Source organism: Myotis daubentonii, chromosome 10, assembly GCF_963259705.1.
Source record: "Myotis daubentonii chromosome 10, mMyoDau2.1, whole genome shotgun sequence".
In the NCBI taxonomy this organism is placed as follows: domain Eukaryota; kingdom Metazoa; phylum Chordata; class Mammalia; order Chiroptera; family Vespertilionidae; genus Myotis; species Myotis daubentonii.
Window position 1 is genome coordinate 1,233,398 of NC_081849.1, and position 72,089 is coordinate 1,305,486.

Below are 72,089 nucleotides of genomic sequence, written 5' to 3' on the forward strand. Positions count from 1 at the left end.
GAATACGACAGTAAATGTAGTAAGAATCTATTTACGTGTACTTGAGGTGTTTCTTACACGTTCTTAATCATTTCTGGGAACTATCATTGTGTATTTTAACAGTATTACCACAATTAGACAGTTTGCTTAGAATTTTTTACCGGAATCCTTACCATTTTAACTGATTCACACAAAAAAACGCCAAAGCCAATCCTCCTTAATTGTAAACAGAAACAATATTCTCGTCATTCGAAGGATTTAGACACCTATTTTGAGCTTTGTAAGCATGAACTCTTAATATTTCAAAGCACAGTCCCGTGAAAACGCCACCGGAAGTATCTGGAGTTGTAAATATTACCATTATTTTCGTCATTTCACAGCTTTCCACTGGAAAACTCCGTGATTGAATAGGACGGTAAATGTAGTAAGAATCTATTTACGTGTACTTGAGGTGTTTCTTACACGTTATTAATCATTTATGGGAACTATCATTGTGTATTTTAATAGTTTTACCACAATTAGACAGTTTGCTTAGAATTTTTTACCGGAATCCTCACCATTTTAATTGATTCACAGAAAAAAACGCCAAAGCCAATCCTCTTTAATTGTAAACAGAAACACTATTCTCGTCATTCCAAGGGTTTAGACACCAATTCTGAGCCCTGTAAGCATGAACTCTTAATATTTCAAAGCACAGTCCCGTGAAAACGCCACTGGAAGTACCCAGAGTTGGAAATGTTACAAGTATATTCATCATTTCACAGCTTTCCACTGGAAACCTCCGTCATTGAATACGACAGTAAATGTAGTAAGAATCTATTTACGTGTACTTGAGGTGTTTCTTACACGTTCTTAATGATTTCTGGGAACTATCATTGTGTATTTTAACAGTTTTACCAGAATTAGACAGTTTGCTTAGAATTATTTACCGGAATCGTCACCATTTTAACTGATTCACACAAAAAAACGCCAAAGCCAATCCTCCTTAATTGTAAACAGAAACACTATTCTCGTCATTCCAAGGGTTTAGACAGCAATTCTGAGCCCTGTAAGCATGAACTCTTAATATTTCAAAGCACAGTCCCGTGAAAACGCCACCGGAAGTACCCGGAGTTGTAAATATTACCATCATTTTCGTCATTTCACAGCTTTCCACTGGAAACCTCCGTTATTGAATAGGACGGTAAATGTAGTAAGAATCTATTTACGTGTACTTGAGGTGTTTCTTACACGTTCTTAATCATTTCTGGGAACTATCATTGTGTATTTTAACAGTTTTACCACAATTAGACAGTTTGCTTAGAAGTATTTACTGGAATCGTCACCATTTTAACTGATTCACACAAAAAAACGCCAAAGCCAATCTTCCTTAATTGTAAACAGAAACACTATTCTCGTCATTCCAAGGCTTTAGACACCAATTCTGAGATCTGTAAGCATGAACTCTTAATATTTCAAAGCACAGTCCGTAAAAACGCCACCGGAAGTACCCGGAGTTGTAAATTTTACAAGTATTTTTGACATTTCACAGCTTTCACTGGAAACCTCCGTGATTGAATACGACAGTAAATGTAGTAAGAATCTATTTACGTGTACTTGAGGTGTTTCTTACACGTTCTTAATGATTTCTGGGAACTATCATTGTGTATTTTAACAGTTTTACCAGAATTAGACAGTTTGCTTAGAATTATTTACCAGAATCGTCACCATTTTAACTGATTCACACAAAAAAACGCCAAAGCCAATCTTCCTTAATTGTAAACAGAAACACGATTCTCGTCATTTCAAGGCTTTAGACACCAATTCTGATCTCTGTAAGCATGAACTCTTAATATTTCAAAGCACAGTCCCGTGTAAACGCCACCGGAAGTACCCGGAGTTGTAAATATTACCAGGATTTTCGTCATTTCACAGCTTTCCACGGAAACCTCTATGATTGAATACTACAGTAAATGTAGTAAGAATCTATTTACGTGTACTTGAGCTGTTTCTTACACGTTCTTAATCATTTCTGGGAACTATCATTATGTATTTTAACAGTTTTACCACAATTAGACAGTTTGCTTAGAATTATTTACCGGAATCGGCACCATTTTAACTGATTCACACAAAAAAACGCCAAAGCCAATCCTCCTTAATTGTAAACAGAAACACTATTCTCGTCATTCCAAGGGTTTAGACACCAATTCTGAGGCCTGTAAGCATGAACTCTTAATATTTCAAAGCACAGTCCCGTGAAAATGCCACCGGAAGTACCCAGAGTTGTAAATGTTACAATTATTTTTGTCATTTCACAGCTTTCCTCTGGAAACCTCCGTGATTGAATACGATAGTAAATGTAGTAAGAATATATTTACGTGTACTTGAGGTGTTTCTCACACGTTCTTAATCATTTCTGGTAACTAACATTGTGTATTGTAACAGTTTTACCAGAATTACACAGTTTGCTTAGTAGTATTTGCCGGAATCGTCACCATTTTAACTGATTCACACAAAAAAACGCCAAAGCCAATCCTCCTTAATTGTAAACAGAAACAATATTCTCGTCATTCGAAGGCTTTAGGCACATATTCTGAGCTTTGTACGCATGAACTCTTAATATTTGAAAGCACAGTCCCGTGAAAACGCCACCGGAAGTACCCGGAGTTGTAAATATTACCAGTATTTACGTCATTTCACAGCTTTCCACTGGAAACCTCCGTCATTGAATACGACAGTAAATGTAGTAAGAATCTATTTACGTGTACTTGAGGTGTTTCTTACACGTTCTTAATCATTTCTGGGAACTATCATTGTGTATTTTAACAGTATTACCACAATTAGACAGTTTGCTTAGAATTTTTTACCGGAATCCTTACCATTTTAACTGATTCACACAAAAAAACGCCAAAGCCAATCCTCCTTAATTGTAAACAGAAACAATATTCTCGTCATTCGAAGGATTTAGACACCTATTTTGAGCTTTGTAAGCATGAACTCTTAATATTTCAAAGCACAGTCCCGTGAAAACGCCACCGGAAGTATCCGGAGTTGTAAATATTACCATTATTTTCGTCATTTCACAGCTTTCCACTGGAAAACTCCGTGATTGAATAGGACGGTAAATGTAGTAAGAATCTATTTACGTGTACTTGAGGTGTTTCTTACACGTTATTAATCATTTATGGGAACTATCATTGTGTATTTTAATAGTTTTACCACAATTAGACAGTTTGCTTAGAATTTTTTACCGGAATCCTCACCATTTTAATTGATTCACAGAAAAAAACGCCAAAGCCAATCCTCTTTAATTGTAAACAGAAACACTATTCTCGTCATTCCAAGGGTTTAGACACCAATTCTGAGCCCTGTAAGCATGAACTCTTAATATTTCAAAGCACAGTCCCGTGAAAACGCCACTGGAAGTACCCAGAGTTGGAAATGTTACAAGTATATTCATCATTTCACAGCTTTCCACTGGAAACCTCCGTCATTGAATACGACAGTAAATGTAGTAAGAATCTATTTACGTGTACTTGAGGTGTTTCTTACACGTTCTTAATGATTTCTGGGAACTATCATTGTGTATTTTAACAGTTTTACCAGAATTAGACAGTTTGCTTAGAATTATTTACCGGAATCGTCACCATTTTAACTGATTCACACAAAAAAACGCCAAAGCCAATCCTCCTTAATTGTAAACAGAAACACTATTCTCGTCATTCCAAGGGTTTAGACAGCAATTCTGAGCCCTGTAAGCATGAACTCTTAATATTTCAAAGCACAGTCCCGTGAAAACGCCACCGGAAGTACCCGGAGTTGTAAATATTACCAGTATTTACGTCATTTCACAGCTTTCCACTGGAAACCTCCGTCATTGAATACGACAGTAAATGTAGTAAGAATCTATTTACGTGTACTTGAGGTGTTTCTTACACGTTCTTAATCATTTCTGGGAACTATCATTGTGTATTTTAACAGTATTACCACAATTAGACAGTTTGCTTAGAATTTTTTACCGGAATCCTTACCATTTTAACTGATTCACACAAAAAAACGCCAAAGCCAATCCTCCTTAATTGTAAACGGAAACAATATTCTCGTCATTCGAAGGATTTAGACACCTATTTTGAGCTTTGTAAGCATGAACTCTTAATATTTCAAAGCACAGTCCCGTGAAAACGCCACCGGAAGTATCCGGAGTTGTAAATATTACCATTATTTTCGTCATTTCACAGCTTTCCACTGGAAAACTCCGTGATTGAATAGGACGGTAAATGTAGTAAGAATCTATTTACGTGTACTTGAGGTGTTTCTTACACGTTATTAATCATTTATGGGAACTATCATTGTGTATTTTAATAGTTTTACCACAATTAGACAGTTTGCTTAGAATTTTTTACCGGAATCCTCACCATTTTAATTGATTCACAGAAAAAAACGCCAAAGCCAATCCTCTTTAATTGTAAACAGAAACACTATTCTCGTCATTCCAAGGGTTTAGACACCAATTCTGAGCCCTGTAAGCATGAACTCTTAATATTTCAAAGCACAGTCCCGTGAAAACGCCACTGGAAGTACCCAGAGTTGGAAATGTTACAAGTATATTCATCATTTCACAGCTTTCCACTGGAAACCTCCGTCATTGAATACGACAGTAAATGTAGTAAGAATCTATTTACGTGTACTTGAGGTGTTTCTTACACGTTCTTAATGATTTCTGGGAACTATCATTGTGTATTTTAACAGTTTTACCAGAATTAGACAGTTTGCTTAGAATTATTTACCGGAATCGTCACCATTTTAACTGATTCACACAAAAAAACGCCAAAGCCAATCCTCCTTAATTGTAAACAGAAACACTATTCTCGTCATTCCAAGGGTTTAGACAGCAATTCTGAGCCCTGTAAGCATGAACTCTTAATATTTCAAAGCACAGTCCCGTGAAAACGCCACCGGAAGTACCCGGAGTTGTAAATATTACCATCATTTTCGTCATTTCACAGCTTTCCACTGGAAACCTCCGTTATTGAATAGGACGGTAAATGTAGTAAGAATCTATTTACGTGTACTTGAGGTGTTTCTTACACGTTCTTAATCATTTCTGGGAACTATCATTGTGTATTTTAACAGTTTTACCACAATTAGACAGTTTGCTTAGAAGTATTTACTGGAATCGTCACCATTTTAACTGATTCACACAAAAAAACGCCAAAGCCAATCCTCCTTAATTGTAAACAGAAACACTATTCTCGTCATTCCAAGGGTTTAGACACCAATTCTGAGGCCTGTAAGCATGAACTCTTAATATTTCAAAGCACAGTCCCGTGAAAATGCCACCGGAAGTACCCAGAGTTGTAAATGTTACAATTATTTTTGTCATTTCACAGCTTTCCTCTGGAAACCTCCGTGATTGAATACGATAGTAAATGTAGTAAGAATATATTTACGTGTACTTGAGGTGTTTCTCACACGTTCTTAATCATTTCTGGTAACTAACATTGTGTATTGTAACAGTTTTACCAGAATTACACAGTTTGCTTAGTAGTATTTGCCGGAATCGTCACCATTTTAACTGATTCACACAAAAAAACGCCAAAGCCAATCCTCCTTAATTGTAAACAGAAACAATATTCTCGTCATTCGAAGGCTTTAGGCACATATTCTGAGCTTTGTACGCATGAACTCTTAATATTTGAAAGCACAGTCCCGTGAAAACGCCACCGGAAGTACCCGGAGTTGTAAATATTACCAGTATTTACGTCATTTCACAGCTTTCCACTGGAAACCTCCGTCATTGAATACGACAGTAAATGTAGTAAGAATCTATTTACGTGTACTTGAGGTGTTTCTTACACGTTCTTAATCATTTCTGGGAACTATCATTGTGTATTTTAACAGTATTACCACAATTAGACAGTTTGCTTAGAATTTTTTACCGGAATCCTTACCATTTTAACTGATTCACACAAAAAAACGCCAAAGCCAATCCTCCTTAATTGTAAACAGAAACAATATTCTCGTCATTCGAAGGATTTAGACACCTATTTTGAGCTTTGTAAGCATGAACTCTTAATATTTCAAAGCACAGTCCCGTGAAAACGCCACCGGAAGTATCCGGAGTTGTAAATATTACCATTATTTTCGTCATTTCACAGCTTTCCACTGGAAAACTCCGTGATTGAATAGGACGGTAAATGTAGTAAGAATCTATTTACGTGTACTTGAGGTGTTTCTTACACGTTATTAATCATTTATGGGAACTATCATTGTGTATTTTAATAGTTTTACCACAATTAGACAGTTTGCTTAGAATTTTTTACCGGAATCCTCACCATTTTAATTGATTCACAGAAAAAAACGCCAAAGCCAATCCTCTTTAATTGTAAACAGAAACACTATTCTCGTCATTCCAAGGGTTTAGACACCAATTCTGAGCCCTGTAAGCATGAACTCTTAATATTTCAAAGCACAGTCCCGTGAAAACGCCACTGGAAGTACCCAGAGTTGGAAATGTTACAAGTATATTCATCATTTCACAGCTTTCCACTGGAAACCTCCGTCATTGAATACGACAGTAAATGTAGTAAGAATCTATTTACGTGTACTTGAGGTGTTTCTTACACGTTCTTAATGATTTCTGGGAACTATCATTGTGTATTTTAACAGTTTTACCAGAATTAGACAGTTTGCTTAGAATTATTTACCGGAATCGTCACCATTTTAACTGATTCACACAAAAAAACGCCAAAGCCAATCCTCCTTAATTGTAAACAGAAACACTATTCTCGTCATTCCAAGGGTTTAGACAGCAATTCTGAGCCCTGTAAGCATGAACTCTTAATATTTCAAAGCACAGTCCCGTGAAAACGCCACCGGAAGTACCCGGAGTTGTAAATATTACCATCATTTTCGTCATTTCACAGCTTTCCACTGGAAACCTCCGTTATTGAATAGGACGGTAAATGTAGTAAGAATCTATTTACGTGTACTTGAGGTGTTTCTTACACGTTCTTAATCATTTCTGGGAACTATCATTGTGTATTTTAACAGTTTTACCACAATTAGACAGTTTGCTTAGAAGTATTTACTGGAATCGTCACCATTTTAACTGATTCACACAAAAAAACGCCAAAGCCAATCCTCCTTAATTGTAAACAGAAACACTATTCTCGTCATTCCAAGGGTTTAGACACCAATTCTGAGGCCTGTAAGCATGAACTCTTAATATTTCAAAGCACAGTCCCGTGAAAATGCCACCGGAAGTACCCAGAGTTGTAAATGTTACAATTATTTTTGTCATTTCACAGCTTTCCTCTGGAAACCTCCGTGATTGAATACGATAGTAAATGTAGTAAGAATATATTTACGTGTACTTGAGGTGTTTCTCACACGTTCTTAATCATTTCTGGTAACTAACATTGTGTATTGTAACAGTTTTACCAGAATTACACAGTTTGCTTAGTAGTATTTGCCGGAATCGTCACCATTTTAACTGATTCACACAAAAAAACGCCAAAGCCAATCCTCCTTAATTGTAAACAGAAACAATATTCTCGTCATTCGAAGGCTTTAGGCACATATTCTGAGCTTTGTACGCATGAACTCTTAATATTTGAAAGCACAGTCCCGTGAAAACGCCACCGGAAGTACCCGGAGTTGTAAATATTACCAGTATTTACGTCATTTCACAGCTTTCCACTGGAAACCTCCGTCATTGAATACGACAGTAAATGTAGTAAGAATCTATTTACGTGTACTTGAGGTGTTTCTTACACGTTCTTAATCATTTCTGGGAACTATCATTGTGTATTTTAACAGTTTTACCACAATTAGACAGTTTGCTTAGAATTTTTTACCGGAATCCTTACCATTTTAACTGATTCACACAAAAAAACGCCAAAGCCAATCCTCCTTAATTGTAAACAGAAACAATATTCTCGTCATTCGAAGGATTTAGACACCTATTTTGAGCTTTGTAAGCATGAACTCTTAATATTTCAAAGCACAGTCCCGTGAAAACGCCACCGGAAGTATCCGGAGTTGTAAATATTACCATTATTTTCGTCATTTCACAGCTTTCCACTGGAAAACTCCGTGATTGAATAGGACGGTAAATGTAGTAAGAATCTATTTACGTGTACTTGAGGTGTTTCTTACACGTTATTAATCATTTATGGGAACTATCATTGTGTATTTTAATAGTTTTACCACAATTAGACAGTTTGCTTAGAATTTTTTACCGGAATCCTCACCATTTTAATTGATTCACAGAAAAAAACGCCAAAGCCAATCCTCTTTAATTGTAAACAGAAACACTATTCTCGTCATTCCAAGGGTTTAGACACCAATTCTGAGCCCTGTAAGCATGAACTCTTAATATTTCAAAGCACAGTCCCGTGAAAACGCCACTGGAAGTACCCAGAGTTGGAAATGTTACAAGTATATTCATCATTTCACAGCTTTCCACTGGAAACCTCCGTCATTGAATACGACAGTAAATGTAGTAAGAATCTATTTACGTGTACTTGAGGTGTTTCTTACACATTCTTAATGATTTCTGGGAACTATCATTGTGTATTTTAACAGTTTTACCAGAATTAGACAGTTTGCTTAGAATTATTTACCGGAATCGTCACCATTTTAACTGATTCACACAAAAAAACGCCAAAGCCAATCCTCCTTAATTGTAAACAGAAACACTATTCTCGTCATTCCAAGGGTTTAGACAGCAATTCTGAGCCCTGTAAGCATGAACTCTTAATATTTCAAAGCACAGTCCCGTGAAAACGCCACCGGAAGTACCCGGAGTTGTAAATATTACCAGTATTTACGTCATTTCACAGCTTTCCACTGGAAACCTCCGTCATTGAATACGACAGTAAATGTAGTAAGAATCTATTTACGTGTACTTGAGGTGTTTCTTACACGTTCTTAATCATTTCTGGGAACTATCATTGTGTATTTTAACAGTATTACCACAATTAGACAGTTTGCTTAGAATTTTTTACCGGAATCCTTACCATTTTAACTGATTCACACAAAAAAACGCCAAAGCCAATCCTCCTTAATTGTAAACAGAAACAATATTCTCGTCATTCGAAGGATTTAGACACCTATTTTGAGCTTTGTAAGCATGAACTCTTAATATTTCAAAGCACAGTCCCGTGAAAACGCCACCGGAAGTATCCGGAGTTGTAAATATTACCATTATTTTCGTCATTTCACAGCTTTCCACTGGAAAACTCCGTGATTGAATAGGACGGTAAATGTAGTAAGAATCTATTTACGTGTACTTGAGGTGTTTCTTACACGTTATTAATCATTTATGGGAACTATCATTGTGTATTTTAATAGTTTTACCACAATTAGACAGTTTGCTTAGAATTTTTTACCGGAATCCTCACCATTTTAATTGATTCACAGAAAAAAACGCCAAAGCCAATCCTCTTTAATTGTAAACAGAAACACTATTCTCGTCATTCCAAGGGTTTAGACACCAATTCTGAGCCCTGTAAGCATGAACTCTTAATATTTCAAAGCACAGTCCCGTGAAAACGCCACTGGAAGTACCCAGAGTTGGAAATGTTACAAGTATATTCATCATTTCACAGCTTTCCACTGGAAACCTCCGTCATTGAATACGACAGTAAATGTAGTAAGAATCTATTTACGTGTACTTGAGGTGTTTCTTACACGTTCTTAATGATTTCTGGGAACTATCATTGTGTATTTTAACAGTTTTACCAGAATTAGACAGTTTGCTTAGAATTATTTACCGGAATCGTCACCATTTTAACTGATTCACACAAAAAAACGCCAAAGCCAATCCTCCTTAATTGTAAACAGAAACACTATTCTCGTCATTCCAAGGGTTTAGACAGCAATTCTGAGCCCTGTAAGCATGAACTCTTAATATTTCAAAGCACAGTCCCGTGAAAACGCCACCGGAAGTACCCGGAGTTGTAAATATTACCATCATTTTCGTCATTTCACAGCTTTCCACTGGAAACCTCCGTTATTGAATAGGACGGTAAATGTAGTAAGAATCTATTTACGTGTACTTGAGGTGTTTCTTACACGTTCTTAATCATTTCTGGGAACTATCATTGTGTATTTTAACAGTTTTACCACAATTAGACAGTTTGCTTAGAAGTATTTACTGGAATCGTCACCATTTTAACTGATTCACACAAAAAAACGCCAAAGCCAATCTTCCTTAATTGTAAACAGAAACACTATTCTCGTCATTCCAAGGCTTTAGACACCAATTCTGAGATCTGTAAGCATGAACTCTTAATATTTCAAAGCACAGTCCGTAAAAACGCCACCGGAAGTACCCGGAGTTGTAAATTTTACAAGTATTTTTGACATTTCACAGCTTTCACTGGAAACCTCCGTGATTGAATACGACAGTAAATGTAGTAAGAATCTATTTACGTGTACTTGTGGTGTTTCTTACACGTTCTTAATGATTTCTGGGAACTATCATTGTGTATTTTAACAGTTTTACCAGAATTAGACAGTTTGCTTAGAATTATTTACCAGAATCGTCACCATTTTAACTGATTCACACAAAAAAACGCCAAAGCCAATCTTCCTTAATTGTAAACAGAAACACGATTCTCGTCATTTCAAGGCTTTAGACACCAATTCTGATCTCTGTAAGCATGAACTCTTAATATTTCAAAGCACAGTCCCGTGTAAACGCCACCGGAAGTACCCGGAGTTGTAAATATTACCAGGATTTTCGTCATTTCACAGCTTTCCACGGAAACCTCTATGATTGAATACTACAGTAAATGTAGTAAGAATCTATTTACGTGTACTTGAGCTGTTTCTTACACGTTCTTAATCATTTCTGGGAACTATCATTATGTATTTTAACAGTTTTACCACAATTAGACAGTTTGCTTAGAATTATTTACCGGAATCGGCACCATTTTAACTGATTCACACAAAAAAACGCCAAAGCCAATCCTCCTTAATTGTAAACAGAAACACTATTCTCGTCATTCCAAGGGTTTAGACACCAATTCTGAGGCCTGTAAGCATGAACTCTTAATATTTCAAAGCACAGTCCTGTGAAAATGCCACCGGAAGTACCCAGAGTTGTAAATGTTACAATTATTTTTGTCATTTCACAGCTTTCCTCTGGAAACCTCCGTGATTGAATACGATAGTAAATGTAGTAAGAATATATTTACGTGTACTTGAGGTGTTTCTCACACGTTCTTAATCATTTCTGGTAACTAACATTGTGTATTGTAACAGTTTTACCAGAATTACACAGTTTGCTTAGTAGTATTTGCCGGAATCGTCACCATTTTAACTGATTCACACAAAAAAACGCCAAAGCCAATCCTCCTTAATTGTAAACAGAAACAATATTCTCGTCATTCGAAGGCTTTAGGCACATATTCTGAGCTTTGTACGCATGAACTCTTAATATTTGAAAGCACAGTCCCGTGAAAACGCCACCGGAAGTACCCGGAGTTGTAAATATTACCAGTATTTACGTCATTTCACAGCTTTCCACTGGAAACCTCCGTCATTGAATACGACAGTAAATGTAGTAAGAATCTATTTACGTGTACTTGAGGTGTTTCTTACACGTTCTTAATCATTTCTGGGAACTATCATTGTGTATTTTAACAGTATTACCACAATTAGACAGTTTGCTTAGAATTTTTTACCGGAATCCTTACCATTTTAACTGATTCACACAAAAAAACGCCAAAGCCAATCCTCCTTAATTGTAAACAGAAACAATATTCTCGTCATTCGAAGGATTTAGACACCTATTTTGAGCTTTGTAAGCATGAACTCTTAATATTTCAAAGCACAGTCCCGTGAAAACGCCACCGGAAGTATCCGGAGTTGTAAATATTACCATTATTTTCGTCATTTCACAGCTTTCCACTGGAAAACTCCGTGATTGAATAGGACGGTAAATGTAGTAAGAATCTATTTACGTGTACTTGAGGTGTTTCTTACACGTTATTAATCATTTATGGGAACTATCATTGTGTATTTTAATAGTTTTACCACAATTAGACAGTTTGCTTAGAATTTTTTACCGGAATCCTCACCATTTTAATTGATTCACAGAAAAAAACGCCAAAGCCAATCCTCTTTAATTGTAAACAGAAACACTATTCTCGTCATTCCAAGGGTTTAGACACCAATTCTGAGCCCTGTAAGCATGAACTCTTAATATTTCAAAGCACAGTCCCGTGAAAACGCCACTGGAAGTACCCAGAGTTGGAAATGTTACAAGTATATTCATCATTTCACAGCTTTCCACTGGAAACCTCCGTCATTGAATACGACAGTAAATGTAGTAAGAATCTATTTACGTGTACTTGAGGTGTTTCTTACACGTTCTTAATGATTTCTGGGAACTATCATTGTGTATTTTAACAGTTTTACCAGAATTAGACAGTTTGCTTAGAATTATTTACCGGAATCATCACCATTTTAACTGATTCACACAAAAAAACGCCAAAGCCAATCCTCCTTAATTGTAAACAGAAACACTATTCTCGTCATTCCAAGGGTTTAGACAGCAATTCTGAGCCCTGTAAGCATGAACTCTTAATATTTCAAAGCACAGTCCCGTGAAAACGCCACCGGAAGTACCCGGAGTTGTAAATATTACCATCATTTTCGTCATTTCACAGCTTTCCACTGGAAACCTCCGTTATTGAATAGGACGGTAAATGTAGTAAGAATCTATTTACGTGTACTTGAGGTGTTTCTTACACGTTCTTAATCATTTCTGGGAACTATCATTGTGTATTTTAACAGTTTTACCACAATTAGACAGTTTGCTTAGAAGTATTTACTGGAATCGTCACCATTTTAACTGATTCACACAAAAAAACGCCAAAGCCAATCTTCCTTAATTGTAAACAGAAACACTATTCTCGTCATTCCAAGGCTTTAGACACCAATTCTGAGATCTGTAAGCATGAACTCTTAATATTTCAAAGCACAGTCCGTAAAAACGCCACCGGAAGTACCCGGAGTTGTAAATTTTACAAGTATTTTTGACATTTCACAGCTTTCACTGGAAACCTCCGTGATTGAATACGACAGTAAATGTAGTAAGAATCTATTTACGTGTACTTGAGGTGTTTCTTACACGTTCTTAATGATTTCTGGGAACTATCATTGTGTATTTTAACAGTTTTACCAGAATTAGACAGTTTGCTTAGAATTATTTACCAGAATCGTCACCATTTTAACTGATTCACACAAAAAAACGCCAAAGCCAATCTTCCTTAATTGTAAACAGAAACACGATTCTCGTCATTTCAAGGCTTTAGACACCAATTCTGATCTCTGTAAGCATGAACTCTTAATATTTCAAAGCACAGTCCCGTGTAAACGCCACCGGAAGTACCCGGAGTTGTAAATATTACCAGGATTTTCGTCATTTCACAGCTTTCCACGGAAACCTCTATGATTGAATACTACAGTAAATGTAGTAAGAATCTATTTACGTGTACTTGAGCTGTTTCTTACACGTTCTTAATCATTTCTGGGAACTATCATTATGTATTTTAACAGTTTTACCACAATTAGACAGTTTGCTTAGAATTATTTACCGGAATCGGCACCATTTTAACTGATTCACACAAAAAAACGCCAAAGCCAATCCTCCTTAATTGTAAACAGAAACACTATTCTCGTCATTCCAAGGGTTTAGACACCAATTCTGAGGCCTGTAAGCATGAACTCTTAATATTTCAAAGCACAGTCCCGTGAAAATGCCACCGGAAGTACCCAGAGTTGTAAATGTTACAATTATTTTTGTCATTTCACAGCTTTCCTCTGGAAACCTCCGTGATTGAATACGATAGTAAATGTAGTAAGAATATATTTACGTGTACTTGAGGTGTTTCTCACACGTTCTTAATCATTTCTGGTAACTAACATTGTGTATTGTAACAGTTTTACCAGAATTACACAGTTTGCTTAGTAGTATTTGCCGGAATCGTCACCATTTTAACTGATTCACACAAAAAAACGCCAAAGCCAATCCTCCTTAATTGTAAACAGAAACAATATTCTCGTCATTCGAAGGCTTTAGGCACATATTCTGAGCTTTGTACGCATGAACTCTTAATATTTGAAAGCACAGTCCCGTGAAAACGCCACCGGAAGTACCCGGAGTTGTAAATATTACCAGTATTTACGTCATTTCACAGCTTTCCACTGGAAACCTCCGTCATTGAATACGACAGTAAATGTAGTAAGAATCTATTTACGTGTACTTGAGGTGTTTCTTACACGTTCTTAATCATTTCTGGGAACTATCATTGTGTATTTTAACAGTATTACCACAATTAGACAGTTTGCTTAGAATTTTTTACCGGAATCCTTACCATTTTAACTGATTCACACAAAAAAACGCCAAAGCCAATCCTCCTTAATTGTAAACAGAAACAATATTCTCGTCATTCGAAGGATTTAGACACCTATTTTGAGCTTTGTAAGCATGAACTCTTAATATTTCAAAGCACAGTCCCGTGAAAACGCCACCGGAAGTATCCGGAGTTGTAAATATTACCATTATTTTCGTCATTTCACAGCTTTCCACTGGAAAACTCCGTGATTGAATAGGACGGTAAATGTAGTAAGAATCTATTTACGTGTACTTGAGGTGTTTCTTACACGTTATTAATCATTTATGGGAACTATCATTGTGTATTTTAATAGTTTTACCACAATTAGACAGTTTGCTTAGAATTTTTTACCGGAATCCTCACCATTTTAATTGATTCACAGAAAAAAACGCCAAAGCCAATCCTCTTTAATTGTAAACAGAAACACTATTCTCGTCATTCCAAGGGTTTAGACACCAATTCTGAGCCCTGTAAGCATGAACTCTTAATATTTCAAAGCACAGTCCCGTGAAAACGCCACTGGAAGTACCCAGAGTTGGAAATGTTACAAGTATATTCATCATTTCACAGCTTTCCACTGGAAACCTCCGTCATTGAATACGACAGTAAATGTAGTAAGAATCTATTTACGTGTACTTGAGGTGTTTCTTACACGTTCTTAATGATTTCTGGGAACTATCATTGTGTATTTTAACAGTTTTACCAGAATTAGACAGTTTGCTTAGAATTATTTACCGGAATCGTCACCATTTTAACTGATTCACACAAAAAAACGCCAAAGCCAATCCTCCTTAATTGTAAACAGAAACACTATTCTCGTCATTCCAAGGGTTTAGACAGCAATTCTGAGCCCTGTAAGCATGAACTCTTAATATTTCAAAGCACAGTCCCGTGAAAACGCCACCGGAAGTACCCGGAGTTGTAAATATTACCATCATTTTCGTCATTTCACAGCTTTCCACTGGAAACCTCCGTTATTGAATAGGACGGTAAATGTAGTAAGAATCTATTTACGTGTACTTGAGGTGTTTCTTACACGTTCTTAATCATTTCTGGGAACTATCATTGTGTATTTTAACAGTTTTACCACAATTAGACAGTTTGCTTAGAAGTATTTACTGGAATCGTCACCATTTTAACTGATTCACACAAAAAAACGCCAAAGCCAATCTTCCTTAATTGTAAACAGAAACACTATTCTCGTCATTCCAAGGCTTTAGACACCAATTCTGAGATCTGTAAGCATGAACTCTTAATATTTCAAAGCACAGTCCGTAAAAACGCCACCGGAAGTACCCGGAGTTGTAAATTTTACAAGTATTTTTGACATTTCACAGCTTTCACTGGAAACCTCCGTGATTGAATACGACAGTAAATGTAGTAAGAATCTATTTACGTGTACTTGAGGTGTTTCTTACACGTTCTTAATGATTTCTGGGAACTATCATTGTGTATTTTAACAGTTTTACCAGAATTAGACAGTTTGCTTAGAATTATTTACCAGAATCGTCACCATTTTAACTGATTCACACAAAAAAACGCCAAAGCCAATCTTCCTTAATTGTAAACAGAAACACGATTCTCGTCATTTCAAGGCTTTAGACACCAATTCTGATCTCTGTAAGCATGAACTCTTAATATTTCAAAGCACAGTCCCGTGTAAACGCCACCGGAAGTACCCGGAGTTGTAAATATTACCAGGATTTTCGTCATTTCACAGCTTTCCACGGAAACCTCTATGATTGAATACTACAGTAAATGTAGTAAGAATCTATTTACGTGTACTTGAGCTGTTTCTTACACGTTCTTAATCATTTCTGGGAACTATCATTATGTATTTTAACAGTTTTACCACAATTAGACAGTTTGCTTAGAATTATTTACCGGAATCGGCACCATTTTAACTGATTCACACAAAAAAACGCCAAAGCCAATCCTCCTTAATTGTAAACAGAAACACTATTCTCGTCATTCCAAGGGTTTAGACACCAATTCTGAGGCCTGTAAGCATGAACTCTTAATATTTCAAAGCACAGTCCCGTGAAAATGCCACCGGAAGTACCCAGAGTTGTAAATGTTACAATTATTTTTGTCATTTCACAGCTTTCCTCTGGAAACCTCCGTGATTGAATACGATAGTAAATGTAGTAAGAATATATTTACGTGTACTTGAGGTGTTTCTCACACGTTCTTAATCATTTCTGGTAACTAACATTGTGTATTGTAACAGTTTTACCAGAATTACACAGTTTGCTTAGTAGTATTTGCCGGAATCGTCACCATTTTAACTGATTCACACAAAAAAACGCCAAAGCCAATCCTCCTTAATTGTAAACAGAAACAATATTCTCGTCATTCGAAGGCTTTAGGCACATATTCTGAGCTTTGTACGCATGAACTCTTAATATTTGAAAGCACAGTCCCGTGAAAACGCCACCGGAAGTACCCGGAGTTGTAAATATTACCAGTATTTACGTCATTTCACAGCTTTCCACTGGAAACCTCCGTCATTGAATACGACAGTAAATGTAGTAAGAATCTATTTACGTGTACTTGAGGTGTTTCTTACACGTTCTTAATCATTTCTGGGAACTATCATTGTGTATTTTAACAGTATTACCACAATTAGACAGTTTGCTTAGAATTTTTTACCGGAATCCTTACCATTTTAACTGATTCACACAAAAAAACGCCAAAGCCAATCCTCCTTAATTGTAAACAGAAACAATATTCTCGTCATTCGAAGGATTTAGACACCTATTTTGAGCTTTGTAAGCATGAACTCTTAATATTTCAAAGCACAGTCCCGTGAAAACGCCACCGGAAGTATCCGGAGTTGTAAATATTACCATTATTTTCGTCATTTCACAGCTTTCCACTGGAAAACTCCGTGATTGAATAGGACGGTAAATGTAGTAAGAATCTATTTACGTGTACTTGAGGTGTTTCTTACACGTTATTAATCATTTATGGGAACTATCATTGTGTATTTTAATAGTTTTACCACAATTAGACAGTTTGCTTAGAATTTTTTACCGGAATCCTCACCATTTTAATTGATTCACAGAAAAAAACGCCAAAGCCAATCCTCTTTAATTGTAAACAGAAACACTATTCTCGTCATTCCAAGGGTTTAGACACCAATTCTGAGCCCTGTAAGCATGAACTCTTAATATTTCAAAGCACAGTCCCGTGAAAACGCCACTGGAAGTACCCAGAGTTGGAAATGTTACAAGTATATTCATCATTTCACAGCTTTCCACTGGAAACCTCCGTCATTGAATACGACAGTAAATGTAGTAAGAATCTATTTACGTGTACTTGAGGTGTTTCTTACACGTTCTTAATGATTTCTGGGAACTATCATTGTGTATTTTAACAGTTTTACCAGAATTAGACAGTTTGCTTAGAATTATTTACCGGAATCGTCACCATTTTAACTGATTCACACAAAAAAACGCCAAAGCCAATCCTCCTTAATTGTAAACAGAAACACTATTCTCGTCATTCCAAGGGTTTAGACAGCAATTCTGAGCCCTGTAAGCATGAACTCTTAATATTTCAAAGCACAGTCCCGTGAAAACGCCACCGGAAGTACCCGGAGTTGTAAATATTACCATCATTTTCGTCATTTCACAGCTTTCCACTGGAAACCTCCGTTATTGAATAGGACGGTAAATGTAGTAAGAATCTATTTACGTGTACTTGAGGTGTTTCTTACACGTTCTTAATCATTTCTGGGAACTATCATTGTGTATTTTAACAGTTTTACCACAATTAGACAGTTTGCTTAGAAGTATTTACTGGAATCGTCACCATTTTAACTGATTCACACAAAAAAACGCCAAAGCCAATCTTCCTTAATTGTAAACAGAAACACTATTCTCGTCATTCCAAGGCTTTAGACACCAATTCTGAGATCTGTAAGCATGAACTCTTAATATTTCAAAGCACAGTCCGTAAAAACGCCACCGGAAGTACCCGGAGTTGTAAATTTTACAAGTATTTTTGACATTTCACAGCTTTCACTGGAAACCTCCGTGATTGAATACGACAGTAAATGTAGTAAGAATCTATTTACGTGTACTTGAGGTGTTTCTTACACGTTCTTAATGATTTCTGGGAACTATCATTGTGTATTTTAACAGTTTTACCAGAATTAGACAGTTTGCTTAGAATTATTTACCAGAATCGTCACCATTTTAACTGATTCACACAAAAAAACGCCAAAGCCAATCTTCCTTAATTGTAAACAGAAACACGATTCTCGTCATTTCAAGGCTTTAGACACCAATTCTGATCTCTGTAAGCATGAACTCTTAATATTTCAAAGCACAGTCCCGTGTAAACGCCACCGGAAGTACCCGGAGTTGTAAATATTACCAGGATTTTCGTCATTTCACAGCTTTCCACGGAAACCTCTATGATTGAATACTACAGTAAATGTAGTAAGAATCTATTTACGTGTACTTGAGCTGTTTCTTACACGTTCTTAATCATTTCTGGGAACTATCATTATGTATTTTAACAGTTTTACCACAATTAGACAGTTTGCTTAGAATTATTTACCGGAATCGGCACCATTTTAACTGATTCACACAAAAAAACGCCAAAGCCAATCCTCCTTAATTGTAAACAGAAACACTATTCTCGTCATTCCAAGGGTTTAGACACCAATTCTGAGGCCTGTAAGCATGAACTCTTAATATTTCAAAGCACAGTCCCGTGAAAATGCCACCGGAAGTACCCAGAGTTGTAAATGTTACAATTATTTTTGTCATTTCACAGCTTTCCTCTGGAAACCTCCGTGATTGAATACGATAGTAAATGTAGTAAGAATATATTTACGTGTACTTGAGGTGTTTCTCACACGTTCTTAATCATTTCTGGTAACTAACATTGTGTATTGTAACAGTTTTACCAGAATTACACAGTTTGCTTAGTAGTATTTGCCGGAATCGTCACCATTTTAACTGATTCACACAAAAAAACGCCAAAGCCAATCCTCCTTAATTGTAAACAGAAACAATATTCTCGTCATTCGAAGGCTTTAGGCACATATTCTGAGCTTTGTACGCATGAACTCTTAATATTTGAAAGCACAGTCCCATGAAAACGCCACCGGAAGTACCCGGAGTTGTAAATATTACCAGTATTTACGTCATTTCACAGCTTTCCACTGGAAACCTCCGTCATTGAATACGACAGTAAATGTAGTAAGAATCTATTTACGTGTACTTGAGGTGTTTCTTACACGTTCTTAATCATTTCTGGGAACTATCATTGTGTATTTTAACAGTATTACCACAATTAGACAGTTTGCTTAGAATTTTTTACCGGAATCCTTACCATTTTAACTGATTCACACAAAAAAACGCCAAAGCCAATCCTCCTTAATTGTAAACAGAAACAATATTCTCGTCATTCGAAGGATTTAGACACCTATTTTGAGCTTTGTAAGCATGAACTCTTAATATTTCAAAGCACAGTCCCGTGAAAACGCCACCGGAAGTATCCGGAGTTGTAAATATTACCATTATTTTCGTCATTTCACAGCTTTCCACTGGAAAACTCCGTGATTGAATAGGACGGTAAATGTAGTAAGAATCTATTTACGTGTACTTGAGGTGTTTCTTACACGTTCTTAATCATTTCTGGGAACTATCATTGTGTATTTTAACAGTTTTACCAGAATTAGACAGTTTGCTTAGAATTATTTACCGGAATCCTCACCATTTTAACTGATTCACACAAAAAAACGCCAAAGCCAATCCTCCTTAATTGTAAACAGAAACACTATTCTCGTCATTCCAAGGGTTTAGACAGCAATTCTGAGCCCTGTAAGCATGAACTCTTAATATTTCAAAGCACAGTCCCGTGAAAACGCCACCGGAAGTACCCGGAGTTGTAAATATTACCATCATTTTCGTCATTTCACAGCTTTCCACTGGAAACCTCCGTTATTGAATAGGACGGTAAATGTAGTAAGAATCTATTTACGTGTACTTGAGGTGTTTCTTACACGTTCTTAATCATTTCTGGGAACTATCATTGTGTATTTTAACAGTTTTACCACAATTAGACAGTTTGCTTAGAAGTATTTACTGGAATCGTCACCATTTTAACTGATTCACACAAAAAAACGCCAAAGCCAATCTTCCTTAATTGTAAACAGAAACACTATTCTCGTCATTCCAAGGCTTTAGACACCAATTCTGAGATCTGTAAGCATGAACTCTTAATATTTCAAAGCACAGTCCGTAAAAACGCCACCGGAAGTACCCGGAGTTGTAAATTTTACAAGTATTTTTGACATTTCACAGCTTTCACTGGAAACCTCCGTGATTGAATACGACAGTAAATGTAGTAAGAATCTATTTACATGTACTTGAGGTGTTTCTTACACGTTCTTAATGATTTCTGGGAACTATCATTGTGTATTTTAACAGTTTTACCAGAATTAGACAGTTTGCTTAGAATTATTTACCAGAATCGTCACCATTTTAACTGATTCACACAAAAAAACGCCAAAGCCAATCTTCCTTAATTGTAAACAGAAACACGATTCTCGTCATTTCAAGGCTTTAGACACCAATTCTGATCTCTGTAAGCATGAACTCTTAATATTTCAAAGCACAGTCCCGTGTAAACGCCACCGGAAGTACCCGGAGTTGTAAATATTACCAGGATTTTCGTCATTTCACAGCTTTCCACGGAAACCTCTATGATTGAATACTACAGTAAATGTAGTAAGAATCTATTTACGTGTACTTGAGCTGTTTCTTACACGTTCTTAATCATTTCTGGGAACTATCATTATGTATTTTAACAGTTTTACCACAATTAGACAGTTTGCTTAGAATTATTTACCGGAATCGGCACCATTTTAACTGATTCACACAAAAAAACGCCAAAGCCAATCCTCCTTAATTGTAAACAGAAACACTATTCTCGTCATTCCAAGGGTTTAGACACCAATTCTGAGGCCTGTAAGCATGAACTCTTAATATTTCAAAGCACAGTCCCGTGAAAATGCCACCGGAAGTACCCAGAGTTGTAAATGTTACAATTATTTTTGTCATTTCACAGCTTTCCTCTGGAAACCTCCGTGATTGAATACGATAGTAAATGTAGTAAGAATATATTTACGTGTACTTGAGGTGTTTCTCACACGTTCTTAATCATTTCTGGTAACTAACATTGTGTATTGTAACAGTTTTACCAGAATTACACAGTTTGCTTAGTAGTATTTGCCGGAATCGTCACCATTTTAACTGATTCACACAAAAAAACGCCAAAGCCAATCCTCCTTAATTGTAAACAGAAACAATATTCTCGTCATTCGAAGGCTTTAGGCACATATTCTGAGCTTTGTACGCATGAACTCTTAATATTTGAAAGCACAGTCCCGTGAAAACGCCACCGGAAGTACCCGGAGTTGTAAATATTACCAGTATTTACGTCATTTCACAGCTTTCCACTGGAAACCTCCGTCATTGAATACGACAGTAAATGTAGTAAGAATCTATTTACGTGTACTTGAGGTGTTTCTTACACGTTCTTAATCATTTCTGGGAACTATCAATGTGTATTTTAACAGTTTTACCACAATTAGACAGTTTGCTTAGAATTTTTTACCGGAATCGTCACCATTTTAACTGATTCACACAAAAAAACGCCAAAGCCAATCCTCCTTAATTGTAAACAGAAACAATATTCTCGTCATTCGAAGGATTTAGACACCTATTTTGAGCTTTGTAAGCATGAACTCTTAATATTTCAAAGCACAGTCCCGTGAAAACGCCACCGGAAGTATCCGGAGTTGTAAATATTACCATTATTTTCGTCATTTCACAGCTTTCCACTGGAAAACTCCGTGATTGAATAGGACGGTAAATGTAGTAAGAATCTATTTACGTGTACTTGAGGTGTTTCTTACACGTTATTAATCATTTATGGGAACTATCATTGTGTATTTTAATAGTTTTACCACAATTAGACAGTTTGCTTAGAATTTTTTACCGGAATCCTCACCATTTTAATTGATTCACAGAAAAAAACGCCAAAGCCAATCCTCTTTAATTGTAAACAGAAACACTATTCTCGTCATTCCAAGGGTTTAGACACCAATTCTGAGCCCTGTAAGCATGAACTCTTAATATTTCAAAGCACAGTCCCGTGAAAACGCCACTGGAAGTACCCAGAGTTGGAAATGTTACAAGTATATTCATCATTTCACAGCTTTCCACTGGAAACCTCCGTCATTGAATACGACAGTAAATGTAGTAAGAATCTATTTACGTGTACTTGAGGTGTTTCTTACACGTTCTTAATGATTTCTGGGAACTATCATTGTGTATTTTAACAGTTTTACCAGAATTAGACAGTTTGCTTAGAATTATTTACCGGAATCGTCACCATTTTAACTGATTCACACAAAAAAACGCCAAAGCCAATCCTCCTTAATTGTAAACAGAAACACTATTCTCGTCATTCCAAGGGTTTAGACAGCAATTCTGAGCCCTGTAAGCATGAACTCTTAATATTTCAAAGCACAGTCCCGTGAAAACGCCACCGGAAGTACCCGGAGTTGTAAATATTACCATCATTTTCGTCATTTCACAGCTTTCCACTGGAAACCTCCGTTATTGAATAGGACGGTAAATGTAGTAAGAATCTATTTACGTGTACTTGAGGTGTTTCTTACACGTTCTTAATCATTTCTGGGAACTATCATTGTGTATTTTAACAGTTTTACCACAATTAGACAGTTTGCTTAGAAGTATTTACTGGAATCGTCACCATTTTAACTGATTCACACAAAAAAACGCCAAAGCCAATCTTCCTTAATTGTAAACAGAAACACTATTCTCGTCATTCCAAGGCTTTAGACACCAATTCTGAGATCTGTATGCATGAACTCTTAATATTTCAAAGCACAGTCCGTAAAAACGCCACCGGAAGTACCCGGAGTTGTAAATTTTACAAGTATTTTTGACATTTCACAGCTTTCACTGGAAACCTCCGTGATTGAATACGACAGTAAATGTAGTAAGAATCTATTTACGTGTACTTGAGGTGTTTCTTACACGTTCTTAATGATTTCTGGGAACTATCATTGTGTATTTTAACAGTTTTACCAGAATTAGACAGTTTGCTTAGAATTATTTACCAGAATCGTCACCATTTTAACTGATTCACACAAAAAAACGCCAAAGCCAATCTTCCTTAATTGTAAACAGAAACACGATTCTCGTCATTTCAAGGCTTTAGACACCAATTCTGATCTCTGTAAGCATGAACTCTTAATATTTCAAAGCACAGTCCCGTGTAAACGCCACCGGAAGTACCCGGAGTTGTAAATATTACCAGGATTTTCGTCATTTCACAGCTTTCCACGGAAACCTCTATGATTGAATACTACAGTAAATGTAGTAAGAATCTATTTACGTGTACTTGAGCTGTTTCTTACACGTTCTTAATCATTTCTGGGAACTATCATTATGTATTTTAACAGTTTTACCACAATTAGACAGTTTGCTTAGAATTATTTACCGGAATCGGCACCATTTTAACTGATTCACACAAAAAAACGCCAAAGCCAATCCTCCTTAATTGTAAACAGAAACACTATTCTCGTCATTCCAAGGGTTTAGACACCAATTCTGAGGCCTGTAAGCATGAACTCTTAATATTTCAAAGCACAGTCCCGTGAAAATGCCACCGGAAGTACCCAGAGTTGTAAATGTTACAATTATTTTTGTCATTTCACAGCTTTCCTCTGGAAACCTCCGTGATTGAATACGATAGTAAATGTAGTAAGAATATATTTACGTGTACTTGAGGTGTTTCTCACACGTTCTTAATCATTTCTGGTAACTAACATTGTGTATTGTAACAGTTTTACCAGAATTACACAGTTTGCTTAGTAGTATTTGCCGGAATCGTCACCATTTTAACTGATTCACACAAAAAAACGCCAAAGCCAATCCTCCTTAATTGTAAACAGAAACAATATTCTCGTCATTCGAAGGCTTTAGGCACATATTCTGAGCTTTGTACGCATGAACTCTTAATATTTGAAAGCACAGTCCCGTGAAAACGCCACCGGAAGTACCCGGAGTTGTAAATATTACCAGTATTTACGTCATTTCACAGCTTTCCACTGGAAACCTCCGTCATTGAATACGACAGTAAATGTAGTAAGAATCTATTTACGTGTACTTGAGGTGTTTCTTACACGTTCTTAATCATTTCTGGGAACTATCATTGTGTATTTTAACAGTATTACCACAATTAGACAGTTTGCTTAGAATTTTTTACCGGAATCCTTACCATTTTAACTGATTCACACAAAAAAACGCCAAAGCCAATCCTCCTTAATTGTAAACAGAAACAATATTCTCGTCATTCGAAGGATTTAGACACCTATTTTGAGCTTTGTAAGCATGAACTCTTAATATTTCAAAGCACAGTCCCGTGAAAACGCCACCGGAAGTATCCGGAGTTGTAAATATTACCATTATTTTCGTCATTTCACAGCTTTCCACTGGAAAACTCCGTGATTGAATAGGACGGTAAATGTAGTAAGAATCTATTTACGTGTACTTGAGGTGTTTCTTACACGTTATTAATCATTTATGGGAACTATCATTGTGTATTTTAATAGTTTTACCACAATTAGACAGTTTGCTTAGAATTTTTTACCGGAATCCTCACCATTTTAATTGATTCACAGAAAAAAACGCCAAAGCCAATCCTCTTTAATTGTAAACAGAAACACTATTCTCGTCATTCCAAGGGTTTAGACACCAATTCTGAGCCCTGTAAGCATGAACTCTTAATATTTCAAAGCACAGTCCCGTGAAAACGCCACTGGAAGTACCCAGAGTTGGAAATGTTACAAGTATATTCATCATTTCACAGCTTTCCACTGGAAACCTCCGTCATTGAATACGACAGTAAATGTAGTAAGAATCTATTTACGTGTACTTGAGGTGTTTCTTACACGTTCTTAATGATTTCTGGGAACTATCATTGTGTATTTTAACAGTTTTACCAGAATTAGACAGTTTGCTTAGAATTATTTACCGGAATCGTCACCATTTTAACTGATTCACACAAAAAAACGCCAAAGCCAATCCTCCTTAATTGTAAACAGAAACACTATTCTCGTCATTCCAAGGGTTTAGACAGCAATTCTGAGCCCTGTAAGCATGAACTCTTAATATTTCAAAGCACAGTCCCGTGAAAACGCCACCGGAAGTACCCGGAGTTGTAAATATTACCATCATTTTCGTCATTTCACAGCTTTCCACTGGAAACCTCCGTTATTGAATAGGACGGTAAATGTAGTAAGAATCTATTTACGTGTACTTGAGGTGTTTCTTACACGTTCTTAATCATTTCTGGGAACTATCATTGTGTATTTTAACAGTTTTACCACAATTAGACAGTTTGCTTAGAAGTATTTACTGGAATCGTCACCATTTTAACTGATTCACACAAAAAAACGCCAAAGCCAATCTTCCTTAATTGTAAACAGAAACACTATTCTCGTCATTCCAAGGCTTTAGACACCAATTCTGAGATCTGTAAGCATGAACTCTTAATATTTCAAAGCACAGTCCGTAAAAACGCCACCGGAAGTACCCGGAGTTGTAAATTTTACAAGTATTTTTGACATTTCACAGCTTTCACTGGAAACCTCCGTGATTGAATACGACAGTAAATGTAGTAAGAATCTATTTACGTGTACTTGAGGTGTTTCTTACACGTTCTTAATGATTTCTGGGAACTATCATTGTGTATTTTAACAGTTTTACCAGAATTAGACAGTTTGCTTAGAATTATTTACCAGAATCGTCACCATTTTAACTGATTCACACAAAAAAACGCCAAAGCCAATCTTCCTTAATTGTAAACAGAAACACGATTCTCGTCATTTCAAGGCTTTAGACACCAATTCTGATCTCTGTAAGCATGAACTCTTAATATTTCAAAGCACAGTCCCGTGTAAACGCCACCGGAAGTACCCGGAGTTGTAAATATTACCAGGATTTTCGTCATTTCACAGCTTTCCACGGAAACCTCTATGATTGAATACTACAGTAAATGTAGTAAGAATCTATTTACGTGTACTTGAGCTGTTTCTTACACGTTCTTAATCATTTCTGGGAACTATCATTATGTATTTTAACAGTTTTACCACAATTAGACAGTTTGCTTAGAATTATTTACCGGAATCGGCACCATTTTAACTGATTCACACAAAAAAACGCCAAAGCCAATCCTCCTTAATTGTAAACAGAAACACTATTCTCGTCATTCCAAGGGTTTAGACACCAATTCTGAGGCCTGTAAGCATGAACTCTTAATATTTCAAAGCACAGTCCCGTGAAAATGCCACCGGAAGTACCCAGAGTTGTAAATGTTACAATTATTTTTGTCATTTCACAGCTTTCCTCTGGAAACCTCCGTGATTGAATACGATAGTAAATGTAGTAAGAATATATTTACGTGTACTTGAGGTGTTTCTCACACGTTCTTAATCATTTCTGGTAACTAACATTGTGTATTGTAACAGTTTTACCAGAATTACACAGTTTGCTTAGTAGTATTTGCCGGAATCGTCACCATTTTAACTGATTCACACAAAAAAACGCCAAAGCCAATCCTCCTTAATTGTAAACAGAAACAATATTCTCGTCATTCGAAGGCTTTAGGCACATATTCTGAGCTTTGTACGCATGAACTCTTAATATTTGAAAGCACAGTCCCGTGAAAACGCCACCGGAAGTACCCGGAGTTGTAAATATTACCAGTATTTACGTCATTTCACAGCTTTCCACTGGAAACCTCCGTCATTGAATACGACAGTAAATGTAGTAAGAATCTATTTACGTGTACTTGAGGTGTTTCTTACACGTTCTTAATCATTTCTGGGAACTATCATTGTGTATTTTAACAGTATTACCACAATTAGACAGTTTGCTTAGAATTTTTTACCGGAATCCTTACCATTTTAACTGATTCACACAAAAAAACGCCAAAGCCAATCCTCCTTAATTGTAAACAGAAACAATATTCTCGTCATTCGAAGGATTTAGACACCTATTTTGAGCTTTGTAAGCATGAACTCTTAATATTTCAAAGCACAGTCCCGTGAAAACGCCACCGGAAGTATCCGGAGTTGTAAATATTACCATTATTTTCGTCATTTCACAGCTTTCCACTGGAAAACTCCGTGATTGAATAGGACGGTAAATGTAGTAAGAATCTATTTACGTGTACTTGAGGTGTTTCTTACACGTTATTAATCATTTATGGGAACTATCATTGTGTATTTTAATAGTTTTACCACAATTAGACAGTTTGCTTAGAATTTTTTACCGGAATCCTCACCATTTTAATTGATTCACAGAAAAAAACGCCAAAGCCAATCCTCTTTAATTGTAAACAGAAACACTATTCTCGTCATTCCAAGGGTTTAGACACCAATTCTGAGCCCTGTAAGCATGAACTCTTAATATTTCAAAGCACAGTCCCGTGAAAACGCCACTGGAAGTACCCAGAGTTGGAAATGTTACAAGTATATTCATCATTTCACAGCTTTCCACTGGAAACCTCCGTCATTGAATACGACAGTAAATGTAGTAAGAATCTATTTACGTGTACTTGAGGTGTTTCTTACACGTTCTTAATGATTTCTGGGAACTATCATTGTGTATTTTAACAGTTTTACCAGAATTAGACAGTTTGCTTAGAATTATTTACCGGAATCGTCACCATTTTAACTGATTCACACAAAAAAACGCCAAAGCCAATCCTCCTTAATTGTAAACAGAAACACTATTCTCGTCATTCCAAGGGTTTAGACAGCAATTCTGAGCCCTGTAAGCATGAACTCTTAATATTTCAAAGCACAGTCCCGTGAAAACGCCACCGGAAGTACCCGGAGTTGTAAATATTACCATCATTTTCGTCATTTCACAGCTTTCCACTGGAAACCTCCGTTATTGAATAGGACGGTAAATGTAGTAAGAATCTATTTACGTGTACTTGAGGTGTTTCTTACACGTTCTTAATCATTTCTGGGAACTATCATTGTGTATTTTAACAGTTTTACCACAATTAGACAGTTTGCTTAGAAGTATTTACTGGAATCGTCACCATTTTAACTGATTCACACAAAAAAACGCCAAAGCCAATCTTCCTTAATTGTAAACAGAAACACTATTCTCGTCATTCCAAGGCTTTAGACACCAATTCTGAGATCTGTAAGCATGAACTCTTAATATTTCAAAGCACAGTCCGTAAAAACGCCACCGGAAGTACCCGGAGTTGTAAATTTTACAAGTATTTTTGACATTTCACAGCTTTCACTGGAAACCTCCGTGATTGAATACGACAGTAAATGTAGTAAGAATCTATTTACGTGTACTTGAGGTGTTTCTTACACGTTCTTAATGATTTCTGGGAACTATCATTGTGTATTTTAACAGTTTTACCAGAATTAGACAGTTTGCTTAGAATTATTTACCAGAATCGTCACCATTTTAACTGATTCACACAAAAAAACGCCAAAGCCAATCTTCCTTAATTGTAAACAGAAACACGATTCTCGTCATTTCAAGGCTTTAGACACCAATTCTGATCTCTGTAAGCATGAACTCTTAATATTTCAAAGCACAGTCCCGTGTAAACGCCACCGGAAGTACCCGGAGTTGTAAATATTACCAGGATTTTCGTCATTTCACAGCTTTCCACGGAAACCTCTATGATTGAATACTACAGTAAATGTAGTAAGAATCTATTTACGTGTACTTGAGCTGTTTCTTACACGTTCTTAATCATTTCTGGGAACTATCATTATGTATTTTAACAGTTTTACCACAATTAGACAGTTTGCTTAGAATTATTTACCGGAATCGGCACCATTTTAACTGATTCACACAAAAAAACGCCAAAGCCAATCCTCCTTTATTGTAAACAGAAACACTATTCTCGTCATTCCAAGGGTTTAGACACCAATTCTGAGGCCTGTAAGCATGAACTCTTAATATTTCAAAGCACAGTCCCGTGAAAATGCCACCGGAAGTACCCAGAGTTGTAAATGTTACAATTATTTTTGTCATTTCACAGCTTTCCTCTGGAAACCTCCGTGATTGAATACGATAGTAAATGTAGTAAGAATATATTTACGTGTACTTGAGGTGTTTCTCACACGTTCTTAATCATTTCTGGTAACTAACATTGTGTATTGTAACAGTTTTACCAGAATTACACAGTTTGCTTAGTAGTATTTGCCGGAATCGTCACCATTTTAACTGATTCACACAAAAAAACGCCAAAGCCAATCCTCCTTAATTGTAAACAGAAACAATATTCTCGTCATTCGAAGGCTTTAGGCACATATTCTGAGCTTTGTACGCATGAACTCTTAATATTTGAAAGCACAGTCCCGTGAAAACGCCACCGGAAGTACCCGGAGTTGTAAATATTACCAGTATTTACGTCATTTCACAGCTTTCCACTGGAAACCTCCGTCATTGAATACGACAGTAAATGTAGTAAGAATCTATTTACGTGTACTTGAGGTGTTTCTTACACGTTCTTAATCATTTCTGGGAACTATCATTGTGTATTTTAACAGTATTACCACAATTAGACAGTTTGCTTAGAATTTTTTACCGGAATCCTTACCATTTTAACTGATTCACACAAAAAAACGCCAAAGCCAATCCTCCTTAATTGTAAACAGAAACAATATTCTCGTCATTCGAAGGATTTAGACACCTATTTTGAGCTTTGTAAGCATGAACTCTTAATATTTCAAAGCACAGTCCCGTGAAAACGCCACCGGAAGTATCCGGAGTTGTAAATATTACCATTATTTTCGTCATTTCACAGCTTTCCACTGGAAAACTCCGTGATTGAATAGGACGGTAAATGTAGTAAGAATCTATTTACGTGTACTTGAGGTGTTTCTTACACGTTATTAATCATTTATGGGAACTATCATTGTGTATTTTAATAGTTTTACCACAATTAGACAGTTTGCTTAGAATTTTTTACCGGAATCCTCACCATTTTAATTGATTCACAGAAAAAAACGCCAAAGCCAATCCTCTTTAATTGTAAACAGAAACACTATTCTCGTCATTCCAAGGGTTTAGACACCAATTCTGAGCCCTGTAAGCATGAACTCTTAATATTTCAAAGCACAGTCCCGTGAAAACGCCACTGGAAGTACCCAGAGTTGGAAATGTTACAAGTATATTCATCATTTCACAGCTTTCCACTGGAAACCTCCGTCATTGAATACGACAGTAAATGTAGTAAGAATCTATTTACGTGTACTTGAGGTGTTTCTTACACGTTCTTAATGATTTCTGGGAACTATCATTGTGTATTTTAACAGTTTTACCAGAATTAGACAGTTTGCTTAGAATTATTTACCGGAATCGTCACCATTTTAACTGATTCACACAAAAAAACGCCAAAGCCAATCCTCCTTAATTGTAAACAGAAACACTATTCTCGTCATTCCAAGGGTTTAGACAGCAATTCTGAGCCCTGTAAGCATGAACTCTTAATATTTCAAAGCACAGTCCCGTGAAAACGCCACCGGAAGTACCCGGAGTTGTAAATATTACCATCATTTTCGTCATTTCACAGCTTTCCACTGGAAACCTCCGTTATTGAATAGGACGGTAAATGTAGTAAGAATCTATTTACGTGTACTTGAGGTGTTTCTTACACGTTCTTAATCATTTCTGGGAACTATCATTGTGTATTTTAACAGTTTTACCACAATTAGACAGTTTGCTTAGAAGTATTTACTGGAATCGTCACCATTTTAACTGATTCACACAAAAAAACGCCAAAGCCAATCTTCCTTAATTGTAAACAGAAACACTATTCTCTTCATTCCAAGGCTTTAGACACCAATTCTGAGATCTGTAAGCATGAACTCTTAATATTTCAAAGCACAGTCCGTAAAAACGCCACCGGAAGTACCCGGAGTTGTAAATTTTACAAGTATTTTTGACATTTCACAGCTTTCACTGGAAACCTCCGTGATTGAATACGACAGTAAATGTAGTAAGAATCTATTTACGTGTACTTGAGGTGTTTCTTACACGTTCTTAATGATTTCTGGGAACTATCATTGTGTATTTTAACAGTTTTACCAGAATTAGACAGTTTGCTTAGAATTATTTACCAGAATCGTCACCATTTTAACTGATTCACACAAAAAAACGCCAAAGCCAATCTTCCTTAATTGTAAACAGAAACACGATTCTCGTCATTTCAAGGCTTTAGACACCAATTCTGATCTCTGTAAGCATGAACTCTTAATATTTCAAAGCACAGTCCCGTGTAAACGCCACCGGAAGTACCCGGAGTTGTAAATATTACCAGGATTTTCGTCATTTCACAGCTTTCCACGGAAACCTCTATGATTGAATACTACAGTAAATGTAGTAAGAATCTATTTACGTGTACTTGAGCTGTTTCTTACACGTTCTTAATCATTTCTGGGAACTATCATTATGTATTTTAACAGTTTTACCACAATTAGACAGTTTGCTTAGAATTATTTACCGGAATCGGCACCATTTTAACTGATTCACACAAAAAAACGCCAAAGCCAATCCTCCTTAATTGTAAACAGAAACACTATTCTCGTCATTCCAAGGGTTTAGACACCAATTCTGAGGCCTGTAAGCATGAACTCTTAATATTTCAAAGCACAGTCCCGTGAAAATGCCACCGGAAGTACCCAGAGTTGTAAATGTTACAATTATTTTTGTCATTTCACAGCTTTCCTCTGGAAACCTCCGTGATTGAATACGATAGTAAATGTAGTAAGAATATATTTACGTGTACTTGAGGTGTTTCTCACACGTTCTTAATCATTTCTGGTAACTAACATTGTGTATTGTAACAGTTTTACCAGAATTACACAGTTTGCTTAGTAGTATTTGCCGGAATCGTCACCATTTTAACTGATTCACACAAAAAAACGCCAAAGCCAATCCTCCTTAATTGTAAACAGAAACAATATTCTCGTCATTCGAAGGCTTTAGGCACATATTCTGAGCTTTGTACGCATGAACTCTTAATATTTGAAAGCACAGTCCCGTGAAAACGCCACCGGAAGTACCCGGAGTTGTAAATATTACCAGTATTTACGTCATTTCACAGCTTTCCACTGGAAACCTCCGTCATTGAATACGACAGTAAATGTAGTAAGAATCTATTTACGTGTACTTGAGGTGTTTCTTACACGTTCTTAATCATTTCTGGGAACTATCATTGTGTATTTTAACAGTATTACCACAATTAGACAGTTTGCTTAGAATTTTTTACCGGAATCCTTACCATTTTAACTGATTCACACAAAAAAACGCCAAAGCCAATCCTCCTTAATTGTAAACAGAAACAATATTCTCGTCATTCGAAGGATTTAGACACCTATTTTGAGCTTTGTAAGCATGAACTCTTAATATTTCAAAGCACAGTCCCGTGAAAACGCCACCGGAAGTATCCGGAGTTGTAAATATTACCATTATTTTCGTCATTTCACAGCTTTCCACTGGAAAACTCCGTGATTGAATAGGACGGTAAATGTAGTAAGAATCTATTTACGTGTACTTGAGGTGTTTCTTACACGTTATTAATCATTTATGGGAACTATCATTGTGTATTTTAATAGTTTTACCACAATTAGACAGTTTGCTTAGAATTTTTTACCGGAATCCTCACCATTTTAATTGATTCACAGAAAAAAACGCCAAAGCCAATCCTCTTTAATTGTAAACAGAAACACTATTCTCGTCATTCCAAGGGTTTAGACACCAATTCTGAGCCCTGTAAGCATGAACTCTTAATATTTCAAAGCACAGTCCCGTGAAAACGCCACTGGAAGTACCCAGAGTTGGAAATGTTACAAGTATATTCATCATTTCACAGCTTTCCACTGGAAACCTCCGTCATTGAATACGACAGTAAATGTAGTAAGAATCTATTTACGTGTACTTGAGGTGTTTCTTACACGTTCTTAATGATTTCTGGGAACTATCATTGTGTATTTTAACAGTTTTACCAGAATTAGACAGTTTGCTTAGAATTATTTACCGGAATCGTCACCATTTTAACTGATTCACACAAAAAAACGCCAAAGCCAATCCTCCTTAATTGTAAACAGAAACACTATTCTCGTCATTCCAAGGGTTTAGACAGCAATTCTGAGCCCTGTAAGCATGAACTCTTAATATTTCAAAGCACAGTCCCGTGAAAACGCCACCGGAAGTACCCGGAGTTGTAAATATTACCATCATTTTCGTCATTTCACAGCTTTCCACTGGAAACCTCCGTTATTGAATAGGACGGTAAATGTAGTAAGAATCTATTTACGTGTACTTGAGGTGTTTCTTACACGTTCTTAATCATTTCTGGGAACTATCATTGTGTATTTTAACAGTTTTACCACAATTAGACAGTTTGCTTAGAAGTATTTACTGGAATCGTCACCATTTTAACTGATTCACACAAAAAAACGCCAAAGCCAATCTTCCTTAATTGTAAACAGAAACACTATTCTCGTCATTCCAAGGCTTTAGACACCAATTCTGAGATCTGTAAGCATGAACTCTTAATATTTCAAAGCACAGTCCGTAAAAACGCCACCGGAAGTACCCGGAGTTGTAAATTTTACAAGTATTTTTGACATTTCACAGCTTTCACTGGAAACCTCCGTGATTGAATACGACAGTAAATGTAGTAAGAATCTATTTACGTGTACTTGAGGTGTTTCTTACACGTTCTTAATGATTTCTGGGAACTATCATTGTGTATTTTAACAGTTTTACCAGAATTAGACAGTTTGCTTAGAATTATTTACCAGAATCGTCACCATTTTAACTGATTCACACAAAAAAACGCCAAAGCCAATCTTCCTTAATTGTAAACAGAAACACGATTCTCGTCATTTCAAGGCTTTAGACACCAATTCTGATCTCTGTAAGCATGAACTCTTAATATTTCAAAGCACAGTCCCGTGTAAACGCCACCGGAAGTACCCGGAGTTGTAAATATTACCAGGATTTTCGTCATTTCACAGCTTTCCACGGAAACCTCTATGATTGAATACTACAGTAAATGTAGTAAGAATCTATTTACGTGTACTTGAGCTGTTTCTTACACGTTCTTAATCATTTCTGGGAACTATCATTATGTATTTTAACAGTTTTACCACAATTAGACAGTTTGCTTAGAATTATTTACCGGAATCGGCACCATTTTAACTGATTCACACAAAAAAACGCCAAAGCCAATCCTCCTTAATTGTAAACAGAAACACTATTCTCGTCATTCCAAGGGTTTAGACACCAATTCTGAGGCCTGTAAGCATGAACTCTTAATATTTCAAAGCACAGTCCCGTGAAAATGCCACCGGAAGTACCCAGAGTTGTAAATGTTACAATTATTTTTGTCATTTCACAGCTTTCCTCTGGAAACCTCCGTGATTGAATACGATAGTAAATGTAGTAAGAATATATTTACGTGTACTTGAGGTGTTTCTCACACGTTCTTAATCATTTCTGGTAACTAACATTGTGTATTGTAACAGTTTTACCAGAATTACACAGTTTGCTTAGTAGTATTTGCCGGAATCGTCACCATTTTAACTGATTCACACAAAAAAACGCCAAAGCCAATCCTCCTTAATTGTAAACAGAAACAATATTCTCGTCATTCGAAGGCTTTAGGCACATATTCTGAGCTTTGTACGCATGAACTCTTAATATTTGAAAGCACAGTCCCGTGAAAACGCCACCGGAAGTACCCGGAGTTGTAAATATTACCAGTATTTACGTCATTTCACAGCTTTCCACTGGAAACCTCCGTCATTGAATACGACAGTAAATGTAGTAAGAATCTATTTACGTGTACTTGAGGTGTTTCTTACACGTTCTTAATCATTTCTGGGAACTATCATTGTGTATTTTAACAGTATTACCACAATTAGACAGTTTGCTTAGAATTTTTTACCGGAATCCTTACCATTTTAACTGATTCACACAAAAAAACGCCAAAGCCAATCCTCCTTAATTGTAAACAGAAACAATATTCTCGTCATTCGAAGGATTTAGACACCTATTTTGAGCTTTGTAAGCATGAACTCTTAATATTTCAAAGCACAGTCCCGTGAAAACGCCACCGGAAGTATCCGGAGTTGTAAATATTACCATTATTTTCGTCATTTCACAGCTTTCCACTGGAAAACTCCGTGATTGAATAGGACGGTAAATGTAGTAAGAATCTATTTACGTGTACTTGAGGTGTTTCTTACACGTTATTAATCATTTATGGGAACTATCATTGTGTATTTTAATAGTTTTACCACAATTAGACAGTTTGCTTAGAATTTTTTACCGGAATCCTCACCATTTTAATTGATTCACAGAAAAAAACGCCAAAGCCAATCCTCTTTAATTGTAAACAGAAACACTATTCTCGTCATTCCAAGGGTTTAGACACCAATTCTGAGCCCTGTAAGCATGAACTCTTAATATTTCAAAGCACAGTCCCGTGAAAACGCCACTGGAAGTACCCAGAGTTGGAAATGTTACAAGTATATTCATCATTTCACAGCTTTCCACTGGAAACCTCCGTCATTGAATACGACAGTAAATGTAGTAAGAATCTATTTACGTGTACTTGAGGTGTTTCTTACACGTTCTTAATGATTTCTGGGAACTATCATTGTGTATTTTAACAGTTTTACCAGAATTAGACAGTTTGCTTAGAATTATTTACCGGAATCGTCACCATTTTAACTGATTCACACAAAAAAACATCAAAGCCAATCCTCCTTAATTGTAAACAGAAACACTATTCTCGTCATTCCAAGGGTTTAGACAGCAATTCTGAGCCCTGTAAGCATGAACTCTTAATATTTCAAAGCACAGTCCCGTGAAAACGCCACCGGAAGTACCCGGAGTTGTAAATATTACCATCATTTTCGTCATTTCACAGCTTTCCACTGGAAACCTCCGTTATTGAATAGGACGGTAAATGTAGTAAGAATCTATTTACGTGTACTTGAGGTGTTTCTTACACGTTCTTAATCATTTCTGGGAACTATCATTGTGTATTTTAACAGTTTTACCACAATTAGACAGTTTGCTTAGAAGTATTTACTGGAATCGTCACCATTTTAACTGATTCACACAAAAAAACGCCAAAGCCAATCTTCCTTAATTGTAAACAGAAACACTATTCTCGTCATTCCAAGGCTTTAGACACCAATTCTGAGATCTGTAAGCATGAACTCTTAATATTTCAAAGCACAGTCCGTAAAAACGCCACCGGAAGTACCCGGAGTTGTAAATTTTACAAGTATTTTTGACATTTCACAGCTTTCACTGGAAACCTCCGTGATTGAATACGACAGTAAATGTAGTAAGAATCTATTTACGTGTACTTGAGGTGTTTCTTACACGTTCTTAATGATTTCTGGGAACTATCATTGTGTATTTTAACAGTTTTACCAGAATTAGACAGTTTGCTTAGAATTATTTACCAGAATCGTCACCATTTTAACTGATTCACACAAAAAAACGCCAAAGCCAATCTTCCTTAATTGTAAACAGAAACACGATTCTCGTCATTTCAAGGCTTTAGACACCAATTCTGATCTCTGTAAGCATGAACTCTTAATATTTCAAAGCACAGTCCCGTGTAAACGCCACCGGAAGTACCCGGAGTTGTAAATATTACCAGGATTTTCGTCATTTCACAGCTTTCCACGGAAACCTCTATGATTGAATACTACAGTAAATGTAGTAAGAATCTATTTACGTGTACTTGAGCTGTTTCTTACACGTTCTTAATCATTTCTGGGAACTATCATTATGTATTTTAACAGTTTTACCACAATTAGACAGTTTGCTTAGAATTATTTACCGGAATCGGCACCATTTTAACTGATTCACACAAAAAAACGCCAAAGCCAATCCTCCTTAATTGTAAACAGAAACACTATTCTCGTCATTCCAAGGGTTTAGACACCAATTCTGAGGCCTGTAAGCATGAACTCTTAATATTTCAAAGCACAGTCCCGTGAAAATGCCACCGGAAGTACCCAGAGTTGTAAATGTTACAATTATTTTTGTCATTTCACAGCTTTCCTCTGGAAACCTCCGTGATTGAATACGATAGTAAATGTAGTAAGAATATATTTACGTGTACTTGAGGTGTTTCTCACACGTTCTTAATCATTTCTGGTAACTAACATTGTGTATTGTAACAGTTTTACCAGAATTACACAGTTTGCTTAGTAGTATTTGCCGGAATCGTCACCATTTTAACTGATTCACACAAAAAAACGCCAAAGCCAATCCTCCTTAATTGTAAACAGAAACAATATTCTCGTCATTCGAAGGCTTTAGGCACATATTCTGAGCTTTGTACGCATGAACTCTTAATATTTGAAAGCACAGTCCCGTGAAAACGCCACCGGAAGTACCCGGAGTTGTAAATATTACCAGTATTTACGTCATTTCACAGCTTTCCACTGGAAACCTCCGTCATTGAATACGACAGTAAATGTAGTAAGAATCTATTTACGTGTACTTGAGGTGTTTCTTACACGTTCTTAATCATTTCTGGGAACTATCATTGTGTATTTTAACAGTATTACCACAATTAGACAGTTTGCTTAGAATTTTTTACCGGAATCCTTACCATTTTAACTGATTCACACAAAAAAACGCCAAAGCCAATCCTCCTTAATTGTAAACAGAAACAATATTCTCGTCATTCGAAGGATTTAGACACCTATTTTGAGCTTTGTAAGCATGAACTCTTAATATTTCAAAGCACAGTCCCGTGAAAACGCCACCGGAAGTATCCGGAGTTGTAAATATTACCATTATTTTCGTCATTTCACAGCTTTCCACTGGAAAACTCCGTGATTGAATAGGACGGTAAATGTAGTAAGAATCTATTTACGTGTACTTGAGGTGTTTCTTACACGTTATTAATCATTTATGGGAACTATCATTGTGTATTTTAATAGTTTTACCACAATTAGACAGTTTGCTTAGAATTTTTTACCGGAATCCTCACCATTTTAATTGATTCACAGAAAAAAACGCCAAAGCCAATCCTCTTTAATTGTAAACAGAAACACTATTCTCGTCATTCCAAGGGTTTAGACACCAATTCTGAGCCCTGTAAGCATGAACTCTTAATATTTCAAAGCACAGTCCCATGAAAACGCCACTGGAAGTACCCAGAGTTGGAAATGTTACAAGTATATTCATCATTTCACAGCTTTCCACTGGAAACCTCCGTCATTGAATACGACAGTAAATGTAGTAAGAATCTATTTACGTGTACTTGAGGTGTTTCTTACACGTTCTTAATGATTTCTGGGAACTATCATTGTGTATTTTAACAGTTTTACCAGAATTAGACAGTTTGCTTAGAATTATTTACCGGAATCCTCACCATTTTAACTGATTCACACAAAAAAACGCCAAAGCCAATCTTCCTTAATTGTAAACAGAAACACTATTCTCGTCATTCCAAGGCTTTAGACACCAATTCTGAGATCTGTAAGCATGAACTCTTAATATTTCAAAGCACAGTCCGTAAAAACGCCACCGGAAGTACCCGGAGTTGTAAATTTTACAAGTATTTTTGACATTTCACAGCTTTCACTGGAAACCTCCGTGATTGAATACGACAGTAAATGTAGTAAGAATCTATTTACGTGTACTTGAGGTGTTTCTTACACGTTCTTAATGATTTCTGGGAACTATCATTGTGTATTTTAACAGTTTTACCAGAATTAGACAGTTTGCTTAGAATTATTTACCAGAATCGTCACCATTTTAACTGATTCACACAAAAAAACGCCAAAGCCAATCTTCCTTAATTGTAAACAGAAACACGATTCTCGTCATTTCAAGGCTTTAGACACCAATTCTGATCTCTGTAAGCATGAACTCTTAATATTTCAAAGCACAGTCCCGTGTAAACGCCACCGGAAGTACCCGGAGTTGTAAATATTACCAGGATTTTCGTCATTTCACAGCTTTCCACGGAAACCTCTATGATTGAATACTACAGTAAATGTAGTAAGAATCTATTTACGTGTACTTGAGCTGTTTCTTACACGTTCTTAATCATTTCTGGGAACTATCATTATGTATTTTAACAGTTTTACCACAATTAGACAGTTTGCTTAGAATTATTTACCGGAATCGGCACCATTTTAACTGATTCACACAAAAAAACGCCAAAGCCAATCCTCCTTAATTGTAAACAGAAACACTATTCTCGTCATTCCAAGGGTTTAGACACCAATTCTGAGGCCTGTAAGCATGAACTCTTAATATTTCAAAGCACAGTCCCGTGAAAATGCCACCGGAAGTACCCAGAGTTGTAAATGTTACAATTATTTTTGTCATTTCACAGCTTTCCTCTGGAAACCTCCGTGATTGAATACGATAGTAAATGTAGTAAGAATATATTTACGTGTACTTGAGGTGTTTCTCACACGTTCTTAATCATTTCTGGTAACTAACATTGTGTATTGTAACAGTTTTACCAGAATTACACAGTTTGCTTAGTAGTATTTGCCGGAATCGTCACCATTTTAACTGATTCACACAAAAAAACGCCAAAGCCAATCCTCCTTAATTGTAAACAGAAACAATATTCTCGTCATTCGAAGGCTTTAGGCACATATTCTGAGCTTTGTACGCATGAACTCTTAATATTTGAAAGCACAGTCCCGTGAAAACGCCACCGGAAGTACCCGGAGTTGTAAATATTACCAGTATTTACGTCATTTCACAGCTTTCCACTGGAAACCTCCGTCATTGAATACGACAGTAAATGTAGTAAGAATCTATTTACGTGTACTTGAGGTGTTTCTTACACGTTCTTAATCATTTCTGGGAACTATCATTGTGTATTTTAACAGTATTACCACAATTAGACAGTTTGCTTAGAATTTTTTACCGGAATCCTTACCATTTTAACTGATTCACACAAAAAAACGCCAAAGCCAATCCTCCTTAATTGTAAACAGAAACAATATTCTCGTCATTCGAAGGATTTAGACACCTATTTTGAGCTTTGTAAGCATGAACTCTTAATATTTCAAAGCACAGTCCCGTGAAAACGCCACCGGAAGTATCCGGAGTTGTAAATATTACCATTATTTTCGTCATTTCACAGCTTTCCACTGGAAAACTCCGTGATTGAATAGGACGGTAAATGTAGTAAGAATCTATTTACGTGTACTTGAGGTGTTTCTTACACGTTATTAATCATTTATGGGAACTATCATTGTGTATTTTAATAGTTTTACCACAATTAGACAGTTTGCTTAGAATTTTTTACCGGAATCCTCACCATTTTAATTGATTCACAGAAAAAAACGCCAAAGCCAATCCTCTTTAATTGTAAACAGAAACACTATTCTCGTCATTCCAAGGGTTTAGACACCAATTCTGAGCCCTGTAAGCATGAACTCTTAATATTTCAAAGCACAGTCCCATGAAAACGCCACTGGAAGTACCCAGAGTTGGAAATGTTACAAGTATATTCATCATTTCACAGCTTTCCACTGGAAACCTCCGTCATTGAATACGACAGTAAATGTAGTAAGAATCTATTTACGTGTACTTGAGGTGTTTCTTACACGTTCTTAATGATTTCTGGGAACTATCATTGTGTATTTTAACAGTTTTACCAGAATTAGACAGTTTGCTTAGAATTATTTACCGGAATCCTCACCATTTTAACTGATTCACACAAAAAAACGCCAAAGCCAATCCTCCTTAATTGTAAACAGAAACACTATTCTCGTCATTCCAAGGGTTTAGACAGCAATTCTGAGCCCTGTAAGCATGAACTCTTAATATTTCAAAGCACAGTCCCGTGAAAACGCCACCGGAAGTACCCGGAGTTGTAAATATTACCATCATTTTCGTCATTTCACAGCTTTCCACTGGAAACCTCCGTTATTGAATAGGACGGTAAATGTAGTAAGAATCTATTTACGTGTACGTGAGGTGTTTCTTACACGTTCTTAATCATTTCTGGGAACTATCATTGTGTATTTTAACAGTTTTACCACAATTAGACAGTTTGCTTAGAAGTATTTACTGGAATCGTCACCATTTTAACTGATTCACACAAAAAAACGCCAAAGCCAATCTTCCTTAATTGTAAACAGAAACACTATTCTCGTCATTCCAAGGCTTTAGACACCAATTCTGAGATCTGTAAGCATGAACTCTTAATATTTCAAAGCACAGTCCGTAAAAACGCCACCGGAAGTACCCGGAGTTGTAAATTTTACAAGTATTTTTGACATTTCACAGCTTTCACTGGAAACCTCCGTGATTGAATACGACAGTAAATGTAGTAAGAATCTATTTACGTGTACGTGAGGTGTTTCTTACACGTTCTTAATGATTTCTGGGAACTATCATTGTGTATTTTAACAGTTTTACCAGAATTAGACAGTTTGCTTAGAATTATTTACCAGAATCGTCACCATTTTAACTGATTCACACAAAAAAACGCCAAAGCCAATCTTCCTTAATTGTAAACAGAAACACGATTCTCGTCATTTCAAGGCTTTAGACACCAATTCTGATCTCTGTAAGCATGAACTCTTAATATTTCAAAGCACAGTCCCGTGTAAACGCCACCGGAAGTACCCGGAGTTGTAAATATTACCAGGATTTTCGTCATTTCTCAGCTTTCCACGGAAACCTCTATGATTGAATACTACAGTAAATGTAGTAAGAATCTATTTACGTGTACTTGAGCTGTTTCTTACACGTTCTTAATCATTTCTGGGAACTATCATTATGTATTTTAACAGTTTTACCACAATTAGACAGTTTGCTTAGAATTATTTACCGGAATCGGCACCATTTTAACTGATTCACACAAAAAAACGCCAAAGCCAATCCTCCTTAATTGTAAACAGAAACACTATTCTCGTCATTCCAAGGGTTTAGACACCAATTCTGAGGCCTGTAAGCATGAACTCTTAATATTTCAAAGCACAGTCCCGTGAAAATGCCACCGGAAGTACCCAGAGTTGTAAATGTTACAATTATTTTTGTCATTTCACAGCTTTCCTCTGGAAACCTCCGTGATTGAATACGATAGTAAATGTAGTAAGAATATATTTACGTGTACTTGAGGTGTTTCTCACACGTTCTTAATCATTTCTGGTAACTAACATTGTGTATTGTAACAGTTTTACCAGAATTACACAGTTTGCTTAGTAGTATTTGCCGGAATCGTCACCATTTTAACTGATTCACACAAAAAAACGCCAAAGCCAATCCTCCTTAATTGTAAACAGAAACAATATTCTCGTCATTCGAAGGCTTTAGGCACATATTCTGAGCTTTGTACGCATGAACTCTTAATATTTGAAAGCACAGTCCCGCGAAAACGCCACCGGAAGTACCCGGAGTTGTAAATATTACCAGTATTTACGTCATTTCACAGCTTTCCACTGGAAACCTCCGTCATTGAATACGACAGTAAATGTAGTAAGAATCTATTTACGTGTACTTGAGGTGTTTCTTACACGTTCTTAATCATTTCTGGGAACTATCATTGTGTATTTTAACAGTATTACCACAATTAGACAGTTTGCTTAGAATTTTTTACCGGAATCCTTACCATTTTAACTGATTCACACAAAAAAACGCCAAAGCCAATCCTCCTTAATTGTAAACAGAAACAATATTCTCGTCATTCGAAGGATTTAGACACCAATTTTGAGCTTTGTAAGCATGAACTCTTAATATTTCAAAGCACAGTCCCGTGAAAACGCCACCGGAAGTATCCGGAGTTGTAAATATTACCATTATTTTCGTCATTTCACAGCTTTCCACTGGAAAACTCCGTGATTGAATAGGACGGTAAATGTAGTAAGAATCTATTTACGTGTACTTGAGGTGTTTCTTACACGTTATTAATCATTTATGGGAACTATCATTGTGTATTTTAATAGTTTTACCACAATTAGACAGTTTGCTTAGAATTTTTTACCGGAATCCTCACCATTTTAATTGATTCACAGAAAAAAACGCCAAAGCCAATCCTCTTTAATTGTAAACAGAAACACTATTCTCGTCATTCCAAGGGTTTAGACACCAATTCTGAGCCCTGTAAGCATGAACTCTTAATATTTCAAAGCACAGTCCCATGAAAACGCCACTGGAAGTACCCAGAGTTGGAAATGTTACAAGTATATTCATCATTTCACAGCTTTCCACTGGAAACCTCCGTCATTGAATACGACAGTAAATGTAGTAAGAATCTATTTACGTGTACTTGAGGTGTTTCTTACACGTTCTTAATGATTTCTGGGAACTATCATTGTGTATTTTAACAGTTTTACCAGAATTAGACAGTTTGCTTAGAATTATTTACCGGAATCGTCACCATTTTAACTGATTCACACAAAAAAACGGCAAAGCCAATCCTCCTTAATTGTAAACAGAAACAATATTCTCGTCATTTCAAGGCTTTAGACACCAATTCTGATCTCTGTAAGCATGAACTCTGAATATTTCAAAGCACAGTCCCGTGAAAACGCCACCGGAAGTACCCGGAGTTGTACATATTACCATCATTTTCGTCATTTCACAGCTTTCCACGGAAACCTCCGTGATTGAATACGACAGGAAATGTAGTAAGAATCTATTTACGTGTACTTGAGGTGTTTCTTACACGTTCTTAATCATTTCTGGGAACTCTCATTGTGTATTTTAACAGTTTTACCACAATTAGACAGTTTGCTTAGAATTTTTTACCGGAATCCTCACCATTTTAACTGATTCACACAAAAAAACGCCAAAGCCAATCCTCCTTAATTGTAAACAGAAACACTATTCTCGTCATTCCAAGGGTTTAGACAGCAATTCTGAGCCCTGTAAGCATGAACTCTTAATATTTCAAAGCACAGTCCCGTGAAAACGCCACCGGAAGTACCCGGAGTTGTAAATATTACCATCATTTTCGTCATTTCACAGCTTTCCACTGGAAACCTCCGTGATTGAATAGGACGGTAAATGTAGTAAGAATCTATTTACGTGTACTTGATGTGTTTCTTACACGTTATTAATCATTTCTGGGAACTATCATTGTGTATTTTAACAGTTTTACCACAATTAGACAGTTTGCTTAGAAGTATTTACTGGAATCGTCACCATTTTAACTGATTCACACAAAAAAACGCCAAAGCCAATCCTCTTTAATTGTAAACAGAAACACTATTCTCGTCATTCCAAGGGTTTAGACACCAATTCTGAGCCCTGTAAGCATGAACTCTTAATATTTCAAAGCACAGTCCCGTGAAAACGCCACTGGAAGTACCCAGAGTTGTAAATGTTACAAGTATATTCATCATTTCACAGCTTTCCACTGGAAACCTCCGTCATTGAATACGACAGTAAATGTAGTAAGAATCTATTTACGTGTACTTGAGGTGTTTCTTACACGTTCTTAATGATTTCTGGGAACTATCATTGTGTATTTTAACAGTTTTACCAGAATTAGACAGTTTGCTTAGAATTATTTACCGGAATCGTCACCATTTTAACTGATTCACACAAAAAAACGCCAAAGCCAATCCTCCTTAATTGTAAACAGAAACAATATTCTCGTCATTCGAAGGCTTTAGACACATATTCTGAGCTTTGTACGCATGAACTCTTAATATTTGAAAGCACAGTCCCGTGAAAACGCCACCGGAAGTACCCGGAGTTGTAAATATTACCAGTATTTACGTCATTTCACAGCTTTCCACTGGAAACCTCCGTCATTGAATACGACAGTAAATGTAGTAAGAATCTATTTACGTGTACTTGAGGTGTTTCTTACACGTTCTTAATCATTTCTGGGAACTATCATTGTGTATTTTAACAGTATTACCACAATTAGACAGTTTGCTTAGAATTTTTTACCGGAATCCTTACCATTTTAACTGATTCACACAAAAAAACGCCAAAGCCAATCCTCCTTAATTGTAAACAGAAACAATATTCTCGTCATTCGAAGGATTTAGACACCTATTTTGAGCTTTGTAAGCATGAACTCTTAATATTTCAAAGCACAGTCCTGTGAAAACGCCACCGGAAGTATCCGGAGTTGTAAATATTACCATTATTTTCGTCATTTCACAGCTTTCCACTGGAAAACTCCGTGATTGAATAGGACGGTAAATGTAGTAAGAATCTATTTACGTGTACTTGAGGTGTTTCTTACACGTTATTAATCATTTATGGGAACTATCATTGTGTATTTTAACAGTTTTACCACAATTAGACAGTTTGCTTAGAATTTTTTACCGGAATCCTCACCATTTTAATTGATTCACAGAAAAAAACGCCAAAGCCAATCCTCTTTAATTGTAAACAGAAACACTATTCTCGTCATTCCAAGGGTTTAGACAGCAATTCTGAGCCCTGTAAGCATGAACTCTTAATATTTCAAAGCACAGTCCCGTGAAAACGCCACCGGAAGTACCCGGAGTTGTAAATATTACCATCATTTTCGTCATTTCACAGCTTTCCACTGGAAACCTCCGTTATTGAATAGGACGGTAAATGTAGTAAGAATCTATTTACGTGTACTTGAGGTGTTTCTTACACGTTCTTAATCATTTCTGGGAACTATCATTGTGTATTTTAACAGTTTTACCACAATTAGACAGTTTGCTTAGAAGTATTTACTGGAATCGTCACCATTTTAACTGATTCACACAAAAAAACGCCAAAGCCAATCTTCCTTAATTGTAAACAGAAACACTATTCTCGTCATTCCAAGGCTTTAGACACCAATTCTGAGATCTGTAAGCATGAACTCTTAATATTTCAAAGCACAGTCCGTAAAAACGCCACCGGAAGTATCCGGAGTTGTAAATATTACCATTATTTTCGTCATTTCACAGCTTTCCACTGGAAAACTCCGTGATTGAATAGGACGGTAAATGTAGTAAGAATCTATTTACTTGTACTTGAGGTGTTTCTTACACGTTATTAATCATTTATGGGAACTATCATTGTGTATTTTAACAGTTTTACCACAATTAGACAGTTTGCTTAGAATTTTTTACCGGAATCCTCACCATTTTAACTGATTCACAGAAAAAAACGCCAAAGCCAATCCTCTTTAATTGTAAACAGAAACACTATTCTCGTCATTCCAAGGGTTTAGACAACAATTCTGAGCCCTGTAAGCATGAACTCTTAATATTTCAAAGCACAGTCCCGTGAAAACGCCACTGGAAGTACCCAGAGTTGTAAATGTTACAAGTATATTCATCATTTCACAGCTTTCCACTGGAAACCTCCGTCATTGAATAGGACAGTAAATGTAGTAAGAATCTATTTACGTGTACTTGAGGTGTTTCTTACACGTTCTTAATGATTTCTGGGAACTATCATTGTGTATTTTAACAGTTTTACCAGAATTAGACAGTTTGCTTAGAAGTATTTACCGGAATCGTCACCATTTTAACTGATTCACACAAAAAAACGCCAAAGCCAATCCTCCTTAATTGTAAACAGAAACAATATTCTCATCATTTCAAGGCTTTAGACACCAATTCTGATCTCTGTAAGCATGAACTCTGAATATTTCAAAGCACAGTCCCGTGAAAACGCCACCGGAAGTACCCGGAGTTGTACATATTACCAGGATTTTCGTCATTTAACAGCTTTCCACGGAAACCTCCGTGATTGAATACGACAGGAAATGTAGTAAGAATCTATTTACGTGTACTTGAGGTGTTTCTTACACGTTCTTAATCATTTCTGGGAACTCTCATTGTGTATTTTAACAGTTTTACCACAATTAGACAGTTTGCTTAGAATTTTTTACCGGAATCCTCACCATTTTAACTGATTCACACAAAAAAACGCCAAAGCCAATCCTCCTTAATTGTAAACAGAAACACTATTCTCGTCATTCCAAGGGTTTAGACAGCAATTCTGAGCCCTGTAAGCATGAACTCTTAATATTTCAAAGCACAGTACCGTGAAAACGCCACCGGAAGTACCCGGAGTTGTAAATATTACCATCATTTTCGTCATTTCACAGCTTTCCACTGGAAACCTCCGTGATTGAATAGGACGGTAAATGTAGTAAGAATCTATTTACGTGTACTTGAGGTGTTTCTTACACGTTATTAATCATTTCTGGGAACTATCATTGTGTATTTTAACAGTTTTACCACAATTAGACAGTTTGCTTAGAAGTATTTACTGGAATCGTCACCATTTTAACTGATTCACACAAAAAAACGCCAAAGCCAATCCTCTTTAATTGTAAACAGAAACACTATTCTCGTCATTCCAAGGGTTTAGACACCAATTCTGAGCCCTGTAAGCATGAACTCTTAATATTTCAAAGCACAGTCCCGTGAAAACGCCACTGGAAGTACCCAGAGTTGTAAATGTTACAAGTATATTCATCATTTCACAGCTTTCCACTGGAAACCTCCGTCATTGAATACGACAGTAAATGTAGTAAGAATCTATTTACGTGTACTTGAGGTGTTTCTTACACGTTCTTAATGATTTCTGGGAACTATCATTGTGTATTTTAACAGTTTTACCAGAATTAGACAGTTTGCTTAGAATTATTTACCGGAATCGTCACCATTTTAACTGATTCACACAAAAAAACGCCAAAGCCAATCCTCCTTAATTGTAAACAGAAACAATATTCTCGTCATTCGAAGGCTTTAGACACATATTCTGAGCTTTGTACGCATGAACTCTTAATATTTGAAAGCACAGTCCCGTGAAAACGCCACCGGAAGTACCCGGAGTTGTAAATATTACCAGTATTTACGTCATTTCACAGCTTTCCACTGGAAACCTCCGTCATTGAATACGACAGTAAATGTAGTAAGAATCTATTTACGTGTACTTGAGGTGTTTCTTACACGTTCTTAATCATTTCTGGGAACTATCATTGTGTATTTTAACAGTATTACCACAATTAGACAGTTTGCTTAGAATTTTTTACCGGAATCCTTACCATTTTAACTGATTCACACAAAAAAACGCCAAAGCCAATCCTCCTTAATTGTAAACAGAAACAATATTCTCGTCATTCGAAGGATTTAGACACCTATTTTGAGCTTTGTAAGCATGAACTCTTAATATTTCAAAGCACAGTCCTGTGAAAACGCCACCGGAAGTATCCGGAGTTGTAAATATTACCATTATTTTCGTCATTTCACAGCTTTCCACTGGAAAACTCCGTGATTGAATAGGACGGTAAATGTAGTAAGAATCTATTTACGTGTACTTGAGGTGTTTCTTACACGTTATTAATCATTTATGGGAACTATCATTGTGTATTTTAACAGTTTTACCACAATTAGACAGTTTGCTTAGAATTTTTTACCGGAATCCTCACCATTTTAATTGATTCACAGAAAAAAACGCCAAAGCCAATCCTCTTTAATTGTAAACAGAAACACTATTCTCGTCATTCCAAGGGTTTAGACAGCAATTCTGAGCCCTGTAAGCATGAACTCTTAATATTTCAAAGCACAGTCCCGTGAAAACGCCACCGGAAGTACCCGGAGTTGTAAATATTACCATCATTTTCGTCATTTCACAGCTTTCCACTGGAAACCTCCGTTATTGAATAGGACGGTAAATGTAGTAAGAATCTATTTACGTGTACTTGAGGTGTTTCTTACACGTTCTTAATCATTTCTGGGAACTATCATTGTGTATTTTAACAGTTTTACCACAATTAGACAGTTTGCTTAGAAGTATTTACTGGAATCGTCACCATTTTAACTGATTCACACAAAAAAACGCCAAAGCCAATCTTCCTTAATTGTAAACAGAAACACTATTCTCGTCATTCCAAGGCTTTAGACACCAATTCTGAGATCTGTAAGCATGAACTCTTAATATTTCAAAGCACAGTCCGTAAAAACGCCACCGGAAGTATCCGGAGTTGTAAATATTACCATTATTTTCGTCATTTCACAGCTTTCCACTGGAAAACTCCGTGATTGAATAGGACGGTAAATGTAGTAAGAATCTATTTACTTGTACTTGAGGTGTTTCTTACACGTTATTAATCATTTATGGGAACTATCATTGTGTATTTTAACAGTTTTACCACAATTAGACAGTTTGCTTAGAATTTTTTACCGGAATCCTCACCATTTTAACTGATTCACAGAAAAAAACGCCAAAGCCAATCCTCTTTAATTGTAAACAGAAACACTATTCTCGTCATTCCAAGGGTTTAGACAACAATTCTGAGCCCTGTAAGCATGAACTCTTAATATTTCAAAGCACAGTCCCGTGAAAACGCCACTGGAAGTACCCAGAGTTGTAAATGTTACAAGTATATTCATCATTTCACAGCTTTCCACTGGAAACCTCCGTCATTGAATAGGACAGTAAATGTAGTAAGAATCTATTTACGTGTACTTGAGGTGTTTCTTACACGTTCTTAATGATTTCTGGGAACTATCATTGTGTATTTTAACAGTTTTACCAGAATTAGACAGTTTGCTTAGAAGTATTTACCGGAATCGTCACCATTTTAACTGATTCACACAAAAAAACGCCAAAGCCAATCCTCCTTAATTGTAAACAGAAACAATATTCTCATCATTTCAAGGCTTTAGACACCAATTCTGATCTCTGTAAGCATGAACTCTGAATATTTCAAAGCACAGTCCCGTGAAAACGCCACCGGAAGTACCCGGAGTTGTACATATTACCAGGATTTTCGTCATTTAACAGCTTTCCACGGAAACCTCCGTGATTGAATACGACAGGAAATGTAGTAAGAATCTATTTACGTGTACTTGAGGTGTTTCTTACACGTTCTTAATCATTTCTGGGAACTCTCATTGTGTATTTTAACAGTTTTACCACAATTAGACAGTTTGCTTAGAATTTTTTACCGGAATCCTCACCATTTTAACTGATTCACACAAAAAAACGCCAAAGCCAATCCTCCTTAATTGTAAACAGAAACACTATTCTCGTCATTCCAAGGGTTTAGACAGCAATTCTGAGCCCTGTAAGCATGAACTCTTAATATTTCAAAGCACAGTACCGTGAAAACGCCACCGGAAGTACCCGGAGTTGTAAATATTACCATCATTTTCGTCATTTCACAGCTTTCCACTGGAAACCTCCGTGATTGAATAGGACGGTAAATGTAGTAAGAATCTATTTACGTGTACTTGAGGTGTTTCTTACACGTTATTAATCATTTCTGGGAACTATCATTGTGTATTTTAACAGTTTTACCACAATTAGACAGTTTGCTTAGAAGTATTTACTGGAATCGTCACCATTTTAACTGATTCACACAAAAAAACGCCAAAGCCAATCCTCTTTAATTGTAAACAGAAACACTATTCTCGTCATTCCAAGGGTTTAGACACCAATTCTGAGCCCTGTAAGCATGAACTCTTAATATTTCAAAGCACAGTCCCGTGAAAACGCCACTGGAAGTACCCAGAGTTGTAAATGTTACAAGTATATTCATCATTTCACAGCTTTCCACTGGAAACCTCCGTCATTGAATACGACAGTAAATGTAGTAAGAATCTATTTACGTGTACTTGAGGTGTTTCTTACACGTTCTTAATGATTTCTGGAAACTATCATTGTGTATTTTAACAGTTTTACCAGAATTAGACAGTTTGCTTAGAATTATTTACCGGAATCGTCACCATTTTAACTGATTCACACAAAAAAACGCCAAAGCCAATCCTCCTTAATTGTAAACAGAAACAATATTCTCGTCATTCGAAGGGTTTAGACACATATTCTGAGCTTTGTACGCATGAACTCTTAATATTTGAAAGCACAGTCCCGTGAAAACGCCACCGGAAGTATCCGGAGTTGTAAATATTACCATTATTTTCGTCATTTCACAGCTTTCCACTAGAAAACTCCGTGATTGAATAGGACGGTAAATGTAGTAAGAATCTATTTACGTGTACTTGAGGTGTTTCTTACACGTTATTAATCATTTATGGGAACTATCATTGTGTATTTTAACAGTTTTACCACAATTAGACAGTTTGCTTAGAATTTTTTACCGGAATCCTCACCATTTTAATTGATTCACAGAAAAAAACGCCAAAGCCAATCCTCTTTAATTGTAAACAGAAACACTATTCTCGTCATTCCAAGGGTTTAGACAGCAATTCTGAGCCCTGTAAGCATGAACTCTTAATATTTCAAAGCACAGTCCCGTGAAAACGCCACCGGAAGTACCCGGAGTTGTAAATATTACCATCATTTTCGTCATTTCACAGCTTTCCACTGGAAACCTCCGTTATTGAATAGGACGGTAAATGTAGTAAGAATCTATTTACGTGTACTTGAGGTGTTTCTTACACGTTCTTAATCATTTCTGGGAACTATCATTGTGTATTTTAACAGTTTTACCACAATTAGACAGTTTGCTTAGAAGTATTTACTGGAATCGTCACCATTTTAACTGATTCACACAAAAAAACGCCAAAGCCAATCTTCCTTAATTGTAAACAGAAACACTATTCTCGTCATTCCAAGGCTTTAGACACCAATTCTGAGATCTGTAAGCATGAACTCTTAATATTTCAAAGCACAGTCCGTAAAAACGCCACCGGAAGTACCCGGAGTTGTAAATTTTACAAGTATTTTTGACATTTCACAGCTTTCACTGGAAACCTCCGTGATTGAATACGACAGTAAATGTAGTAAGAATCTATTTACGTGTACTTGAGGTGTTTCTTACACGTTCTTAATGATTTCTGGGAACTATCATTGTGTATTTTAACAGTTTTACCAGAATTAGACAGTTTGCTTAGAATTATTTACCAGAATCGTCACCATTTTAACTGATTCACACAAAAAAACGCCAAAGCCAATCTTCCTTAATTGTAAACAGAAACACGATTCTCGTCATTTCAAGGCTTTAGACACCAATTCTGATCTCTGTAAGCATGAACTCTTAATATTTCAAAGCACAGTCCCGTGTAAACGCCACCGGAAGTACCCGGAGTTGTAAATATTACCAGGATTTTCGTCATTTCACAGCTTTCCACGGAAACCTCTATGATTGAATACTACAGTAAATGTAGTAAGAATCTATTTACGTGTACTTGAGCTGTTTCTTACACGTTCTTAATCATTTCTGGGAACTATCATTATGTATTTTAACAGTTTTACCACAATTAGACAGTTTGCTTAGAATTATTTACCGGAATCGGCACCATTTTAACTGATTCACACAAAAAAACGCCAAAGCCAATCCTCCTTAATTGTAAACAGAAACACTATTCTCGTCATTCCAAGGGTTTAGACACCAATTCTGAGGCCTGTAAGCATGAACTCTTAATATTTCAAAGCACAGTCCCGTGAAAATGCCACCGGAAGTACCCAGAGTTGTAAATGTTACAATTATTTTTGTCATTTCACAGCTTTCCTCTGGAAACCTCCGTGATTGAATACGATAGTAAATGTAGTAAGAATATATTTACGTGTACTTGAGGTGTTTCTCACACGTTCTTAATCATTTCTGGTAACTAACATTGTGTATTGTAACAGTTTTACCAGAATTACACAGTTTGCTTAGTAGTATTTGCCGGATTCGTCACCATTTTAACTGATTCACACAAAAAAACGCCAAAGCCAATCCTCCTTAATTGTAAACAGAAACAATATTCTCGTCATTCGAAGGCTTTAGACACATATTCTGAGCTTTGTACGCATGAACTCTTAATATTTGAAAGCACAGTCCCGTGAAAACGCCACCGGAAGTACCCGGAGTTGTAAATATTACCAGTATTTACGTCATTTCACAGCTTTCCACTGGAAACCTCCGTCATTGAATACGACAGTAAATGTAGTAAGAATCTATTTACGTGTACTTGAGGTGTTTCTTACACGTTCTTAATCATTTCTGGGAACTATCATTGTGTATTTTAACAGTATTACCACAATTAGACAGTTTGCTTAGAATTTTTTACCGGAATCCTTACCATTTTAACTGATTCACACAAAAAAACGCCAAAGCCAATCCTCCTTAATTGTAAACAGAAACAATATTCTCGTCATTCGAAGGATTTAGACACCTATTTTGAGCTTTGTAAGCATGAACTCTTAATATTTCAAAGCACAGTCCCGTGAAAACGCCACCGGAAGTATCCGGAGTTGTAAATATTACCATTATTTTCGTCATTTCACAGCTTTCCACTGGAAAACTCCGTGATTGAATAGGACGGTAAATGTAGTAAGAATCTATTTACGTGTACTTGAGGTGTTTCTTACACGTTATTAATCATTTATGGGAACTATCATTGTGTATTTTAACAGTTTTACCACAATTAGACAGTTTGCTTAGAATTTTTTACCGGAATCCTCACCATTTTAATTGATTCACAGAAAAAAACGCCAAAGCCAATCCTCTTTAATTGTAAACAGAAACACTATTCTCGTCATTCCAAGGGTTTAGACAGCAATTCTGAGCCCTGTAAGCATGAACTCTTAATATTTCAAAGCACAGTCCCGTGAAAACGCCACCGGAAGTACCCGGAGTTGTAAATATTACCATCATTTTCGTCATTTCACAGCTTTCCACTGGAAACCTCCGTTATTGAATAGGACGGTAAATGTAGTAAGAATCTATTTACGTGTACTTGAGGTGTTTCTTACACGTTCTTAATCATTTCTGGGAACTATCATTGTGTATTTTAACAGTTTTACCACAATTAGACAGTTTGCTTAGAAGTATTTACTGGAATCGTCACCATTTTAACTGATTCACACAAAAAAACGCCAAAGCCAATCTTCCTTAATTGTAAACAGAAACACTATTCTCGTCATTCCAAGGCTTTAGACACCAATTCTGAGATCTGTAAGCATGAACTCTTAATATTTCAAAGCACAGTCCGTAAAAACGCCACCGGAAGTATCCGGAGTTGTAAATATTACCATTATTTTCGTCATTTCACAGCTTTCCACTGGAAAACTCCGTGATTGAATAGGACGGTAAATGTAGTAAGAATCTATTTACTTGTACTTGAGGTGTTTCTTACACGTTATTAATCATTTATGGGAACTATCATTGTGTATTTTAACAGTTTTACCACAATTAGACAGTTTGCTTAGAATTTTTTACCGGAATCCTCACCATTTTAACTGATTCACAGAAAAAAACGCCAAAGCCAATCCTCTTTAATTGTAAACAGAAACACTATTCTCGTCATTCCAAGGGTTTAGACAACAATTCTGAGCCCTGTAAGCATGAACTCTTAATATTTCAAAGCACAGTCCCGTGAAAACGCCACTGGAAGTACCCAGAGTTGTAAATGTTACAAGTATATTCATCATTTCACAGCTTTCCACTGGAAACCTCCGTCATTGAATAGGACAGTAAATGTAGTAAGAATCTATTTACGTGTACTTGAGGTGTTTCTTACACGTTCTTAATGATTTCTGGGAACTATCATTGTGTATTTTAACAGTTTTACCAGAATTAGACAGTTTGCTTAGAAGTATTTACCGGAATCGTCACCATTTTAACTGATTCACACAAAAAAACGCCAAAGCCAATCCTCCTTAATTGTAAACAGAAACAATATTCTCATCATTTCAAGGCTTTAGACACCAATTCTGATCTCTGTAAGCATGAACTCTGAATATTTCAAAGCACAGTCCCGTGAAAACGCCACCGGAAGTACCCGGAGTTGTACATATTACCAGGATTTTCGTCATTTAACAGCTTTCCACGGAAACCTCCGTGATTGAATACGACAGGAAATGTAGTAAGAATCTATTTACGTGTACTTGAGGTGTTTCTTACACGTTCTTAATCATTTCTGGGAACTCTCATTGTGTATTTTAACAGTTTTACCACAATTAGACAGTTTGCTTAGAATTTTTTACCGGAATCCTCACCATTTTAACTGATTCACACAAAAAAACGCCAAAGCCAATCCTCCTTAATTGTAAACAGAAACACTATTCTCGTCATTCCAAGGGTTTAGACAGCAATTCTGAGCCCTGTAAGCATGAACTCTTAATATTTCAAAGCACAGTACCGTGAAAACGCCACCGGAAGTACCCGGAGTTGTAAATATTACCATCATTTTCGTCATTTCACAGCTTTCCACTGGAAACCTCCGTGATTGAATAGGACGGTAAATGTAGTAAGAATCTATTTACGTGTACTTGAGGTGTTTCTTACACGTTATTAATCATTTCTGGGAACTATCATTGTGTATTTTAACAGTTTTACCACAATTAGACAGTTTGCTTAGAAGTATTTACTGGAATCGTCACCATTTTAACTGATTCACACAAAAAAATGCCAAAGCCAATCCTCTTTAATTGTAAACAGAAACACTATTCTCGTCATTCCAAGGGTTTAGACACCAATTCTGAGCCCTGTAAGCATGAACTCTTAATATTTCAAAGCACAGTCCCGTGAAAACGCCACTGGAAGTACCCAGAGTTGTAAATGTTACAAGTATATTCATCATTTCACAGCTTTCCACTGGAAACCTCCGTCATTGAATACGACAGTAAATGTAGTAAGAATCTATTTACGTGTACTTGAGGTGTTTCTTACACGTTCTTAATGATTTCTGGAAACTATCATTGTGTATTTTAACAGTTTTACCAGAATTAGACAGTTTGCTTAGAATTATTTACCGGAATCGTCACCATTTTAACTGATTCACACAAAAAAACGCCAAAGCCAATCCTCCTTAATTGTAAACAGAAACAATATTCTCGTCATTCGAAGGGTTTAGACACATATTCTGAGCTTTGTACGCATGAACTCTTAATATTTGAAAGCACAGTCCCGTGAAAACGCCACCGGAAGTATCCGGAGTTGTAAATATTACCATTATTTTCGTCATTTCACAGCTTTCCACTAGAAAACTCCGTGATTGAATAGGACGGTAAATGTAGTAAGAATCTATTTACGTGTACTTGAGGTGTTTCTTACACGTTATTAATCATTTATGGGAACTATCATTGTGTATTTTAACAGTTTTACCACAATTAGACAGTTTGCTTAGAATTTTTTACCGGAATCCTCACCATTTTAATTGATTCACAGAAAAAAACGCCAAAGCCAATCCTCTTTAATTGTAAACAGAAACACTATTCTCGTCATTCCAAGGGTTTAGACAGCAATTCTGAGCCCTGTAAGCATGAACTCTTAATATTTCAAAGCACAGTCCCGTGAAAACGCCACCGGAAGTACCCGGAGTTGTAAATATTACCATCATTTTCGTCATTTCACAGCTTTCCACTGGAAACCTCCGTTATTGAATAGGACGGTAAATGTAGTAAGAATCTATTTACGTGTACTTGAGGTGTTTCTTACACGTTCTTAATCATTTCTGGGAACTATCATTGTGTATTTTAACAGTTTTACCACAATTAGACAGTTTGCTTAGAAGTATTTACTGGAATCGTCACCATTTTAACTGATTCACACAAAAAAACGCCAAAGCCAATCTTCCTTAATTGTAAACAGAAACACTATTCTCGTCATTCCAAGGCTTTAGACACCAATTCTGAGATCTGTAAGCATGAACTCTTAATATTTCAAAGCACAGTCCGTAAAAACGCCACCGGAAGTACCCGGAGTTGTAAATTTTACAAGTATTTTTGACATTTCACAGCTTTCACTGGAAAACTCCGTGATTGAATACGACAGTAAATGTAGTAAGAATCTATTTACGTGTACTTGAGGTGTTTCTTACACGTTCTTAATGATTTCTGGGAACTATCATTGTGTATTTTAACAGTTTTACCAGAATTAGACAGTTTGCTTAGAATTATTTACCAGAATCGTCACCATTTTAACTGATTCACACAAAAAAACGCCAAAGCCAATCTTCCTTAATTGTAAACAGAAACACGATTCTCGTCATTTCAAGGCTTTAGACACCAATTCTGATCTCTGTAAGCATGAACTCTTAATATTTCAAAGCACAGTCCCGTGTAAACGCCACCGGAAGTACCCGGAGTTGTAAATATTACCAGGATTTTCGTCATTTCACAGCTTTCCACGGAAACCTCTATGATTGAATACTACAGTAAATGTAGTAAGAATCTATTTACGTGTACTTGAGCTGTTTCTTACACGTTCTTAATCATTTCTGGGAACTATCATTATGTATTTTAACAGTTTTACCACAATTAGACAGTTTGCTTAGAATTATTTACCGGAATCGGCACCATTTTAACTGATTCACACAAAAAAACGCCAAAGCCAATCCTCCTTAATTGTAAACAGAAACACTATTCTCGTCATTCCAAGGGTTTAGACACCAATTCTGAGGCCTGTAAGCATGAACTCTTAATATTTCAAAGCACAGTCCCGTGAAAATGCCACCGGAAGTACCCAGAGTTGTAAATGTTACAATTATTTTTGTCATTTCACAGCTTTCCTCTGGAAACCTCCGTGATTGAATACGATAGTAAATGTAGTAAGAATATATTTACGTGTACTTGAGGTGTTTCTCACACGTTCTTAATCATTTCTGGTAACTAACATTGTGTATTGTAACAGTTTTACCAGAATTACACAGTTTGCTTAGTAGTATTTGCCGGATTCGTCACCATTTTAACTGATTCACACAAAAAAACGCCAAAGCCAATCCTCCTTAATTGTAAACAGAAACAATATTCTCGTCATTCGAAGGCTTTAGACACATATTCTGAGCTTTGTACGCATGAACTCTTAATATTTGAAAGCACAGCCCCGTGAAAACGCCACCGGAAGTACCCGGAGTTGTAAATATTACCAGTATTTACGTCATTTCACAGCTTTCCACTGGAAACCTCCGTCATTGAATACGACAGTAAATGTAGTAAGAATCTATTTACGTGTACTTGAGGTGTTTCTTACACGTTCTTAATCATTTCTGGGAACTATCATTGTGTATTTTAACAGTATTACCACAATTAGACAGTTTGCTTAGAATTTTTTACCGGAATCCTTACCATTTTAACTGATTCACACAAAAAAACGCCAAAGCCAATCCTCCTTAATTGTAAACAGAAACAATATTCTCGTCATTCGAAGGATTTAGACACCTATTTTGAGCTTTGTAAGCATGAACTCTTAATATTTCAAAGCACAGTCCCGTGAAAACGCCACCGGAAGTATCCGGAGTTGTAAATATTACCATTATTTTCGTCATTTCACAGCTTTCCACTGGAAAACTCCGTGATTGAATAGGACGGTAAATGTAGTAAGAATCTATTTACTTGTACTTGAGGTGTTTCTTACACGTTATTAATCATTTATGGGAACTATCATTGTGTATTTTAACAGTTTTACCACAATTAGACAGTTTGCTTAGAATTTTTTACCGGAATCCTCACCATTTTAACTGATTCACAGAAAAAAACGCCAAAGCCAATCCTCTTTAATTGTAAACAGAAACACTATTCTCGTCATTCCAAGGGTTTAGACAACAATTCTGAGCCCTGTAAGCATGAACTCTTAATATTTCAAAGCACAGTCCCGTGAAAACGCCACTGGAAGTACCCAGAGTTGTAAATGTTACAAGTATATTCATCATTTCACAGCTTTCCACTGGAAACCTCCGTCATTGAATAGGACAGTAAATGTAGTAAGAATCTATTTACGTGTACTTGAGGTGTTTCTTACACGTTCTTAATGATTTCTGGGAACTATCATTGTGTATTTTAACAGTTTTACCAGAATTAGACAGTTTGCTTAGAATTATTTACCGGAATCGTCACCATTTTAACTGATTCACACAAAAAAACGCCAAAGCCAATCCTCCTTAATTGTAAACAGAAACACTATTCTCGTCATTCCAAGGGTTTAGACAGCAATTCTGAGCCCTGTAAGCATGAACTCTGAATATTTCAAAGCACAGTCCCATGAAAACGCCACCGGAAGTACCCGGAGTTGTAAATATTACCATCATTTTCGTCATTTCACAGCTTTCCACTGGAAACCTCCGTGATTGAATAGGACGGTAAATGTAGTAAGAATCTATTTACGTGTACTTGAGGTGTTTCTTACACGTTATTAATCATTTCTGGGAACTATCATTGTGTATTTTAACAGTTTTACCACAATTAGACAGTTTGCTTAGAAGTATTTACTGGAATCATCACCATTTTAACTGATTCACACAAAAAAACGCCAAAGCCAATCCTCTTTAATTGTAAACAGAAACACTATTCTCGTCATTCCAAGGGTTTAGACACCAATTCTGAGCCCTGTAAGCATGAACTCTTAATATTTCAAAGCACAGTCCCGTGAAAACGCCACTGGAAGTACCCAGAGTTGTAAATGTTACAAGTATATTCATCATTTCACAGCTTTCCACTGGAAACCTCCGTCATTGAATACGACAGTAAATGTAGTAAGAATCTATTTACGTGTACTTGAGGTGTTTCTTACACGTTCTTAATCATTTCTGGGAACTATCATTGTGTATTTTAACAGTTTTACCAGAATTAGACAGTTTGCTTAGAATTATTTACCGGAATCGTCACCATTTTAACTGATTCACACAAAAAAACGCCAAAGCCAATCCTCCTTAATTGTAAACAGAAACAATATTCTCATCATTCGAAGGCTTTAGACACATATTCTGAGCTTTGTACGCATGAACTCTTAATATTTGAAAGCACAGTCCCGTGAAAACGCCACCGGAAGTACCCGGAGTTGTAAATATTACCAGTATTTACGTCATTTCACAGCTTTCCACTGGAAACCTCCGTCATTGAATACGACAGTAAATGTAGTAAGAATCTATTTACGTGTACTTGAGGTGTTTCTTACACGTTCTTAATCATTTCTGGGAACTATCATTGTGTATTTTAACAGTATTACCACAATTAGACAGTTTGCTTAGAATTTTTTACCGGAATCCTTACCATTTTAACTGATTCACACAAAAAAACGCCAAAGCCAATCCTCCTTAATTGTAAACAGAAACAATATTCTCGTCATTCGAAGGATTTAGACACCTATTTTGAGCTTTGTAAGCATGAACTCTTAATATTTCAAAGCACAGTCCCGTGAAAACGCCACCGGAAGTATCCGGAGTTGTAAATATTACCATTATTTTCGTCATTTCACAGCTTTCCACTGGAAAACTCCGTGATTGAATAGGACGGTAAATGTAGTAAGAATCTATTTACGTGTACTTGAGGTGTTTCTTACACGTTATTAATCATTTATGGGAACTATCATTGTGTATTTTAACAGTTTTACCACAATTAGACAGTTTGCTTAGAATTTTTTACCGGAATCCTCACCATTTTAATTGATTCACACAAAAAAACGCCAAAGCCAATCCTCTTTAATTGTAAACAGAAACACTATTCTCGTCATTCCAAGGGTTTAGACACCAATTCTGAGCCCTGTAAGCATGAACTCTTAATATTTCAAAGCACAGTCCCGTGAAAACGCCACTGGAAGTACCCAGAGTTGTAAATGTTACAAGTATATTCATCATTTCACAGCTTTCCACTGGAAACCTCCGTCATTGAATAGGACAGTAAATGTAGTAAGAATCTATTTACGTGTACTTGAGGTGTTTCTTACACGTTCTTAATGATTTCTGGGAACTATCATTGTGTATTTTAACAGTTTTACCAGAATTAGACAGTTTGCTTAGAAGTATTTACCGGAATCGTCACCATTTTAACTGATTCACACAAAAAAACGCCAAAGCCAATCCTCCTTAATTGTAAACAGAAACAATATTCTCATCATTTCAAGGCTTTAGACACCAATTCTGATCTCTGTAAGCATGAACTCTGAATATTTCAAAGCACAGTCCCGTGAAAACGCCACCGGAAGTACCCGGAGTTGTACATATTACCAGGATTTTCGTCATTTAACAGCTTTCCACGGAAACCTCCGTGATTGAATACGACAGGAAATGTAGTAAGAATCTATTTACGTGTACTTGAGGTGTTTCTTACACGTTCTTAATCATTTCTGGGAACTCTCATTGTGTATTTTAACAGTTTTACCACAATTAGACAGTTTGCTTAGAATTTTTTACCGGAATCCTCACCATTTTAACTGATTCACACAAAAAAACGCCAAAGCCAATCCTCCTTAATTGTAAACAGAAACACTATTCTCGTCATTCCAAGGGTTTAGACAGCAATTCTGAGCCCTGTAAGCATGAACTCTTAATATTTCAAAGCACAGTACCGTGAAAACGCCACCGGAAGTACCCGGAGTTGTAAATATTACCATCATTTTCGTCATTTCACAGCTTTCCACTGGAAACCTCCGTGATTGAATAGGACGGTAAATGTAGTAAGAATCTATTTACGTGTACTTGAGGTGTTTCTTACACGTTATTAATCATTTCTGGGAACTATCATTGTGTATTTTAACAGTTTTACCACAATTAGACAGTTTGCTTAGAAGTATTTACTGGAATCGTCACCATTTTAACTGATTCACACAAAAAAACGCCAAAGCCAATCCTCTTTAATTGTAAACAGAAACACTATTCTCGTCATTCCAAGGGTTTAGACACCAATTCTGAGCCCTGTAAGCATGAACTCTTAATATTTCAAAGCACAGTCCCGTGAAAACGCCACTGGAAGTACCCAGAGTTGTAAATGTTACAAGTATATTCATCATTTCACAGCTTTCCACTGGAAACCTCCGTCATTGAATACGACAGTAAATGTAGTAAGAATCTATTTACGTGTACTTGAGGTGTTTCTTACACGTTCTTAATGATTTCTGGAAACTATCATTGTGTATTTTAACAGTTTTACCAGAATTAGACAGTTTGCTTAGAATTATTTACCGGAATCGTCACCATTTTAACTGATTCACACAAAAAAACGCCAAAGCCAATCCTCCTTAATTGTAAACAGAAACAATATTCTCGTCATTCGAAGGGTTTAGACACATATTCTGAGCTTTGTACGCATGAACTCTTAATATTTGAAAGCACAGTCCCGTGAAAACGCCACCGGAAGTATCCGGAGTTGTAAATATTACCATTATTTTCGTCATTTCACAGCTTTCCACTAGAAAACTCCGTGATTGAATAGGACGGTAAATGTAGTAAGAATCTATTTACGTGTACTTGAGGTGTTTCTTACACGTTATTAATCATTTATGGGAACTATCATTGTGTATTTTAACAGTTTTACCACAATTAGACAGTTTGCTTAGAATTTTTTACCGGAATCCTCACCATTTTAATTGATTCACAGAAAAAAACGCCAAAGCCAATCCTCTTTAATTGTAAACAGAAACACTATTCTCGTCATTCCAAGGGTTTAGACAGCAATTCTGAGCCCTGTAAGCATGAACTCTTAATATTTCAAAGCACAGTCCCGTGAAAACGCCACCGGAAGTACCCGGAGTTGTAAATATTACCATCATTTTCGTCATTTCACAGCTTTCCACTGGAAACCTCCGTTATTGAATAGGACGGTAAATGTAGTAAGAATCTATTTACGTGTACTTGAGGTGTTTCTTACACGTTCTTAATCATTTCTGGGAACTATCATTGTGTATTTTAACAGTTTTACCACAATTAGACAGTTTGCTTAGAAGTATTTACTGGAATCGTCACCATTTTAACTGATTCACACAAAAAAACGCCAAAGCCAATCTTCCTTAATTGTAAACAGAAACACTATTCTCGTCATTCCAAGGCTTTAGACACCAATTCTGAGATCTGTAAGCATGAACTCTTAATATTTCAAAGCACAGTCCGTAAAAACGCCACCGGAAGTACCCGGAGTTGTAAATTTTACAAGTATTTTTGACATTTCACAGCTTTCACTGGAAACCTCCGTGATTGAATACGACAGTAAATGTAGTAAGAATCTATTTACGTGTACTTGAGGTGTTTCTTACACGTTCTTAATGATTTCTGGGAACTATCATTGTGTATTTTAACAGTTTTACCAGAATTAGACAGTTTGCTTAGAATTATTTACCAGAATCGTCACCATTTTAACTGATTCACACAAAAAAACGCCAAAGCCAATCTTCCTTAATTGTAAACAGAAACACGATTCTCGTCATTTCAAGGCTTTAGACACCAATTCTGATCTCTGTAAGCATGAACTCTTAATATTTCAAAGCACAGTCCCGTGTAAACGCCACCGGAAGTACCCGGAGTTGTAAATATTACCAGGATTTTCGTCATTTCACAGCTTTCCACGGAAACCTCTATGATTGAATACTACAGTAAATGTAGTAAGAATCTATTTACGTGTACTTGAGCTGTTTCTTACACGTTCTTAATCATTTCTGGGAACTATCATTATGTATTTTAACAGTTTTACCACAATTAGACAGTTTGCTTAGAATTATTTACCGGAATCGGCACTATTTTAACTGATTCACACAAAAAAACGCCAAAGCCAATCCTCCTTAATTGTAAACAGAAACACTATTCTCGTCATTCCAAGGGTTTAGACACCAATTCTGAGGCCTGTAAGCATGAACTCTTAATATTTCAAAGCACAGTCCCGTGAAAATGCCACCGGAAGTACCCAGAGTTGTAAATGTTACAATTATTTTTGTCATTTCACAGCTTTCCTCTGGAAACCTCCGTGATTGAATACGATAGTAAATGTAGTAAGAATATATTTACGTGTACTTGAGGTGTTTCTCACACGTTCTTAATCATTTCTGGTAACTAACATTGTGTATTGTAACAGTTTTACCAGAATTACACAGTTTGCTTAGTAGTATTTGCCGGATTCGTCACCATTTTAACTGATTCACACAAAAAAACGCCAAAGCCAATCCTCCTTAATTGTAAACAGAAACAATATTCTCGTCATTCGAAGGCTTTAGACACATATTCTGAGCTTTGTACGCATGAACTCTTAATATTTGAAAGCACAGCCCCGTGAAAACGCCACCGGAAGTACCCGGAGTTGTAAATATTACCAGTATTTACGTCATTTCACAGCTTTCCACTGGAAACCTCCGTCATTGAATACGACAGTAAATGTAGTAAGAATCTATTTACGTGTACTTGAGGTGTTTCTTACACGTTCTTAATCATTTCTGGGAACTATCATTGTGTATTTTAACAGTATTACCACAATTAGACAGTTTGCTTAGAATTTTTTACCGGAATCCTTACCATTTTAACTGATTCACACAAAAAAACGCCAAAGCCAATCCTCCTTAATTGTAAACAGAAACAATATTCTCGTCATTCGAAGGATTTAGACACCTATTTTGAGCTTTGTAAGCATGAACTCTTAATATTTCAAAGCACAGTCCCGTGAAAACGCCACCGGAAGTATCCGGAGTTGTAAATATTACCATTATTTTCGTCATTTCACAGCTTTCCACTGGAAAACTCCGTGATTGAATAGGACGGTAAATGTAGTAATAATCTATTTACTTGTACTTGAGGTGTTTCTTACACGTTATTAATCATTTATGGGAACTATCATTGTGTATTTTAACAGTTTTACCACAATTAGACAGTTTGCTTAGAATTTTTTACCGGAATCCTCACCATTTTAACTGATTCACAGAAAAAAACGCCAAAGCCAATCCTCTTTAATTGTAAACAGAAACACTATTCTCGTCATTCCAAGGGTTTAGACAACAATTCTGAGCCCTGTAAGCATGAACTCTTAATATTTCAAAGCACAGTCCCGTGAAAACGCCACTGGAAGTACCCAGAGTTGTAAATGTTACAAGTATATTCATCATTTCACAGCTTTCCACTGGAAACCTCCGTCATTGAATAGGACAGTAAATGTAGTAAGAATCTATTTACGTGTACTTGAGGTGTTTCTTACACGTTCTTAATGATTTCTGGGAACTATCATTGTGTATTTTAACAGTTTTACCAGAATTAGACAGTTTGCTTAGAATTATTTACCGGAATCGTCACCATTTTAACTGATTCACACAAAAAAACGCCAAAGCCAATCCTCCTTAATTGTAAACAGAAACACTATTCTCGTCATTCCAAGGGTTTAGACAGCAATTCTGAGCCCTGTAAGCATGAACTCTGAATATTTCAAAGCACAGTCCCATGAAAACGCCACCGGAAGTACCCGGAGTTGTAAATATTACCATCATTTTCGTCATTTCACAGCTTTCCACTGGAAACCTCCGTGATTGAATAGGACGGTAAATGTAGTAAGAATCTATTTACGTGTACTTGAGGTGTTTCTTACACGTTATTAATCATTTCTGGGAACTATCATTGTGTATTTTAACAGTTTTACCACAATTAGACAGTTTGCTTAGAAGTATTTACTGGAATCATCACCATTTTAACTGATTCACACAAAAAAACGCCAAAGCCAATCCTCTTTAATTGTAAACAGAAACACTATTCTCGTCATTCCAAGGGTTTAGACACCAATTCTGAGCCCTGTAAGCATGAACTCTTAATATTTCAAAGCACAGTCCCGTGAAAACGCCACTGGAAGTACCCAGAGTTGTAAATGTTACAAGTATATTCATCATTTCACAGCTTTCCACTGGAAACCTCCGTCATTGAATACGACAGTAAATGTAGTAAGAATCTATTTACGTGTACTTGAGGTGTTTCTTACACGTTCTTAATCATTTCTGGGAACTATCATTGTGTATTTTAACAGTTTTACCAGAATTAGACAGTTTGCTTAGAATTATTTACCGGAATCGTCACCATTTTAACTGATTCACACAAAAAAACGCCAAAGCCAATCCTCCTTAATTGTAAACAGAAACAATATTCTCATCATTCGAAGGCTTTAGACACATATTCTGAGCTTTGTACGCATGAACTCTTAATATTTGAAAGCACAGTCCCGTGAAAACGCCACCGGAAGTACCCGGAGTTGTAAATATTACCAGTATTTACGTCATTTCACAGCTTTCCACTGGAAACCTCCGTCATTGAATACGACAGTAAATGTAGTAAGAATCTATTTACGTGTACTTGAGGTGTTTCTTACACGTTCTTAATCATTTCTGGGAACTATCATTGTGTATTTTAACAGTATTACCACAATTAGACAGTTTGCTTAGAATTTTTTACCGGAATCCTTACCATTTTAACTGATTCACACAAAAAAACGCCAAAGCCAATCCTCCTTAATTGTAAACAGAAACAATATTCTCGTCATTCGAAGGATTTAGACACCTATTTTGAGCTTTGTAAGCATGAACTCTTAATATTTCAAAGCACAGTCCCGTGAAAACGCCACCGGAAGTATCCGGAGTTGTAAATATTACCATTATTTTCGTCATTTCACAGCTTTCCACTGGAAAACTCCGTGATTGAATAGGACGGTAAATGTAGTAAGAATCTATTTACGTGTACTTGAGGTGTTTCTTACACGTTATTAATCATTTATGGGAACTATCATTGTGTATTTTAACAGTTTTACCACAATTAGACAGTTTGCTTAGAATTTTTTACCGGAATCCTCACCATTTTAATTGATTCACACAAAAAAACGCCAAAGCCAATCCTCTTTAATTGTAAACAGAAACACTATTCTCGTCATTCCAAGGGTTTAGACACCAATTCTGAGCCCTGTAAGCATGAACTCTTAATATTTCAAAGCACAGTCCCGTGAAAACGCCACTGGAAGTACCCAGAGTTGTAAATGTTACAAGTATATTCATCATTTCACAGCTTTCCACTGGAAACCTCCGTCATTGAATACGACAGTAAATGTAGTAAGAATCTATTTACGTGTACTTGAGGTGTTTCTTACACGTTCTTAATGATTTCTGGGAACTATCATTGTGTATTTTAACAGTTTTACCAGAATTAGACAGTTTGCTTAGAATTATTTACCGGAATCGTCACCATTTTAACTGATTCACACAAAAAAACGCCAAAGCCAATCCTCCTTAATTGTAAACAGAAACAATATTCTCGTCATTTCAAGGCTTTAGACACCAATTCTGATCTCTGTAAGCATGAACTCTGAATATTTCAAAGCACAGTCCCGTGAAAACGCCACCGGAAGTACCCGGAGTTGTACATATTACCAGGATTTTCATCATTTCACAGCTTTCCACGGAAACCTCCGTGATTGAATACGACAGTAAATGTAGTAAGAATCTATTTACGTGTACTTGAGGTGTTTCTTACACGTTCTTAATCATTTCTGGGAACTCTCATTGTGTATTTTAACAGTTTTACCACAATTAGACAGTTTGCTTAGAATTTTTTACCGGAATCCTCACCATTTTAACTGATTCACACAAAAAAACGCCAAAGCCAATCCTCCTTAATTGTAAACAGAAACACTATTCTCGTCATTCCAAGGGTTTAGACAGCAATTCTGAGCCCTGTAAGCATGAACTCTTAATATTTCAAAGCACAGTCCCGTGAAAACGCCACCGGAAGTACCCGGAGTTGTAAATATTACCATCATTTTCGTCATTTCACAGCTTTCCACTGGAAACCTCCGTGATTGAATAGGACGGTAAATGTAGTAAGAATCTATTTACGTGTACTTGAGGTGTTTCTTACACGTTATTAATCATTTCTGGGAACTATCATTGTGTATTTTAACAGTTTTACCACAATTAGACAGTTTGCTTAGAATTTTTTACCGGAATCCTTACCATTTTAACTGATTCACACAAAAAAACGCCAAAGCCAATCCTCCTTAATTGTAAACAGAAACAATATTCTCGTCATTCGAAGGATTTAGACACTTATTTTGAGCTTTGTAAGCATGAACTCTTAATATTTCAAAGCACAGTCCCGTGAAAACGCCACCGGAAGTATCCGGAGTTGTAAATATTACCATTATTTTCGTCATTTCACAGCTTTCCACTGGAAAACTCCGTGATTGAATAGGACGGTAAATGTAGTAAGAATCTATTTACGTGTACTTGAGGTGTTTCTTACACGTTATTAATCATTTATGGGAACTATCATTGTGTATTTTAACAGTTTTACCACAATTAGACAGTTTGCTTAGAATTTTTTACCGGAATCCTCACCATTTTAATTGATTCACACAAAAAAACGCCAAAGCCAATCCTCTTTAATTGTAAACAGAAACACTATTCTCGTCATTCCAAGGGTTTAGACAACAATTCTGAGCCCTGTAAGCATGAACTCTTAATATTTCAAAGCACAGTCCCGTGAAAACGCCACTGGAAGTACCCAGAGTTGTAAATGTTACAAGTATATTCATCATTTCACAGCTTTCCACTGGAAACCTCCGTCATTGAATACGACAGTAAATGTAGTAAGAATCTATTTACGTGTACTTGAGGTGTTTCTTACACGTTCTTAATGATTTCTGGGAACTATCATTGTGTATTTTAACAGTTTTACCAGAATTAGACAGTTTGCTTAGAATTATTTACCGGAATCGTCACCATTTTAACTGATTCACACAAAAAAACGCCAAAGCCAATCCTCTTTAATTGTAAACAGAAACACTATTCTCGTCATTCCAAGGGTTTAGACACCAATTCTGAGCCCTGTAAGCATGAACTCTTAATATTTCAAAGCACAGTCCCGTGAAAACGCCACTGGAAGTACCCAGAGTTGTAAATGTTACAAGTATATTCATCATTTCACAGCTTTCCACTGGAAACCTCCGTCATTGAATACGACAGTAAATGTAGTAAGAATTTATTTACGTGTACTTGAGGTGTTTCTTACACGTTCTTAATTATTTCTGGGAACTATCATTGTGTATTTTAACAGTTTTACCAGAATTAGACAGTTTGCTTAGAATTATTTACCGGAATCCTCACCATTTTAACTGATTCACACAAAAAAACGCCAAAGCCAATCCTCCTTAATTGTAAACAGAAACACTATTCTCGTCATTCCAAGGGTTTAGACAGCAATTCTGAGCCCTGTAAGCATGAACTCTTAATATTTCAAAGCACAGTCCCGTGAAAACGCCACCGGAAGTACCCGGAGTTGTAAATATTACCATCATTTTCGTCATTTCACAGCTTTCCACTGGAAACCTCCGTGATTGAATAGGACGATAAATGTAGTAAGAATCTATTTACGTGTACTTGAGGTGTTTCTTACACGTTATTAATCATTTCTGGGAACTATCATTGTGTATTTTAATAGTTTTACCACAATTAGACAGTTTGCTTAGAAGTATTTACTGGAATCGTCACCATTTTAACTGATTCACACAAAAAAACGCCAAAGCCAATCCTCCTTAATTGTAAACAGAAACAATATTCTCATCATTCGAAGGCTTTAGACACCTATTTTGAGCTTTGTAAGCATGAACTCTTAATATTTCAAAGCACAGTCCCGTGAAAACGCCACCGGAAGTACCCGGAGTTGTAAATATTACCATCATTTTCGTCATTTCACAGCTTTCCACTGGAAACCTCCGTGATTGAATAGGACGATAAATGTAGTAAGAATCTATTTACGTGTACTTGAGGTGTTTCTTACACGTTATTAATCATTTCTGGGAACTATCATTGTGTATTTTAACAGTTTTACCACAATTAGACAGTTTGCTTAGAAGTATTTACTGGAATCGTCACCATTTTAACTGATTCACACAAAAAAACGCCAAAGCCAATCCTCCTTAATTGTAAACAGAAACAATATTCTCGTCATTTCAAGGCTTTAGACACCAATTCTGATCTCTGTAAGCATGAACTCTGAATATTTCAAAGCACAGTCCCGTGAAAACGCCACCGGAAGTACCCGAGGTTGTACATATTACCAGGATTTTCGTCATTTCACAGCTTTCCACGGAAACCTGCGTCATTGAATACGACAGTAAATGTAGTAAGAATCTATTTACGTCTACTTGAGGTGTTTCTTACACGTTCTTAATCATTTCTGGGAACTATCATTGTGTATTTTAACAGTTTTACCACAATTAGACAGTTTGCTTAGAATTTTTTACCGGAATCCTCACCATTTTAACTGATTCACACAAAAAAACGCCAAAGCCAATCCTCCTTAATTGTAAACAGAAACAATATTCTCGTCATTCCAAGGGTTTAGACAGCAATTCTGAGCCCTGTAAGCATGAACTCTTAATATTTCAAAGCACAGTCCCGTGAAAACGCCACCGGAAGTACCCGGAGTTGTAAATATTACCATCATTTTCGTCATTTCACAGCTTTCCACTGGAAACCTCCGTGATTGAATAGGACAGTAAATGTAGTAAGAATCTATTTACGTGTACTTGAGGTGTTTCTTACACGTTATTAATCATTTCTGGGAACTATCATTGTGTATTTTAACAGTTTTACCACAATTAGACAGTTTGCTTAGAAGTATTTACTGGAATCGTCACCATTTTAACTGATTCACACAAAAAAACGCCAAAGCCAATCTTCCTTAATTGTAAACAGAAACACTATTCTCGTCATTCCAAGGCTTTAGACACCAATTCTGAGATCTGTAAGCATGAACTCTTAATATTTCAAAGCACAGTCCCGTAGAAACGCCACCGGAAGTACCCGGAGTTGTAAATTTTACAAGTATTTTTGACATTTCACAGCTTTCACTGGAAACCTCCGTGATTGAATACGACAGTAAATGTAGTAAGAATCTATTTACGTGTACTTGAGGTGTTTCTTACACGTTCCTAATCATTTCTGGGAACTATCATTGTGTATTTTAACAGTTTTACCAGAATTAGACAGTTTGCTTAGAATTATTTACCAGAATCGTCACCATTTTAACTGATTCACACAAAAAAACGCCAAAGCCAATCCTCCTTAATTGTAAACAGAAACACGATTCTCGTCATTTCAAGGCTTTAGACACCAATTCTGATCTCTGTAAGCATGAACTCTTAATATTTCAAAGCACAGTCCCGTGAAAACGCCACCGGAAGTACCCGGAGTTGTAAATATTACCAGGATTTTCGTCATTTCACAGCTTTCCACGGAAACCTCCGTGATTGAATACGACAGTAAATGTAGTAAGAATCTATTTACGTGTACTTGAGCTGTTTCTTACACGTTCTTAATCATTTCTGGGAACTATCATTATGTATTTTAACAGTTTTACCACAATTAGACACTTTGCTTAGAAGTATTGATTGGAATCCTCACCATTTTAACTGATTCACATAAAAAAACTCCAAAGCCAATCCTCCTTAATTGTAAACAGAAACACTATTCTCGTCATTCCAAGCGTTTAGACACCAATTCTGAGCCCTTTAAGCATAAACTCTTAATATTTCAAAGCACAGTCCCGTGAAAATGCCACTGGAAGTACCCAGAGTTGTAAATGTTACAAGTATTTTTGTCATTTCACAGCTTTCCTCTGGAAACCTCCGTGATTGAATACGATAGTAAATGTAGTAAGAATATATTTACGTGTACTTGAGGTGTTTCTCACACGTTCTTAATCATTTCTGGTAACTAACATTGTGTATTGTAACAATTTACCAGAATTAGACAGTTTGCTTAGAAGTATTTACCGGAATCGTCACCATTTTAACTGATTCACACAAAAAAACGCCAAAGCCAATCCTCCTTAATTGTAAACAGAAACAATATTCTCGTCATTCGAAGGCTTTAGACACATATTCTGAGCTTTGTACGCATGAACTCTTAATATTTGAAAGCACAGTCCCGTGAAAACGCCACCGGAAGTTCCCGGAATTGTAAATATTACCAGTATTT